Source organism: Camarhynchus parvulus, chromosome 3, assembly GCF_901933205.1.
Source record: "Camarhynchus parvulus chromosome 3, STF_HiC, whole genome shotgun sequence".
Classification (NCBI taxonomy): Eukaryota; Metazoa; Chordata; class Aves; order Passeriformes; family Thraupidae; genus Camarhynchus; species Camarhynchus parvulus.
In genome coordinates, this window is record NC_044573.1 from 41,647,824 (window position 1) to 41,719,912 (window position 72,089).

The window sequence follows — 72,089 nt, forward strand, 5'->3', positions numbered from 1 at the left end:
TTTAACTATAGTATTGTGAAGATAGTGTTTACAGTGTAAAATGTTACCATGAAAACTGCATAAGAATGTCCTGTAAAATACAGTAGCATGCCTGTTCAGTCACTACTGTCACATCTTTGCAACTATGAAATACAGACTTCTTCACAGGAAGCTGAGATAGTAGTCAAGGTGATACTTCAACTTAGAGCCAACTTTAACAAAACTGAGGAACAGTTTCTGGTAAGAATTTTATCCAGGTAGCACATGCAAATTTAAATTGAATTTTTAACACATAGGGAAGTGTATCTGTTCTCATTTTTTATGGTATAATGTAGTGCCACTGAACTATAAAGGCCTCTCTGACATTTTTGGTTTTTTTACTGTGATAGGGACCAAATGCTAGCAATCTGAGGGCCTAATGTATGGTAACCTGGATGTTCCAGTTTCTTTTCCAGCTCAGTTAGTGCACTCAGCAGCAAAGCCATAAATGGAGCCTGACTCAACACCTTGACAAGTAACCCCATGAAATTAGGGGTACAAGTGACTGGGAAGCTGCCTCAGCTATTGTTAGCACTGAATTCACTTTAAAAACAATAGGGAAATACCATCTAAGCTTGAAGCAATATGTGTTTTTTAAAGTTTTTAAACAGTATTTGTTTTTAATGCTTCTGTATTGTCTATTTTAATAGAGTAGTGTCAACTTGTACATGTGAATAAAATCAGTGACACAAAGTGCCTGGACTGCTTGTACTGCGCTTTTTGGGATCTCACATTATTTTTTTTTCCCTTACAAGGTACTTTAGACCCTGCATGCAAACTGTGGCTTTTGCTTGTCCCAGATATTCTCTCCTGGAATGTAAGTGACAGGCTCCTGTAATGACTAAGGTTGGCTATGAAGTTACATTACGGTTACCATTTCAGCCTCTTATGTTCCTCCTGTAACTCTCCCAGAGATTCTTAACATCCTTTCCCAACCTGAATCACTGTTTTTCCCTTACTAGATAAGAAAAAAACCCAGCTGTACTAGCTATCTTAAATGCTATGTCTTTGAGAATATAAATGTAAAGCTTTGGAGGAAAAATACAGCTTCCTGTTTTCTCTCTCTTATCCTATGAACAGGTATACTCATGCCAACAGGAAAAATTAAGCTTTTAAAAGCTGGCTACACTGAAGTTCTCTATGCCATGGGTTCTTCAGTAAATGAATGAGACTATTTTTACTGAGGATTTACAATGTATTTCTAGAGATTTTTATAGTGTCAATTCTTCCAGCATATAAAAATGAGGTGTACAGACTAATCAGGCTTTTCAATGGCATTGGCTTTTTATAGGTCTTAAGGGAACTCATGAGCCATACTGCAATACCTATTTGAATACAAAGAAAGGATAAGATGAGGCAACTGTGAATCCTATGTGAATTGCCCAACAGTCATGTTATTGACTTCACTTAACAGACAAAGCTTGTACAAGTACACAGGATTTGCTGGAAGAAAATCAAGGAAGATTCTTTATTTGGTGCTAGATACAAGCATTAAATGAAATAGTGTAGGCCAACAGACTCATCAAAAGCCAAGACACAGGTTTTAATAAGACATTTAAATCTCTTAATGGGCTGAACAGCTAAAGCTCCACATCCAATGAAAGCTCAGATACAGGTACCTGGTGGTATTTCATGTGAAACTCCCACCCATCTTTCTTTGTAAGAATTTTACCCTGAAAACATATGTAGCCTATTTATGACTTACTGTTCAGGTGAGCTAGGTGTCAACTATAATGCTAAAGCTTGAAATATATTCCAGGGCTGATATTGGCATGATGTTTATTTTTAGAAATAAAAGACTCTCAGAGGAGCAATAGTAAACAATAGAGTTTGCACTGCTGAGAGCTATTGCTTCCAACAGTATTTCTCTAAGGAATTGCAATTTTAGAAAATTTCTTTTTAGAATGTCAGCAAGATATGCAGCATAAAAGGCTGAGATACTACAAAACATGCACACTAACTAGGTTAATGTGTATACTGTGAGAGTATACATTAAAAATGGTAAAAACATATCTAAACTCATTATAATGACACTAGTCTTTCCTTCCAGGGAGGAAGGGGACAGCTTTAAGACAATTACTGAAAGAATAAAACTGCTTTTTAAACCAGAGACACTTGACCAAAATGATCCTAAGAACCAAGTATAAAAGAGGCTTTGTATGTAAAAGGGACAGAAAGAAGTAGAAGAAAATCCCTGTGAAACCCCTGAAATTTCTATTTATAAGCAACAGTCCTCTGTTCCTTTCAACTGCTACTGTAGTAAGGGAAAGAGGTTTTGATGAGTAGCCAATAGCCCTTCCACCACTCTTAACAGTGACAGGAGAACAGCCTCCAGCTCTGCTTGTGCTGTGTCTGCTTGTGCTGTGTCAGCTTTAGTCAGTGTGCCAAGAAACCTGATTGGGTTGTGGGATGGTGTGTGGTGGCATAGACCACCCAGTACCTCATCTTTTCCCAGTGTTCCAGAACTGTTTGGGGTTTTGGAACCAACACCCTCCTCAGCTCTAGTGGACAACACATCCCAGTTAATATTGGCTATTTGAACTTGTGGAGGAGACAGCTCCATCCAACTTCCTGCTCCAGAGGACTTGCTTTTGGTAAGTATTTGCAGTTCTGAAAGCCAAACTGAACTGAGCAAGGATTAAGACAGGTAAGCTTCTCGGAAGTTCTCTGATGTTCCTGAAAATACAGTTATACTGCTTCAAAAAATACTTCACACTCTTACCAGGAAGAGAATACCATCAGGAATAATTATCAGCTCTGTAACAAATCCAATCCTAAATACAACAATCAGAGGAGTGACACAACATGAAAGTTTTTGGACCCAACAGCCTTTTTAAACCTAAACCCAGGCTTTTCAAGTACAAAGCATGCTTAATTCCATTTAATTCAGAAACAACTCAAGGTGCATACTTTTCAGATAAGCATCTATTTGAACCCAAAATGTCAGGACAAAGGGAATAAACAGAACTCTAATTTCATGAAAGATGGTATAGCTCAGTGTAGCATTCTTGCTCTGCTCTTGTGCTTTAACTTGCCTTTTCCAACTTTACTATCAGGATACAGAAGCATGGGTCATAACCACACGTTAAGAATTGATCCTGTCAACAGCTTGTTAGAATGTGGCAAACTGAGTAGGAAAAAATAAACCAACAACCTCTCACTGACAGCTGCCAGTGGTTTTATAATTCAGGTTGTAAATACAAACTATTGTGCAACAAACAAATGTGACAAAGCCTACCTCCGTTAAATTTGTTTATATGATAAAAAAATAAAATATTAAACTGCTTATAGTGCAACATTCTAATAGCATACATAAGTATACCATGCTTTGTAAATTTACTGTTACATTATTTACAGTACATTGCAATGCTTCAAACTAGAGGTGAAAGAACAAAAACAGGTAATGGAAAACATTTACATACAGGTATGAGCCTTACTATTGTCCACCAAACTATCCAGTTCACTTTGCAGACTTGTGTGTTGTGCACATTCCTGCCCCCTACCACAGGACACCTTTCTGTCAGTGGTCTGCTCTGTCTGTAGATAGTGGAAAGATGTTTTTTAAAAACTGCATAGCCTTCAAGCTTTTCTGTTTCTTCAAACACCGTTTGCAAGGACAGCTACAAAATACATAAGAACTCTATTAATTACCCATATCTGATCAATCTGAAAACTGAGCTCTTGAAGTAAGATCAATAAATTTTAATTTCTGTAGGGCCATACCAAAGCTTTAAAGCCCTTTTCTAGCAGTCTCTTAGAAGAATGGAATTGTATAAGAGGAAAGCAGTTCAAGGATACATTATTTAAAATTCTGGGCTTTAATTGGGAGCTAAGCTCCCAGGGCAGAAGAAAAAAACATCAGAATGTAGAATTATGCGCTGCCTTATTTAATGTTCCATAAAGCTTCTGCTGTGTGCACTGCTCAAGCTGATGAATGAATACAGTAAAAGTGATGCAGGAACTATGTCTACAGTGCTTATTTGATATCACTGTCCTTGTACTAGAAAAATAATGATTAATTATAGCAGAATAATTAACTACACAGGGAGAAAGGACTGTCCTAAGAGCCACTGGATACTTCAAGGAGTTATGTAAAATCCAGTGACTATTGAGAAGTGTCTTAAGGACAACTGTCTTCTAAACATAAGCAAGACTAACCACAGAACTGTTCTCAGGAGTTTGTGACCTATGTCTCTTCTCCTACAACTGCTAAAGGGAAAACTTCTTTCCTCACTTTCTCTGAACAACATCTTTGGAAGAACTTTAGAACACTGCACACCTGTTTCCTAGGCTGCAACAGCCCCAGCAGAACTACTTTAGATGACAACACTGCTTAATCAGGAAATAACTACTATTCTCTTTTTTACATTTCTGCTTATAGCAGACAGGAATCAGAATAACTTTAGGCTGATTTTAGGTAGGGGCAGAAAAGTCAGTGGAAGTTTGAAATTTAGTGTTATCTTTAATTTTTGAGTCTCAGTGTTTAAGCCTCATTTTCAGAAAAGATTTTATAATACCTTAGGACAAGATACTGTACCATACATCTTGTGAATGCTTACTTGTTTGTTCCCAATGCAAGAGAACTGAATCACTTTCTCTACAGTGCATTAGGCAGCTATTAGCCCTATAATGCATTTCAGGAATAAAGAATTTTAAAACGTTTTCCCCAGCATTACTCAGATTAAGCTAAGATTTAGAAATACTTCAGTAAGAGCTCTAGTCTTCCCAGCAGATGAAAGAAGAAAAACCAAAGATTCAAAACACCAATCCATTCCACTGTGCATTATTTCAATAGATTCTCTGTAACTTACAGGCTAACTGTGAAAAAGACTAGCACATTTATGAAATATGCTAATTTGCCCACCAACCCAAGATTTCTGTAGCCTTACCTTCTGTATCTAAAGTAAGAATTTGGGATTTTGTGTTTTGTTTCTCTAACACCCACATTCTTGAGCACTTTGTGCTTGTGCTCTGCGTGGTGATCTCAGCTGTCTCAAGGCAGCATCTCCATACTGAATACCTGAGCCCATTCTTTCTGGATCCAATTCTCCTGATGAGAAACAAAATGGTCACAAGAATATAGATTATGTGCAAATAATACATTCTAAACTAACCATTAACATTAAAAAAAAGCATAATTATATTCTGATCTATTTATGGAGAGATTATCTCAATTCTATCTGCTTTTAGGCAATTTCAAATCTGAATCATTTTCTCCTCTAATTTAACGATATGCCCTTGATCATGATGACAAAGCAATCTCAGAGTTAGGCTGCAAACAAGAAATGCATTTGCACTACCTTGAGCAAAAGAAAGGTCTAAAATGTTTTCTGTGAATACAGTTAAAAACTTCCTGCTTTCAGTGGCTCATAGGCAAAGAAAATAGTACCGTAGATACCAAGCCAAACAAAAATGGATCAATCTGATGGAAGGATTCCAAAAAGAACTGGTCCTCGGGGAAAATGATCAACCTTTCCAGTTTCTGGTATCCACTTCTACCTACTTCATACCCTCTGTCTTCAGAACTGTTCTTATGGCTGTATGGTGGTCTGGCCAAGAGAGACCTCCATGAGATCCTTATAGTCTCCATTTTTGCATGATTTGATAGATGTGTGCTGGCACAAAAAAACCAGGAGCAGTTCATAGAAAATAAGACTTAATTCTGTGGTGGTAGTGCCTCTTTAAAGCAGTCATCAAACTACAGTATTGTGAAAAACTAGCTATACTTTCTTTTTTCATTTGGGTTTTGGATTTGTTTAGGTTCTTTTTGTTTGTTTGTTTAAAATGAAAGCTGCTGTTTGGCACACTGATTTGACGCAGTAATCAGAAAATTCCTTTGAACATACAATATCATATTATTTTAATCTAAAAATTTATGTTTGGCATTAGAAACGTGTAATTAGAATCCAAGACAGACTTTTTGATATGGCCAACACTTAAAACTTTAAAGATAACAAGCAGCTAGAAAAAAGAAAAACTGGAATGCAAATTAGCTGTAATGATATCTAGCATACAGGAGCCTGTCTCCAGCAGAAACCTGCCCACTTGTGTTGAGAAGCTTCTGGTATATTTCTAGATCTGCAAAAGCAAAAATGATTTCAACTGAGAGGCAGAGAGGTCACTTCAGAGAAACAGTTGCTAGGAAACGTCCCTGAATTTTTTAGTATTACTGTTCATACTCTCTTGACTGTATTTCCTGTTACATATGAGAAGCAGAACTTAAGTTATGACTGCCCTGATGTTAGGTTTTTATTCTGGACTACAAAAACTGTCTAATGTCAGGCTTGGTATTTGTAGGGATGCAGCAACCCACAGAACACCAAACCAACACTCAGACCTGACTTAATATAAAGAGGTCTAACCTACACTCAGACCTGATTTTAAGGGAAACATCACCCACAATTCACACCACCACCCCTTTTTGGATATACACATCTCACTTAGACATCCATTCCTATTAAAGCATATGAGAAGCAGCTAGAAAACAAGTAGGTTATTTTACCAAAATGAAATTTTGGGTTTTTTGGTTTAATTCTATTAGAGGACTTTGAATGATGATATTTCCATGTGCACTTTTATTCATTTTAAGATAAAATAAAAGATTTTATAAATAAAAAGCTTAATTTACCTGATTCAATTTTATTGAGTATTTTCCTTGCACACTGTACAAAGGCCTCTTCAACATTTTCCCCCGTTAGAGCACTTGTTTCCAAGAACATCAGCTCTGCATTTGACACCAAAAAAGAATCCTCAAAACAAGTCTGGAATAGCAGGTATAGTAATTCAAAGCATGAAAGCCAGGAGCAATAAAAATATTTTTACAGAGATCTACAGTCAAAAAGCATGGTCCAGAAAACTAACTTTTGATGGCAAAACCACAAAAAACATCCTCTAAAATTTCAGGCACCCTAGAAAGCTGGAATCCTAAGATAACCTGGGCTGTGCATGCAAAACTGCACTTGAAACCAAACTTCATACAGTTTCCCATAAATGGAGGTTATATGCAAAAGCATAGCCATTAACCAGAGTTGGTAGAAAAGACTTCGATTGATAAAAGCAAAACCAGATTTTGCTGATGGGAGGACTGCAGCACAGAAGCTCAGACAAGACCGGCTTTAGCTGACACAGAATATTGTCCTCAGACTAAAAATTCTGAATACTACAGACCAGGTAATAGTTGTCTGGATCCATGCCCTGCACTGAACTCAGTTTTCAAGGAATAAAACTCACTGCTTCAAACAGCAGCACAGCCCATACAACTTTGTTCTCTACAGAGTCTTCAAGATGCTGAAAAATGGGAATTCATGTCCTTCATTTTCTCCTCAGCTATTTGGAGGCAAGGCAATACCTGAAGTTGTATTACATTTCCTACAGAATTTTTCTCCACATAGAGGGTATTATTAAAGGAGCAGCTGTGAGTGAAGAACCACTGCTAATGAGACTTAAGTAGTACATGTAGTTTTCACTGCAGGCACTGCCTCTCTGGGCCTCAGGTACTGACAGAACTCTTTTCTGTAGACAGGGTACAAAGTACAGCCTAACTGCACAAAAATGTAAATGATCTGAAGGATTATGCATCTTTGAATGCTACATGAAGGTTCTGTACTTACCATTTTCCTGTGCAAACCGGGATGCTTCTAAAAAAGTGACCTCACGATCTGCATCAAGATCCTTTTTGTTTCCACACAGTATTATCACAATATTTTGACTTGCTAACATTCTTGCGTCCGTCAACCAATTAGTAAGTGCATTGTAGGTTTCCCGGCTGTGCAGGAAATTAAACCCTTTATTAGGACACACTCACTTCTCATGAACAGATCACTGAACCAAAACTCAGACAACAAATCTGTGTTTGTGGCAAACAAAATGCTGGTAGTCAGGCAAGGCACCTACACATCTCAGTATGCCAGTGATGAACTGGGAAAAACATCAAATTCCTTCATGAAACTATTTTAAAGCTTGAGTTTTTAAAAATCAAAATAAACTAATCACAATATATTAACACACAATTATAAAATAATCACAATTATAAACACACAATTATAAATTGTAAAAATGTGTTAATGTGAAAAGCTAAAATTTTAAGCTCTTATCTAGTTCTAACCTTTTGCGCATGACATTTTGGGATAACAGAACGAGATATTGTTCCACTTGGAATTCAACTGATACTTAAATTACCAGTGGGATTGTAAGAATTTACGAGGCTTGTGCAGATGTGCTTGCTTGAACTTTCACACTGGTGTCAGGACCTACACTGCAGGCAGCCACCCTGCACACACGACTTGCCATTGTAGCAATGGTCAGGGAGAAAGCTTTCAAGCAGTAAGCCTGACAGATGACTTCAGCTGCCCTTAAGCACAGAACACAGATTTCAAAGCCTGCTGAGAGAACCCTTCACTCACAGAACAACAAGCAACAACCTAGTGAACCACCATAAACCAACCCAAAACTCATCTGACAAATATCAGTCAACGGTGGCAGGAAGAACATAAACAAGTGTAATGGTGAGGAGTTTTATTGGCTGCCTATAATATTAAAACATTGAAAGATGCAGAGATGAACAGAATTTTAGCCTGCAGTTAAATAATGTGTAGGCAGAGCTAGATTCTCCAGAGGATGACCTTCTATCCCAGCACACTCATCAGCAGTTTCCACAAGAAAGGGTGCACCACCTTGGTTAAGGGTGGCTGAAGTCTGCTCTTGTTTCTGTGGCAAGGCTTGCTGAGCCAGTGGCTGCACGTGGTCCACCATTATTAGATCAGTGACTGGGGGACCAATCCCCACAAATTTGTGTAAGCCTTTAGGATTGTTCACATCTGACATTCACGGTATCTCATGTAGCAAGTTCCAAAGCTCAAAGATGCACTGAAACAGAAGTACTTATACTTTCTTTCTTTTCTTCCTGCCCAATCTTGTTTAGAGCATTAGGTACTTGGGGAGGAACCACTGTGCATTAATTGGATCTGGTAGTCTATGAGCAAAGGAGATGCTGGCCTTTCTTACCTGGTTATATCATAGACAAGCAAAGCACCTGCAGCCCCTCTGTAGTAACTCCTTGTTACAGACCTGAAATACAATCACAAATACACACTTCTGTGGTGTCTTCACTGGTTAAAATCTGGGTTAATATAACATAATCTGTATTACGAAACAGAATTCTTATTTACATATTTAAAACAAAACATGTTTTTGGACAATGTTATCAGCTGTGCAGCAGCAGAATAATTACAACCAGGATTTTGATGAAGCACTTTGGTTAAATATAGCTGTATGAGGATTCTCAGAGTCCATTATGATCCATGTGGCGCTGAAGGTATACAAATCATCATAATACATGACCAGATACAGAACTGGAGGCTGATATCTGGCCAACACACTGAAGAGACCTCGTTAATGAAGACTATATATCACAGCCCAGCTTCATTTAGTCAGAACTATATCCAAAGGACTTGTCTGATTGAAGACATTTACCTGGATTGCTGCCCAAAACTCAGACTTCTACCATCATTCTCACCTTTGTTAATCAACCCCTCTCCCAAAACAAAGAGACTTCAGACACACACTCCATCCTCCCAAAATATATTTAAAAAATTGATGTCCTATTTGATGGTGAATGTACCCAGGAATCCATTAGATTTTTACTGAGTTTTATGCATGCCTCAGATGTAGAACACTTAAAATACAGCATTAAAAGTGCACTGATTGTTATAAGCTGACAAATTGATTGTTTTTTCTCTAAGAAACTTAAGATATCTCAGTCTTTCTAGAAATGTATTCACCCCAATGAATATGACTGATATTTTTCTTCTTTAACAAAACTGTGTATAATTATACTGTGCAATTGCTTTCATGCAGATTTTGAACAGCTTACAGCTTCCCGACATTTACTTACTCCAACCAATAGAAGGTCTCCTAAACACAGAGTTAAGTGCATACTCTTAGTTACAATAGTTAATTATGAATTTGGCTGGTGAGCAAGATTTTAGGCACCTATTCCACTCATATACCTTAACAGAAAATACCCAATGGAAGACAGGGCAGAAACTCAGACCCTGCAAGGCAACATGGCTCTACCAAAATCCATGGATCTGTGTCACTGTGTCCAGGTTGGAAGGTGAATATGAAAGCAGACAAACAATTCCACTGACCAAAAAGCTTTGCCTGCTTACAAGCAGAGATAAATAATATCCACCACTCACAGCAGCAATTGTAATAACACTTAATAAAATGGCTGAAAGTCATACCTGAACCGCTCTTGTCCTGCTGTATCCCATATCTGCAATTTGACATATTTACCACCAACATTTATGATCTTTGAACCGAATTCCACTCCTATAGTATGATTTGAGTCATCTTTGACTATGAAAAAAGAAAGAAAACAAAACTTTTTTGAAGAATATTTAGAGTGAGTAGTTTTTACAAAAACCAATTTAGATATTATCAAAAACTCCTCAGTGTTCAAATTACAAACTTCCTGAGCCATCAAATTCAGTGCAGCTCATAAGCTCACTGCCACCACACAGAAATGAATGTTCTTACAATTTTTGACCATTTAGTCAATTCAAACTTAGTAGTAAAAAGGCCTGCTTTAAATAGTTTACAGTTCACTTTAATAGGTAGTAAGATACCTTTTGTACACTTTTTTCCAACTGTGTTTTGTAATACTTTGATGCCATTTAAAATTAAAATTAATGAGAATGCACACAGTCTTGACCATGAATATGCAAGAGCCAATTCTTCTTTAATGCACAAAGTTAAGTACTTGCTTTATGTATGCTCTTGATATCACAGAATCTCAGCAATTTACAACTGCTCTTACTAGCAGCAAGGGCTTGTTTCAAGTCTACTCAGAATCAAGCCATGTTCCTTAGTACTTACACATCATTATCCTTAAATATTCCTCAAGAGATAAGGTGAATTACTGTTTGGTTGAAAAAGACAACAGTCACCGTAGATTTACAAAGGTTTCTAAAGGCATATTATTTTTGTTTCATCTTGATACCAAATGTACAATCCAACAGAATTTTTTCTTTTATGTTCATCTCTGAATAACATTCACTATTGAATCTCTATCAGTATTTATCATAGACCACAGTCCTTAACAAAGAAAACAGAGTTATTATTTATCTCAAAAGATGCTACAGGCTTTCTAAACCTACTTAAGCAATTCAGCTTTTCTTTCATTATGTTTTCTAGAAGATCCAAGTCTCTTCTATATATCCAGGGAAACTTGCAGCTGCAAATTATACATCTCACAGAAAGTAAGTCTGTATTTTCACCAACATCTTGTTATATTTATTTGAGAATAACAGATTAATGCTCCATATTAGGTTTTAGATTAAAGACAACCAGTGAGCAATAAGGATTTAAAGCACGGTTCTGAACATAATTCTTTACCAAAATCCTCACCTACACAACTAAGAGAATTAGGGGAGCTTCCTTACCAATGACAGGTACTCATGTAGGCAGAGCCTTTACCTCTAGTACAAAGCACTGGAGAATTCTTACTGTCCTTCATATGTACTTACATTTCTTTTCAATAAATTGGTGTAGCAAACAGGATTTTCCAGTTCCAGCATTTCCTATCACCAAGAACTTAAACAGGAAATCTGAAGATTGAAAGAAAAAAAATTGCTAAATTTTAGTATGGACTCACATTTTTGTTACAAGACCAAACCCACAAGCCAGCTATTCTCTTGTAGCTGTTATTTCAAAGAGAAGGGAATAGATGACAAAATTAGCAAAACAGCAATAAATCTAAAGAATTATCCAGTGTCTCCAATAGTGATGTTACACAGCAAGAACTAAGAATTCTTCTTTATGGAGAGGCAAGAAAGACAAAACAAAGCAGAAACAGCTGAATCTGAGTTCAGTTAAAATAGGCTCAACCACAGGTAAATAGTTGGCTTGTATTCCAGGAATGTGTTTTAAGAGCGTGTAAGGTATTAACTATCATCAACACAAACATATAATGATATCATTTCTCAAAATCTAAAACTCCAGAGAGGGGTGGTTGTAGTTGGGTTTGTTTTTGGGTATGGTTTTCTTTTGTTTTTAACTTACCTTAATTTGAAATTATCTATTAACAGTTTAATACTCATACTTTGATTTTAATCCTTGTATAGCTGGGACAACCACAGTATTTCTCTGCAAAATTTAGAGGGAATAAATAATTTTTATTCTGGGATGCCTAGTTTCACATTTCTTCCACATGTTAAATTAATACACATGTATTTCTGTTACCTATTTATGAGCCATTTATGTCAATGTTCATTGGTAATACACATATTCAAGATTCATGGCCCATTTCTATTGTTTCAACAGTTACATAAAAAGCTTTAATGCTACCACCACAAATCTGCTTTCAGTTTTGCTAAAGACTGAAGAAAGCTTCCCTGTCTTACAGCTCTCAAAAATGGTAAACTGATTAGAAAGCTTACAACTGCTTCCCCTAATATACTGCTACCAAGGCAATCTTTACAGCTCATACAAGATTCCCTATTTATTTTTCTACTAGCAGCAGAATTTTTATTGCACTGTTTCTCTAAGAAAGAGAATGCAAGGAAAATGACTTAGTTAGCAATATCAACAAAAATAAAAACATTAATTTTGTTAAGAGTGTTCAAAGCTGTCAAGTGGGCTACGGGGGTATTGGCCCAGGGGATGGTCAAATAAAAAGAAAAATTATGCTAAGTAAGTCAAAGAACTGATAAAATCCTCTACCAGGACCTCATTTGTGTACTTAGTTTCAAAAATTGAATTTAAGATGCACACAGATCTATGTGTTCATTCCATTTAATGAAGGAATTACTTGTTATAGTATATCAAACACTCCCTAGCAATAGTAAAAGGAACAAGCAAGTTTCTCAAAGGGTAAGAAGAAAAAGGCAGGGCTGTGAGTCCTGGAAGTGTCTACTATTCTTCATCTTCACCTGTCTTCTGGATCTTATTAATACTTAAAATCAAATAATATTTTACTAAGGATTTTTGCTTTTTTTACATTTTGTCCCCCTTGTTTCAAATGCTGTAACAGGCTTGGAATAGATTCTGAATTTTACTCTTCTCAGAAGATGGCTGTTTCTTGCTCACAAATATGACCATTTAAATGCTCAAGACTTTCTGTTTCAAAATCCTTTCATTTGTCACACCCCCACCCAGCTGCTCATACTTTCTGGATTAAAAAAAAAAGTTACAAAATGGATTTTCCTTCAGGTTGCAAAAACTTTGTTAACTCCTCTAAAGAAGGGCCCTTCATGTCATCTCAACTGCAAAACACGCTGAAGCTGAGAAGCCTTCACTCTACCAAGTCTCCACTGTTAGCATGAAATGTATCATAAATAGCCCAATGTGTTAGTTTAAGAAAAAAATCATCTCAAAGAAAGCCAAGTTTCAATTTTTATGGATCAAATATCACTGGTTAGCTGCCTTTTACACCACTTTCTATATTTAAACTACTTTGTGTGTGTGTGTGTAATCTCACTGGTTTTATCACTTTGAGAGTACCTCAAAATGCAAGATATTCTGAGACACAGACATTTAAAATAATCTGTTTCTGATTCTGACATTTTTCCAAACATAAATCTGAAATCCAACTAAAACTGGTTCTACTTTGTATCTGGTGAATGCTGTTTGTCAGATTTCCTCCTTAAAACAATTATAAAATTTATGTTTACCTTCCTTTTTCTCCAACAGAAGCTTCATGTTATTGACAGTACTACAACAGCTACTGCAAACCTAAACCAGGGAAAGACTAAAACCAAAACTCCATTCCCCCACTAATTTGCACTGTAACTGCAAGCACTGGTTGTCAGATGTGGCCTAGGAAGGCGAATTTGTGCAGCCCACAAACCCACAGTGAGCAGCAAACGGAACACACTGCTCCCTTCTGCACAGAGAGGCTGCAGGCCACCCAGGCCTTGGGACAGCCATGTCACTGCCAGACACTGATCTGGAGGAGCATCAGAACAGCAGTGTATTTTCCCCTGAGGTGTTTTAAGTTGAGCTGCTTTATATTTTGCTCTGAAAGCAACAGTGCTATATGGGGATTTTATATTAATGCCTTTAAATTGATATTATCTTTTAGCAGCACTTCATAATAGACTCCTAATTTCTATGCAGATTCTACTGTGCCAGACAAATTTAAAAGAGACTCTCCTACAAATAAATTGCTTAGATGCCAGTTCAATGCCTGCTTACTTTTTAGTAGACAAAAAATAAATTTCTATCTGACAAAATAGCAAATGGGCTTTTTAAGATGAAACTTGAAACTAGTCACAATTAACTTTTTCCACAGGATGAAGATAAGAGAAATGTGTTTTATTCCACCAAACTAAGAGAAATGTGTTTTAGTCCACTTCATAAAATGAAAATATCAGCCTTCTAACAAAAATTTTAAAAACTTTCTCCACCAAAGGCAGCAATGTTTCCAAACACATGTAGACTTTAAGACACTGTTACCTTCACAAATACAACCATGCTTCTATCCTTTTAAACTCATGTAAATTATTCAAACTAACAAAAAGCTTTTAGACTTATGTTATCAGTTTATCCATGAGCACTGGATAACATGGTTCAAGAAATATGGAATACTCTGCACATTCAATCAACTGCAAAGAAGGACAAGAAAAAGGCTTTGCCAATACTAAATGTTAAAAATACCAAGATTTAACAAACTTTAAAGTTCACAGCCCAGCCTATTAACAAATAAGGTAATACCAGGAAAGAACAGGGAGAACATTTTTCATCTTGTTATTCTGCAACTTCTTTCTTATAATGTCATTCTGTATGACAAGCAGTACCACATCAACTACATTTTTATTACTTATTTTAGCACATGATTTAGGATATGAAATGCTTTCCCTTTAAGCTGTACAGATGTATATAAAATTTAGCACAGTTTGGAAGCACAGAAATCAAATGAGATTGGGTAGACGGCTTCTTTTAGACCATCACTGCGGACTCAAACTTTATATATTCATTCTTGGCAATTTCAGCAAATGCAACTCACATTCTAGTGTTTGCACTACTTCTTAATTGCTCTAGTTTTCCTTTTTGGTGTCCTCTTCCCAGAGGAGGTAGTTCACTTCATTTAACAGCTTTTTTTATCTCCTTTTTTTTCCCCTATTGACAAAGCAGCTCAGAGCTCCAGCATTCCAGTCAGCTGCCAATGCTGTCACCCTAGAGAAACTTTTCCCTAGAGAAACTTTTCTTTTGAATTCTGTTGTTCCTCCTTCATAGAAAAGCTGAAAAGCAACATCATTCAGATGTTACAAATGCTTGCTGCCATGCTGGCTACTGAGAAGGTCTAGAAAAGTTAAAGCACTTTGCCTTCAAATAAGATCATCTTTATACAGAAGGGATTTAGGATCAAAACTGAACTCTGTGCTAAAGGGAAGAAAGGTTACAAAACATGCACTACAGAAATCATAAGGAGATGAAACACAGCATAGCATGGCTGTTTAAGGAAATAAAGCATTATAAAGAATCAGCTTACTCCCCTCTGAGAGCTACATGCATCACCTGATCCCAAACGGTGATAGGGTGCAGGAAACAAAACATTTTCTAGCACAGGCAAAAAGGAATAAAATTGCGGCTTCACCCTAAAGACGCACCAGCAGCACAAGCTGTTAAACTACATAAATGACATAATATCTTTTGTGCTTGTTTTTTTCTTTTGGAGGTGGTGATGCAGTGTGAGCTGAGGGGAAAGGAGAAGAGAGACAATTGTGGGCTTTGACTGAAGCACCAGCAAAAACAGATGGTTGGTGTGGCAACCACCCCCAGACATCCAACCTCCTCCTTTGACGGAAGTCTGCTCCAGCAGAAGAAAAGTCAAACTGCTTCTGAGATACTGTAGCTTAGTCATCAACACACAATGAGAATTAAATTGTTTCCTTCACACTGCTAATACAGTAGGGTAGGGGGGAGTCCAATATTATATCCCCAATCTGAGTTTGAAATCCTCCCAACTCCTTGCTATAGAGTAGAATTTATATTCACTCATGCTGACCCTTTGGAAACTCTCCCATTCATGGCATAGGGCAGGAGGAAAGAGTGCTCTGAAGCATTCCTACTGGCACATGCTGTCTCTAAATGAAAAGAGGAGCTATTCCCACTGCTTACTCCTTTCTCTAGCAGAAAGTTAACAAGATAAACAGGTAGATCAACCTGGCTCTATTCCAATCTGCAAAAAGAATGCTTCAGAGAGGGAAGTTCTGCTTCCTTACAAGTGAAAGAGCTATGCTCTCTAAGGAGTAAAACCAGGGTGATAAATGCAAATACCATCAGGTAAATGGTGAAGGACAGGATGTCGAGAAAAAGACAAATCAAATTGTCCAGACCAAACAGAATTATTTTCAAATGGATGGAAAGACTATACACTCTCTACCAATGACAGAGACTGGTAAACTTATGTGACCAGACTGGGATTTGTAGATGCTGATGGAAAAAACACAAGGAACTAAGGAGTGAAGAGATCTGACTTGAATCTTACACATTGCATTTATTCAATGCTAGTACAACTTCCATTCTTCTACCATTTAAAATCCAAAGGTCGCTTTGCATCTATTTATTAAGAATAAGTGACTTTCTGTCAGGCTGTCTTTACCACAAAAACATATATATTTTGCACTGGGAAGCGAGCTAAAACATGCATGTGTTGTTATATGGCAATTATCTACAGAAAGGCCATTACATCTCAGAAAACTTGAGTTAAAAGAGTTTTCCTATGAATAAGAGATCTGCTTCCAATGTTAAACGTCAAACTTCTAAAAGAATGACCCTTTTCTCCCAAAAGCAGCAGGAAAATGTTCTTTCCAAACCCAATCTCAAAATTCATGGAGTTATCTCGTATTCATGTTTGGTTTGGTTTTGGCACTTTGTATCAGAATAAATTGAATACATAAGAATTGAATAGATACTGAACATATAAATAATTGAGCAGATAAGAAAGCTAAGAACAGAAGATACACAACTGATGTAATAGATCTGCAGGAGTGAAAATACGAATTGTAAGCAAAATTTAGTGTCAAGACTGAGAAGCTGCAGAACTTTGTTTGAAAAGAAGGAAGAGACAAGAATCTAAATAATTGACAGAATGAGTTGTGAAAAGTGAGTGAACAGAAAACCTTCAAAGAAGACAGAATTTGACATGGAGGAAGAAACTGAGGGAGGAAAAATCCCAGGAGACATGAAATTAACAGTGGCTGCTAGTGGAAAGACTCCTTATTCCCTACAGATTAAGAAAAATATTGAAAAAAATAACCCCCCTTTCAACAGAAAGAGAAGTTGAAACCTCACAGCAAAATTAAAGTCCTATAAAAGACAGACAGCAAAACGTTACTGGGAAGAAAAACACCAACCCAACCACCAACCAGTTTCCTGAGCCTATCTGTATGGGATAAAAAGCTTGAGGTTACATAATTAAAATGGTAATAATTCAGGTGACAAGAAAAATCTAATTCATGACTAAGGATTTACAAGCTACAGGGATTCCAGGAGGGGGATACAGTGACCCCTAGTCTCAGTCACCAGGAGGAAACTGACCTAATACTTCTCCCATCCTCCATGGCCATTGGAACAGCTGGTCAGCAACAAACCACTCTTTGTTAGGACAGTAAGCACATGAAATCCACAGAGATCATCAAGCACAGAATCCATAATCTAATCACATGGTACTGCTAACTTTGATTTGTCAACGGGGCTGCTACATATGTGGACAGGACACTGCAAAATTAGTTACTGACTACTGTTATGGTCAGAGATTGTAGAGCCATTAGTTAAACTTTATGCCATAACTTAGCTTTTCTTCTTCTGTGTTCTCTAGAGCCTGACGCTCTCAAGCCTTCTAGCTCTGAATTTTTTGTAGCCTGTGAGTACACAGGACAAACACAGAAACTCCAAAAGGTAATATATCAAACAAGAATTAAACAAATAACAGGAACAAAGCTTCATTTCAAGGGCTTGTTTTCTCAGATACCAAAATAATACGAAACAGCTCCAGTGGTTTACTATCCCTATTCTGCATCACTGGAACAAAGCAAAAAATGTTTCAATGTTCTGGTTTAAGATACCAATCATCTATTTGGCTTACCTAGTATAATTACAGCATGAAAGGAGGAGCACCACTGAAATGCTGTCATCTCTGGTTTTCTACCAACTCTTTTGCTCAGAGACCACCATAAGCATGGCCAAAGTGTTCTAGATCCCAGGAGTACAGAGCATGAAGAACTTGTTTAAACTCAAATCTAGGTGGGCAAAGCACAGCCCTCTGGTTGCTACATGTAACTTTTACGTGTTTCTAGAACAGCTGGACAAAAGAAGCAGGGTTTGAGTACCCTAATGTTGGCACTCCAAGGGCCGCCCCACACTCTTGCCTCTTTCTACCCCTTAGTTCTGCACATTTGCTGTACACCAAAGCACTGACCAGTAGGACAGAACATCAAGCACTGATGACTACAGTATTGAAAATAAAATGACAATCAGGTCACTTGGCCTACTCCTGATGGACACCCCAACCTCCAAAACAGTTTCCAGAGTTGTTGTGTCCAATTTTGCTTTGATTATTCAATTATTCCCTATTCAATTCTGATCCTACTCTCATGGACTAGGAATATGAAACTACCACATGGCTTTAGAAAATATTTATATGTACAACAGCATCTTTATACTGGAAAATATCAAAGAACTGTATGTTATGGAAAGAGTAGAAATCTATTTAAAACAGAGATTCAAGTAAAATGATAAAGAAAATAAATTAATACCATTCAGTTGCCTCTCATCTCCTCCACCTAGCCAGCAACACCAGCTCTGCTTGCTTCTTTGACTCCCCACTTTTCTTTGATGCTTCCCAGCGGCGCACTGGACACACCCTGTCAGTGCCTGCTCTCCGACTTACTCCATCGGATGTTTTCCTACCAGTAGCAGTCAGACACCCATTCCAACACAGGGACATACGACCATACCCACTCATCTTTTTCCCCCCAACCCACTCTCACAATCAACTCTTTCTGACGCCTGCACGTCTAAGACAACAGGACCGAATCCTTCACTGACGGCAGAAGCACCCCCGTCTCCAAGGAAAGGCAGGGGCAGCTTTTCCCAGCGAACAAGCACTGCAAGTTTCCTGCTGGACTCCCCGCGCCGCAACAAGCAGCGCCCAAGCCGCTCCCTGCAGGATAACTCGGAGCGCTCCTGCCGGGCCGGCCACGGGCGGGGCAGGCGCTGGGGGCGCAGGGCAGCGGCGGGCAGAGGGGCCCGCCCGAGCCCGGGGAGCCCTCACGTCACACCGGCTTCTTCCCCGCTCCTCAGGGGGCCCTGGCCGGCCCCGGGCCCGCTCCCCCGCAGGGGAGGAGGGAGACGGAGAGGGGGATCCCCTCGCCCCGCCCCCGGATCCTACCGTAGGTCTCGGACATGGCACTCTGCGACATGCCGGGAGGGGTGACCCCCGCCGCCGCTGCTCGCTGCCCGCCCCGCCCGGGGTCGGCGCTGCCGGCGGAGGGAACCGAACAGGCCCCGCCGCCCGGGCCCGGCTCAGCCCCGCCCAGCCCCGCCCCGCCCGCGCCGCTGCCGCCGCCGCCGCGCAGGCGCGCCCGGCCCTGCGGGCGCCCCCCCCTCCCCGCGCAGGCGCGACAGCGGCCCCGCCCCCAAACACGGCGCACGTGCCCGGGGTGCTCCCGACCGCTTTCCTCACAGGGAAGGCGGCGGCTGGAATGCGCTCCCTCAGCGCCGGGGGGATGGCGGCGTCGGGAATGCGCTCCCTCGGCGCCGGGGGGATGGCGGCCCCAACGCCGGCTCCTTACCCGTGCGCAGCACCGACTCACACACGTAGGCGCTGCTCCCGCCGTTCTCCAGTTTTTATTCCAGTTGGCGCCAAGCAGGGAGCCGGGCCGTGGCCCGCGAGAGGCTGGCTCCCCGGTCACCGAAACGTTACACTATTTATACATTTTAACAAACAAAGGCGCCGGCGTTCCTTGGTTACAAGTTACAAAGCTTTTTTTAAAATTAGCTCTGAAACCCTATTTGCTCGTCATTCCTCTCCTTTCTCACGGTAATTATTCCTCAGGAGCAGTTCTGCTCTCCTTCCGAGCCTGGGGTCGGTGTTGGGTAGGTGGTCAGTGAGTCGGTGATCGTGATCTCCCACTGCCGGAATTGCCTTTCCCCCAGGCGCTGCTCAGTCCTGACTTCACTCCTGGCGGCTGTCATGTAGACATTCATCCTGGGATTGTCTTCCCTTTTCCTCGTAACAAAAGATTGGCCGAGCATACAATGTTCACAATGCAATTGCTTAATTGTAACTGCGCATTAGCTACTGATAACAGCAACAAAAAGTTGCAAAGTTTGGTTCAAATCTTCAGGGGCTAGACACCAGCGGTGCCTGGCCTGTACTACTCTTTGCTGGCTGTCTTTACTCCCCTGCCAGCCCTGGTTAGTCTGGCAGCAAAGGGCAACACAGCTCCCACCACAACAGCCTTTCCATCTATGCCATTCCTAAATAATACTTCCTGTGTATCCTCCACATTTTCCTTTCTTCCAGTCCTTAAAAAAAATCCACTTCTCTTATTTCCTCTTCTGTTATTTCTGGCTATTTTTATCTTCTTGCTCACAGCTTCCTATCCTTTCCACTTCTCCTTCATCTCCCAAGCTGTAGGAAAAACTGCCTCTGCCTATCCCAGCCACCTCCTTGCCAAGTCCTTAGCTGGTCAGAGGTCAGCTTTGAAGCTCCCGTCTCTAATCAGTGGAACAACATGTGCTGAGCCAGCACCAAGAGCCCCTCAGAGGATCTGCTGATTGTTCTTCTTGTTGTGGGTACATGCAGACAAAGAAACTTGCCACATTTTTCGAAGAACCAACTCCTTAATGAGTTCATACTGTTAACAGTAATTGGAGGTTGTATAAACAGGTCCCCAAAATCAGCACAGCCCTGATGTACAGAAGATATTGAGGCCTAAGGTGTCACATGTGAACGTTTCTCTGGGGCATTTGCTCTCCAAAATGCCGTGGAAAGCTGAAGAGCCTTTACATGAGCTGCACAGACCTCAGTATGTCACAGATGTGAGCTTTGTGTCTGAAAGCCGTCCCCCAAAATGGTACATTCTGAGGCTCAGGTTGGGCTTTAAAGAAGTTTGGTCTAACATCACCAAGTCCCTGATGTTGGTTATTTTTACTCAACCCCCCATGTCCCCACCCCCAGAAAACAAACCAAATGAATCAAAAAATGCCCCACCAAACCCAAAAAACAAACAATGTCTTAACCAAAAAATCCCCAAAGATACTGAAGTAAACCAATTTTATTAGATTACCAAAAATATGTCATGTTATATCCATGTTATATGCAAGAACCAGGAGATTTAGACCTCTTGCACTGTATAAACTTTAGGTTAAGGGGTAAATTAGTCTTGTTTTTTCATTCTGTGTATCTTGCAAGGTGACTTTGTTTTATAGAGTTTATATTTGATAAATGTGTCATTGTGTCAACACCACATTCCTTTGCTTCCAATCACTCCTGATAAGTTTACATGCTCCTATCAATAAAATACATCAAAATTGTAAAGGTTTCCATAAAAGCTATTAATTTAATATTGAAGAGGAAATTGGAGGTTGGGAAAATGTTAAAGCAAAGACAGGAGAACATGAGAGATGAATAGGATTTGATGGTTTAGAAATTTTGCCTTGAAGAATAAATTAGAACAAATAGTAAAATTCAGAAATAATAAAGACCGCACTAGGCTATAAAATATATAGCTGATACCTCAGTAATTCGAGAATGTCAGGCCTGTATGTTAATAAAGCCATTCTTTCTGAGTAACAAGCAATAAGTAGCTAGAGTTGGCCTTGTCAGCGTCTATTTTAAGTACAAAGGTGAAAAAGAACCTCCAAAGCCAAATGTTTAATTCACATGATTTCTGTTGATTACATCTGCTAGAAAATTTTGGCTTATGTAAAAAGAGATCTATTATATCAAATTGGATCTGCACATGACGTACTTCCTCAAATTACTTTCTCCACATTTACTGTGCCTAAAACTGGTTGTGGTTGTAAAATTGCTGCTCAGGAGGTCATGTTAAGGTTTTCCTAAAAGTCTAAATCTCATTTTTTGCTAGTTTTTACTGACCAGTGTACCATAATAGGAATGGAAGAGGACCCACAAGATCTCACGGGAGCCAGACTCAAGGTGGGGTATTCTGTGAAGTCTCTGCCAAAATAAAACAACAATGACTCACGGATTTGCAGATTTGGACACAGCTTTTGATGACCTAGCACTGCAAAGCACCAGTTCCTTTTGTTTTCTTTTGCCTTTCCTTTCCTTTTTTGTGTAAGGGAGCAAAGTTCAGTTTGTAACTGAAGCTGGGCTGTGCTTTTGACTCAGCGTCACTGTAGGCTGTAGTCTGGGACTGGTGATGGGATGGGCTTTTCCTTGTGGGAGTGGCAGGGATGGCTTGCTCTGGTCTGAAGGTGGCACTACAAGGCTGTGCGCAAGGCACTGCAGCAGCCGGACGCTGCTGCTGTCTCTGTCAGTTGTGGCTGTGTGGCTAGCAGTCCAGCCTGGCATCTTAGGTAAAATGGGAATGATGTATTCCACTGCTCTTCCCTGTTCCTTGCACGCTGAATACGGAAAGCAACCCAGCATACGTGGGAGCTGCTTGAACTGAAGCTGCAATGAATGTGACTCCAGCAGCCCAAATGCAATCTGAAGTCGAGTTATTGACACTCTGAGGAGCCTCTGAGATCGCCATGACCTCCTTGCACGCAGTGCCCTTGGCCAGCTGACTCCATCTGGAAACAATTGGGGTCACCTGAACATTGTCATCTTCAGCTCCCACTGGAACTGCCCTCAATCTATGAACACTTTTGTCAATGTGAGCGCGTGCAGCTCACACAGAACAACTACCAGCACTGAAATCAGCACTAGGTAGACATTGCATCACTCTCTTTCAAGTACAAAGTGACATCTATGTATTTCAAATAACAAGAAATGTAGCAGTCTTTTCCATTAGACTAGAATCTTGCTTTTAGAAGGACCTCAACCCACTTCATATGGTGTGCAGGTAGGTTGAAGTTCGGATCCTCAGGGATCTAAGGAGAATCTGTGGATCCTCAAGGGACTGAGCCCCTAGGAGGTGTAAACTGGTTCCGTCCCACTTGCCACAGCCGTGCTGAGGTGTTTACACTGGCACCCCATCGGGGAGAGGGTGACCTCCCATTGTACCAAGGCTGTCACCTGCGCACGGCCATCCCAAGGCACAACAAGGGAATGATCAAACCAGTGTGATACCAGGGAATCACCCTGCTGGGGTTACCAGGGCAGCCTATAAAGAATTATATGTACTCTGTGTTACACCACTAGAAATATCACAGTTAGACAAATATGATATATAATTGTAGTTATGTGTGGAAATTTATGGGTTGGGTGCTTCTAAAAACATGGTCTCATCCCTCCACTGCTAGCCGAGAGTGATGAGAGCTGATGAAGGAGACTGCAAAGGTACACTGGTGCTGTAATTGAACTCCTTTATCTTGTCCCATGGTGAACTCTTCCAAGAATAAATATGAAGACCACAAGCTATTCTACTGAAAGCTGGTGACAGCTCTAGAATGCATGATGTGTGCTAAACATCTGCTTTATTCTTTCACCATGCTCTCTCCACCAGTAGGTGTAGGTAGTAGGAGGCACACTGGGCAGCCTGATATTGTGAAAAGTTACCACAAGATGGGGTTAGTTCATTTTAGGATAGCTTCATGCTAAGCTCAGAGATACAAATTTGCCCTGATGTTGGAATGAATACTATGTCTTTTCTTTTCATGCCGAACCCTGCTTTAGGTGTTGTGTTCAGGCAGGCACTTTTACTAACATAAAGCTGTATAGATATGGCATATTTAGAGAAGAAATGCACAGAATAGAAAAAAACAATTAAAGCAAATAGGACTATAGGCGACAGCTTTTAAAAACAGTGATTTAATTTTTCAGGAATCAATAAAATGGAGTGAAGGGACCCAAATACTTATTTCAGCATGTCAAGGGATGCACAGGAAAATGAAGACAACAGAAATTTTGGACATGTTATTAGTGTACACACATTTTTGCCAGTGTCTAGGACAAAGGCAGATTGATTTGACATCCTTGTTTTGTGAAGTTAGCCTCATGGTGTCACCAATTAACTTCTCTGTTGGTGAAATGATGGTAATGGGGTGTAATTGGCTGCATATATTCACTTTTATCAATCGGAAATGGCTGGGGGGTTTGATATTTTTAATACCATACACTTGAACTAGAAGATTTGTTAACAGATTTCTCAGGAGCACATGAGGTCATGTTCATATTCTCCCTTTCATGCTCAAATTGGCTCTCCCTGTTCAGAACTCATATACAAGGAAAAGGTGTCTCATTTGGGTCCTGTTTCTCAAGTGAATAGCCTTGAAGACACAATGTAGCAGTCTGGATTCAATTCTGACTCTTTGGTTTCATGGGATGCAGCACCAGGAAGCAGTCAAGGCTTTCTGGGCACTGTCTGTGTCAGTGCAGAATGGGAGGTATCTCTGCAGAGGTCTTCAGCCCATCGATCACCATTGTCTGTCTGAGGACAGAGTGGATCACCTTCTCTCCAGTGGCTCTTTTTAACTGGGAGCCCAATGCAAGCTTTGAAAAACTAACACAGACACCTAAAAGTAGGAACTGTCAAACCCTATGCCAGGAAGTTTGATTTCCTCTTCCTTTCTCCAGGCCTTGCTTGTGCTGATGGAGAAATCCCAGTGATGGGGCACCAGACTGGTGGGGAAAACCCATGGAATTCCCTGAGCCTGTGCCCTTTGTCTCTCCCCTGTCTTTCTGCCTCCCCAGTGGCCCATTTTTGCCAGCATGCTCTATCAGCATCTTCTGCTTGCACCTGGTTTTGGAAGCAGTCAGGAAATGTGTTCATTCAGCTGATGTTACATAATTTTGCAGCTTTTAAGCTTGCTACTGGCAGTCATCATTCCATTGGAATTAAAATGGACAACCTTTTGTTCAGGTTTGGTGAGTAAACCAAATTTCAATATGCTTATCTTCCTCTCTTATCTGTTGCATTCCATGATACACGCAGCCTGTAGTGACATCCTTGCCTGTAAAAGCTGTTTTATTAAACAACCTAAACGGATTGTAAAACTCTTGGAATACATTTATTTTGTTCTGTGCACAGATGTGATTAGAGGGAGACCTGGTGGGACACATGTTGGCAGTGCTAAGCTATGGTCAGTGGAGAGAGCTCTCTGACTAGCAAAAGAGTTTTCTGGTCACAAGTTTCTGTGCTTTTCAGCCTCAGTGTTGTTAAAATAGGTTGTGACTGCATGTGATGCTTTCCTGATGCTGCTCTCCCTCCAGAAGGTAGTGATGTGCAGCCATGAAAGCAGCCATGCATCCTGGGTAAGGCCAGCTCCCATGTAGGAGGCCAAAGCATGTCACACTGCACATCTGTCATGGATGAAAGGAGAGCTCAGTTGCTGGAAAAGGGCTGGGAGAAGAGAAGGCAGTCATGTGTGAGGGGATGTCCCTATGGCTAAAATCTTGCTGTGGTTTTTTCTGAGCCTGGAGATGTGATCTGTGCCAAGATGGTTTAAGAAGACTAGTCTGCAGTGCAGTGGTAAGGCTTTCAGTGCTAAATATGTGATAAATTTCTCCAAAGCCACAGAATATTTCTGTTCTAAAAGCTGCAAGATCAGAATTTTCCAAGTTGCTATTATATACTTATAAAGAATTCCACAAAAGAAATCTCTTAGTAACTGATACATTTTATTGGATCAGATTTTGGGTTATTTCTTTTTTAGGCACACATGAAATTCAGAATACCAGAAGTCTAAAGTGGATTTTTATACAGAACAATTTTTGCATAAAAATAAATGTATTCACCTTGCATTTGCTAGGACAGAGGTAATTGAGCTGCTGCATGTGCATGAGGTGTGCAAGCTCCCTTGTGCTGCAAAAAGGACCACCACACACGTTCATGAGTGTTTTAAGGAAGAGTGTGTGCCTAAATATAATGGTATCTGTGTAGGAAGTGTACCAATTCCCAAAATGCAATTCTGTCTCTGGTAATGAATGCCATTTTTCATAACTATGCTTCTGCCTGGCTCACTTTCACTTGTAGATAGCCTTGTAGCTAGTTTTGCTTTGTAGCTATTCTTTTCTATGTTCTTTCTCATTTTTATGAAAAGAAACATTTGAAAATACTTGCGGCTTATGAAAAAACTTCCTTGATTTCTTGGTTTTTTAAAAAAGAAATTCTGACATGTTGATTGAAATGAATGGGCATGGATTTCCACCGTGGTGCTAGTGGCTGAATATTGCTATTGATGGCTTATATAAAATGTGTTTTATGATCTTATCCAACTTCCAGGTTGTCACTGTCACACGAAATCCATACAGATCTGTTATCACCAGTTAGAGGAGAGTTTGAAGACAAATGAGGCAGTTATTTTTCAGCTGATGTTACAGAATTTGTAAGTCTGTCTTGAGACTTGACCCTCACTGTGTTTCTCTTTCAAAGTCAGCTCAATGTTTTTGTTCCCTGTAGTCTTTCAAGTGCATTTTATCTATAGCAATGCCTACAAATGGGTACATCAGAGGCACCAGCTCCTCACAAATGACTCTTGCTGCTACAAGTGCCCCAGAAGGGCTGTACTAGTTTCTGCTGGGGTAGAGTTAATTTTCTTCACAGTGGCTGTGTTTGGGATTTGTGCTGAATGCAGGGTTGATAGTATTGAGATATTTTTGTTATTGCTGAGCAGGGCTTACACAGAGCAAAGTTCTCTACTTTTTGTGCTGAGACGCTGGTGAGGGAGCTGGGGGGTGCCTAAGAGGCTGGGAGGAGACAGGTCCAGGGCAGGTGACCCCAAATAATCAAAGTCATATTCCAGATCATATGGCATCCTGTTCAGTATATAAAGTGGGGGGAAGAAGAGGAAGGTGGGGGGATCTTTGGATTGATGGCATTTGCCTTCCCACATAACTGTTATGTGTGCTGGGGCCCTGCTCTCCTGGGGATGGCTGAACACCTGCCTGCCTGTGAGAAACAGGGACTTAATTTGTTGTTTTGTTCTGCTTGTGTGCTTTTGTGCTTTTTGCTTTCCCTATTCAACTGCCTTTATCTCAACCCATGAGTTTTCCAGCTTTTCCCCTTCCTGTTCTCTCCCCAGTCTCACTGGTTGGGGAATGAATGAGTGGCTTTGTGGTGCTTGGTGTTTGGCTGGGACCAAACCACAACAAGAGCAAATGCCTTTCTCAGCCATGAGGGCAGGTATATCCTGCAGTCCCTCCTTCTGCTTAAAATCATGTGTTTAAGCCTGATTCTTTTCTATGAATGTCCCTTTGGATCACTATGGAAATCTAATTATCCTGGAAGCAGATATAAGTGGAAGACTCAAGAGTCCAGAACTGAGCTTGTAGCTTTTCTGCAGCTGTACACCATGTGGGATCAGGGATAGTGCTTTTGTTCAGTCAGGGGCAAAGAAATTCAGAGCAGATTCCCATTAAGGCATCCCAAACCAGATACCTGCCTGCATCTACTTGGATATTTGCACATGTGCCCATCTGTCAGGACAGCAGTGAGCCCAGAACCATTGGATCCTCTTTGTAGGCACTGCTGCTGTGCCAGATGTGGTGTTTGGTACCTGACCTCTGTGACCAGAGGTGACCAAGTGACTCCTCAAAGAGCTACCACACATGTATCTGAACAATGCTTTCCATTCCTAACCCCACTTTCCCCTGATACATGGATTGCCCTGCAGTAGGCAGCTTGAAAACTCTCACAGGCCTTCCCCTTTTAAGGGACAGGTAGCATTTTACAGTAAAGCTCTTGGGCCTTTCCAAGGAAGGTCATGCCACTGTCAGTCCATAGCAACAGGAAAACAATGACTTTAAAACATAAAAGGAGAAAATCTTGTGGAGCTCAAAGCACAAATGGAACTCTTTGCTGTGTGGATGAATTGTTGCCCGAGAATATAGTTGTTCTTGTCCATAAGCAAAAGAACAGAAGAGGTTTTCTGTGCTGGAAAGTAAAGTGAAAAAGAAATGGAATGGAGCAAAATTTTAGTCATACCTGAAAATACCAATTGCAATTGATCACCATCATCCTTAAAGCTATACAGATATGTATTTGCAGGCTTCTGTCTATTAGGCCATGAAAGTTTTGTGTGTTGGTTTCAACAGTGGACAAAGTCAATTAAAACAATTCAATGTAACAGAAGCAAGGTAGGTCAGCTTCTTCTCGGAGGCCAAAGAGGATAATTTTCCAACATCACTTTGCTGATGGGCGGGGATGCCCATGCTCTACATATCACTGACTTTGCATAATGTTTTGGCTCAGGATTAAATTTTACTGCTGTTGAGACTTAGATTCTCTCTCTCAGTTCCAGAAATCAGATTTAGGTCTGCATAAGGTCCTTAAATATAAAGCTAATGCGAACAGTGTAGGACTTAATGGAAATCCTATAAATGTACCAGTGGATTTATTTCCTGAAGCAGTAACAAGGGTTAGTTGTGCAAAAGCTACAATTGATCCAGCATACCTGACTCTATATTTTGCAATGTGTCTTTCACAGCAGTGTTTAAGCACCTTGTCATCAAGGAAATTCACACTGATTAAGACAGAAGAGTGGTTTCAATCCCTCTTTTAAAGACCAATGCATAGTTTAGGATGATCTCCTAGGTGGTTTCTGCTGCGTACATATAAGAAGAGAGTCTGCATGATGGGATAAGCATACATAGTACGAGCCTGAATTGTTTCTCATGGGAGAAAACTCCACAGCTGGGATGCTTTTTACTGTGTTCTTTTTTCATCTTCTGCATCTTGTGCACAATTGGGTACCTTTCCTCTGCAGAAGGGCCCAGAATATTTTCATTAGTAGTAGTTAAAATGTCACTCCATCTGATATTGTAAAAGGAGATTTTGGGAGATTTGCCTATAGCCTGTCAATTCTAAAATTATATTGAAAGGCTTCTAACAAGATTTAAGTTCTTAGTCTGGACTTCCAGTTGTGATCTAATAGGGTAACTCAAAGGATGCTTATGGTTCATAGTGATAGGAAAAGGTCCTGCATCTGAATAAACAATTTGTAGATACTTCAAAAATTCTAGACACAAATCAGGCAGAAGTCCAGACCCAGGATATTGAAGTGTTCTCTGTTGGAGACATTAGCAAAAATTGCACTGGATCCTCTCAGATTAAAAACCCAACCAATTAACACCTCTTGCCTCTGCCAGTTTAATTTCTGATTCATCATTGGAAAATTATTAGAGAAACCTCGAGGATTCATTAAAATGTAAATATAGAGTTCTTTATATTCTTTATTGCTATCAGCAGTGGTTGTTTGCCTGGGCTATTCCAACACAGCCAGGCGGTGCTGAGCAGTTCAGAAATGTCATCATTTAGGAGGGTGTAGTGCTTCTAAATATGCTGTTTAGGCCCTGCTTTCTAGATTTTACACTGCCCCTTTCAAATTAACATCAGTCAAGGTGATTAATGTCTTGTCGCTCTACAAATGGTTTCCACAAAATATAAATCATGACCACATTTTCATATTATCTTGTCTTTGTGACTAACCAAAAGGAATTCTAGTAAACTTAAAAAACCAGCACATATTTATTTTCCCTCTTAGCCAGGAAAATGGTTTATTTTGACTTTTCTGAGTAACATACCTGCACACTTTGCATTAAAATTCACTGAGATTAGATGAATGTCTCAATTCTAAGTATTACCAACCTGTATTTCTGAAAAATTAGAATATTCCTTCAGAGTTGGAAGAATCATGGCTGGCTAATACTAAGATTACACACTGATAGGCAGCCTTTCTTTGGAATTAAATTTTAGTACATCTTCAGTGTTTGATACTGTTGGTAACAACTTCGGTCCTGTAATAGTAATCAGATTTTCTAGTGGCATGTCACTATTAATTTCTGTTATTAAAGTATTTCTATTCAATCTGTTGTTACTATTCCAGTTTAAAGCATAACTTCTGCACCCACAATACACTTAGGAGTTACTAAAAATTTTGGTGAAAACTTATAGTACTTGTTGAACCTCCTGTTGGTCTTTGCTGTATTTTAAACAAGTATGCCAATGGTACCTTTACTTGGGTCTTTTTCTTTGCCAGCTTTTTTTGGGGGATGTGTCACACACCATTGACCAGAACTTTTCTGATTAATTTTTCTTCTTATTGGTTTGTACAGTTTGTCTTTCAGTTGCCCCTCTAAACCCAGTGCATTTATATAAAATTCAAGCTGGAGAGCAATGCTTGTATCTTCCTGCTATTCACTTAAAGGAGAAGCATTGAATTAGTCCTTGTTCTTAAATATACTAGTTTCAAAATGACTGTAAATGGATGATTATGCAAAAATATTAGTGTCTCATGAACAGGTAGAAACTCCAGAATGTCACAGACAGGGTCTTCTTGTCCCAACAGCAAGAATCATGTTTGTATAAAGTAGAGGGGTTGCCGAAATGCAAATAATTCTTAAATTATGAGCTGAAACAACATGGCAGATAATAAAACTGTGTAATTATTATGTTTTAAATTATTTAAATAAGTAATAAAATTAGAAAGCGGTCTTTCATTCTTAAGTTGTAAAACTTTATAATATTATCTTAGCTATTGTCAACTAAGTAAGTGATTTATTTCCCTGTCCATTTATATTTGGCTGAATAATTATTCTAATCCCCTTTTATTATTCAGATGGTGTATTATAAATTGAATCCATTACAACTTTGTCTTTTGTGACTGAAGTATTTTACACATAAAACTTTGCTGAATAATTTTCAGGAAAGGTTCTTCTTAAACAGAAATTTATACAACAGGTTCTCCTATCTAAAATATTTTAAAATAAGTGGATTGTATAACTCAAAACCAATCTAAAATGAGAATTTGTCCAAAGAGCACCTGCTGGATATCTTGGTGGTTTTGCCTCAAACCTTTTGTAGGGTTAAAAGAAAACCTGCCCCTCAGGTTTTCCAATAATGAGGATCTTTTTCCTGTTTCAGGCTCTTTCAAGTATTTCACAATGTGTAGGCTCTTAATACATGTTCTTTGTATTTGGCAAAATGTAGGAAGCCCCTCCCTTGCCCCAGCTCATGCTGAACATGTACATTCCAAAGTCTAGATTCTTTTTTTTCCCCCTTGGTGACTTTGATCTTCACAGCAACCATTGAACAAGGCAGTTGGAGTAGATGATATTCAAAAGTCCCTTCCAACCCAAGCTATTCTACGATTCAATGAAATTAAATAAACTTAGGCTACCCACTGATTGCTTCAAGTAATCATCACAGAAATCCTTTGGGCTTCAACTTGCAAGTCCTTACAACATTCTAAACCCACATCGTTAAAAGAAAATTATTTCTTTATTTCATTCCTAACAAATTGTATAAAATTATAGTCTAGTTTCACTGCTGAAGAATAAGTTTGCAGCAATAATTCACTCTTCAGAATTTCCGCACCTCCGGGCCAAGTGGCTATAAATCACAGTGTGTAGGGGCTAGGCTGGCTGAGGCAGCTTCTGAGAGGGGCATTCTCCAACTGATACTATTTCAATTAATTAACACTGGAAACTGCATCCACAACGCTTGCTTTTAATAGCCTTAATTGGATACATGTATGTCTCACGTATTAACAACTCAGTGAAATTTAATCATTTGTGGACATTTCATACTTCAAACTACATAAACTGGTAATGTTACAAATCCTTAGCTTTCCAAGCATTCTCCCACAAAAATGTGTCAAAATAAATATTGCTTTGGCTTCTCGGGTTTAGCAGGTGTGCTCAAGTCAGATTATAGCAACTGCAATTAATTATCTCGCTCTCCCTGGACCAATACCCTGTACTTGCAGTCATTGGTTTCCTCACTGCTGTTTGAATAGTATAATTAATTTGATTCATCCTTCTGAAAAATAAGGTTAATAGAAAACAAGTAATTTACACTGGTCTTCCAGGCATCTGGCCCCTATAGTTAGAATCAGGAATCACTATTGTTATCATTATTACCCCTAAGGAAAAGTTCCTCAAATACCCCTAAAAATTTCTCCCAAATTTTTGTTCCATTCTGCCCAATGACTCAGCTATGGCCAGAAGCTGCTTTTAAAGGACAGGCTTGCCTTGTCTATTTACAAACCATACGGAACTCCCTGTGTGGATGCATATAATTATATATCTCTTCTAACAGCACTTCATTTTCAAGGAGAAAAATTGTAAGTATATTATTAACTTAGTAATCCCTCGTTAGCATCCTAATGAACTGAAAATTGTCTAATGACATTGCATTTATTAAGGCTGCTACCTCAATCTCTTGTTAAATATAAGTGTCCTAAACAGAATGTCCTTCACAAATCTGCTGGGTCTTGCTTTCTGAAATGTAAAGATATTTTTTGATTGTACATAATGAATAACTTATTCATGTGCAAATGGAGAAAAACCTTGAACTACAACCTACCTCTTCTTTCATGCAATTTTACTAATTAAGAGAAAGTTGTGAAAATCCTAGTAGTAAATTTTTCTAGCCTTTGTGAAAGCATATACAGCCCATGTATCTGTGAAATCCACAAAGTGGTTGTATTTAGTCAATGTTAGTAATTCCTCAGAAGTGAGGCTGTGGGAAAGCAGATGAAACCCGCTCCTCTAGGGTCTCCCACTCCTTGGCTGGCCAGCTGATCAATGGTGACCAGAAATCAGACTTGGAAAAAGAAAAGAAGGGGCAGCTGCCACAGTGCAGGACATAAAAAACACCTTCCACAAATAACTCAGCAATTGTCTTGAAACAGCTGTAGTGGGAAGTGTTGGTAAAAGAAAAGGCTGTGATTTTCTAGTGGCTTATTTTCTACTCTGCTGTATGAGAGATGTGTTCTTGACAGCCCAGGAGCACAGCTTTCCTCTTTGGGGACTGAGTGATGAATTGCTCTCACATGAGCCTGCCAGAGGTATTGCAGGATGCTAGCTTTGGGATACTGGGCACTCTGGGGCACTGTGAGGGATCTGAATAATCCAAGCAGATACTAGGGGCAAAGGATGGGTCATTTACAGCAAAGCAGAGGAAGAAGCCCTGTGGCTTTTGACAGATAACTGTTCCAAAGTCTGGGTGTGGGTCAGATAGGCAGAAAGGGCAAGATTCTCACTTTACAAAGTTGTTTTCTGGTGGAAGTCATATTTTCTCGATCATGGCACATGCTGAGCATCCCATCTACTGGAAGAACACAGCACCATAGTGCATCCACTACACAGACATCACCTGACACCTGCAGATCCTGCTGGCTTGAGGCCACCAGCACACCCCTGGAATGTGGGTGTTTCTGTAGCAGGACCTTTTACAGAAAAAAGTAGCAAGTGTTTTCTCATCCTCTTTCTTAGGAGAGAAGACTGTTCCTAGTTAGAAGCTGTTATTGCAACACTTCTGGTGTGTCTTGCAGATTTTGGTTCTTAGAACAACTGCATCTGTGCAGCTGGCAACATGTCACTGCTCTACCATTCTTCACCCTAGCTGAAGTTATTGGTCTGTGATAACTTCTTGCTTTGAGTATATAATAATTTTTCATGAAGTCTATTTTTGTTTCTATTCACTCCTATCTGGCATTTCTGTTGTTGTGTGTATTCTTATTTCTCACGCAAAGAAACAGAAAACATCATAGTATCTTGCAAGGAAAAATAAGTTATCTGAGTAAAGTCCGCAACAAATGTAAATGGCAGATATGTGCTGGGGGAGGACGTGGACATGTTAGGAATACCATGAATTATCCATTTCTTCTGTTTTGACCCAGGATCTCCTCTGAGGTTTCAGTTATATCAGAGCACAAATGCTTGAGGATTTGAGCTACAGTGTTCAGCTTTCTCTCATTCATTGTAATAAGAGTCCTGATTCTTTCCCGCACTGATTTTAATTCACTGCACCAGCCTTGTGCCTGAATGATACACCTGAGCGTATGGCTTTCCAAGGCTTGGAGTTCCTAAAGATGAATGGAGGATGTTTGGAAAAGATTATTGTTCCAAATGTCTTTGCACCATATGAAGATAGACTGTCCTTGTATTATCCCACCTTCTAGTGATGTAATACAAGGACTGGAGCCACTGCAGGTGGAAATTCACTGTGTAAAGTCAGAGGCAAGAAGAAGTTAATTTTTTTTTTTTTATGAGGGCCTGGGAAGTCATAGATGCTGAACAGAGAAGAGGCAAAGCCAGAATATGGGGTCACAAACACATGTCCTGGAGCAAGGCTTGGGCTGGAGTCCTGAGCCTTCCTGAGGACTCTCATCTTGAGCAGGGGGAGCATGAGTGTCTGGGAGTGACTCCTCCTCAGAGGTAGAGAGGGACACCAAAAGCCAGAGTGGGTATTTGTTCCATGTGGCGTGATGCTTTGCATGGCAGAGCTCCAGTTGAAAGTCAGGCCTCAGGCCACAATGGGACTTGTCAGACAAAAACTAAGAATAATTTTTTCCATGTCCTGTTCAATGTAGAAGGAAGACTTCCCTGTGATATGAGGAAGAAACAGAACAATGCGCTGTGGTAGCCCACAAGAGTCTCTCAAAGAGGTGTGAGGGACACGTTGGCATTTGTGTCCAGCCACATTTGTCCTGGCCAATGCAGAGCCAGTGGACCACATCCACACACACATTCACTAGAGTGCATCCTGCATTTGGATTCATGTCCAAGGAAACAGGGTTTGACCTCTAACTGCTCCAAAGGGATTTCTTCATATTCTCCCAGGCCTCTTACTCATGCCTTTTTTATTCAGTATGGCCACATACTGAAAAAAAAAGCTCTTTTAGTTAAATAAATCTCCTCCCTCCCAGTCCTCTCCCTCCTCCTGGAGTATACTGGGCCACATATTTCGGTGAACTCTGTGGAAGGGTTTTCTGTGTTTGCTTTCTGACATTCTCTGAATATAAATCCATGGATTTGTAAAATGTGCTTTTTGAATATGCACACATGCTCCTGACACCATTGTTTTGGCCAGCAGCCCTTTTCCCATGACAACATTAGGGAGCTCTCCCTCTGTGCAAATCCACTTGAACTTTGTTCACTACCCTACGTGTCAAAAGCAGGAATGTTCACTTCTGGGATGAAAAGAATGAGCTAAGACACAAGCCAGGGTAAGTATGTTGATCTGCATGAGGACACACTCTTGTGTAATTTAGGGAGAGGACAAATACTTCATTGACCTTTACTCTGATATCTGCTTATATATCTGGATTAGATTAACAGCCAATGGCTATACCTCAGCCTTGGCAAACAGCAAGTTCTGTCAGCACTGCAGATACCATTTGTTGCTTTATTTTATGGGAAGGAAGAAAGGAAGGAAGGAAGGAAGGAAGATTACCTTTTTATTATTGCTTTCAGGGATGCCTCACTGCAAAGCCTGCTTTCCTCTGCCCTGGATGTTTGGAGCTCTTATACTCAGATTTTACCCTATGGCAACATTCTGCCCTGGACAAGTTCTTGAGCATGTTGCACATTTAATGAGACTGACAGCAGTCAGCTCTAGGCTTAAAGACAGAAATAGGAGATCCTTATCTGAACTCCCATGAACTAGGGGCAGGGGGAAAGAATTTTGGTCCAGGTCATAGATGGAGCTTCCAACAAGTTCCAGCTTGGTTTCTATAAAGCTAACTTAGTCCTAGCATAAAAAGAGAAAGACATTCTTTGACTACAGCTTTGGGAATTTCACCTCTGTTGTTATCTCAGATGCTGCTATACCTAGGCCTTTATTCTATTAGCTGCAGAGAGTACAAAGCAAACCTGTCCTATGCAACCAGTTTCTCCTATCATCAATACCAGTCTGGCATGAGAAGGGTGTCTTCTTTTGAATTTCTTGGCTCAGTTAATGTAGTTTATTTCACATTTGGAAGACCTGGATGCTAAAGCTTGACATGGGAGAAATTTAATTTCAAGCTTGAACGCAAAATGTGGTATCTGGTTCAAATTTGCAGTTTGCTTTAACTTGTGCTCAGCACCATTCACTAGACTACTAAAAGGACCCTTTCTCTCAGTACTCCCCTTACTTCTACTTAGGATGAATGTGAGACAGAGTCCTAAATGCAAATGTCTCACAAATGTTGAGGCAAGTTGGACCTGGCCCCAAAGTTTTCAGAGTCTTTTTCTGAAAGAATAAAAAACTTCCCTTCAACCTACATTTTGGAGAACTTTGCATCCATTTTAGCTTGATTGACCTATTATCGTGCCCTGGTGGGGTTTCATTTCTCTACTGAGTTCTGCACAGTCTTTTTTCCAATCGGTACTTTGTATGGGTTTTGTGTCCAGGCCAAAGACCACAAACACCTTATGAGGATATCTTCATGGACTTCAGGGACAGCTCACATTAAGCTATGGCATGTGTTTCCATGTGCCTTCAATCAGGGGTTTTGGCAAAGTTGTGAAGAAATTTGGTTCTCTCTTACTAAAACCAAGAAATCTTGGATTGGTTTTGAGTCACTCCTTGCTTCCTTCTTCCTGTGCTGAAATGTTTGATAACTTAGGGATGTCCTCCCAAGCAGCAGTAACATTTCATTCAGAAACCTTTGGTAACCTGCTGACTGATATACACACACTGGCTAAAAAAAAAGCCGCACTTTTCCTGGACTCACTCCAATAGCTTTGATCTAGAAACTTAAGAAATTTGCAAATGTTTTGTAATAGGAAGGAAAAAGATATTTTACAGGATGTTTAGGAAATGTTGCCCAAAAGACCTGTTGCACACTAAGGATATATGCAATAGTAGATACATAGCAAAGGTGAGCAGAATTGCAACTGAAGAGGTAAATACACAGCACCTCTGCTTGGTACGCAGTGGCAAGGGCTGGTGGCTACCGAGTGACTGCTGGGCATAGATTTTCAATACCAGTGCAGGCTGCACAGGTTTATTTTCATAGTTGAGTCCGTAATCTCTTGGTTCCTTGAGGTGCTGCCTGCAATTCTGGACATTTTCCCATCACAGGGTGTGCCTGAGTGGGCTTGTTGTGTCCTTGTGTGTGCATGGTGCACGTGCAGGTGTATGCACAGCCTACAGAGCACCAGGGCTCACCTTGAAGCTGGGATTATCACTCTTCTCCTGTCTTTGAAAATAGGATGGCACCACAATGAGATAATAGAGAAGTTATGGTCTGATGTGAGCTTTTTCCATCTCAAAACTGGTACACAGACTACTTGAACTCATCTGTATGTATTGTCTCTCCCTCTCTGCCATGGCTTCTATTTTCTCTTCTTTTGCACAATCCAAACAAACAGTTTCATCCCCTCTCCTCCCACTTCAGCTTGCACAGTAACAGCTCTCTGGGCCTAATTGCTGGCTTTACTTCCTTCCTATCCTTGTCTCCTTCCTCTCCTTCCAGCTCAGTTTCTGCTTTAATTAATACACCTACTACCAGATGTTTCCACTGTGCAAAAGGAACTTTGGCACACCTGCACAGGAGTCCTGTCTCCTTGCAGCAGGGAAACCTGTTTGTCCAGGCAAGATATTAACTACACTTAAATATGTATGCAGCACAGGATTTCAAACACGAGTATCTGCAAGCCACCATTCTGGAAGTTAGGTTTTTGTTCTTGTTCTGCTTTTTCTGACAATCTACTGTCAAAAAGACAGCAGAGAATCACCTTCAACCACACTTACTGTTGATGCAGGAGTCTCCATCAGTCTGAGAGTGAGGGAGTTCCATCCATGGGGACCCTCTGAAAAGTGTGTGGTGACTGGAAAATGCAGCCTTCCAGGAGATGAGGTTGTCCAACATCTGATCTGGGAATTGTATAATCATCTCCCTAATTTAAGGCAGATTTTAAACAACTCTATTCAGCATTAAGATGCTGCTTTCTCCTTAATGCCCACCTTCAGGCTGTTGACAAAACTTCCAAGGCTGTTTATGTACACTTTTATTCTGGATTTGTTGCCTAGCTGGGGATGTTAGGTCTGGGACAGAGCCTGAGATTGTTTTTTTTCAATTACATCCCAATCTGCCAACTTTTCTGTGTGCTATGCAGCTCCCCCGAGCTGTCTCATGGCTCCTGCAGGTTTTATTTACCTGCATTTAGCCCACTTCTCTTTGGATGGATTTCTCTGTTCCTGTATCCCACAAGCCACTTACTGGTTATGCGCAACCAGCTGGCACTCAGGCATGGCTGCAGTCCCCAGGGCAGGGAATGAGCCAGCCAGCCAAGGAGGTGTCCCCACTGACTACTCACAGGAGCCACAGGAGCACTTCAAGGCTCACTGGGCTCCTTGCACGTCACATTTGCAGGATTGCAGGTGCCAGGCTGTCTCAGGGAGCCTGAAGAGAGGATCAAGCAGGTGACTACACAAGGTGAAGAGAGAATTATATCTCCTAAATTGAACATAAGCTGACGTTGCCCCTAGTGTTAAGAACATAAAGTGAATTTTCAATTAAAAAATAACAGCAATAATGTGGACAACAGTGCCCCTGGGAGCGAGGCTGCTCTGCTGTGTGCTGCCAGGCGAACAGCAGGGGGAAAGCACTGGGAAGCTGGCCTAGGTTGTGCTTCTTGCTAAACTGACATGAGGTGGCAGTATTTCAAAATTCAACTGCAGCACCAGCACTGCTCAAGCTCTCCACTTATATCCTCCTACCCGGTAGAGATCATCAGTAACAATCTTCTGTAAAGGGTCATCTGGTTTTCCTTAGGGTTTATTTAATAAGCCTCTTTGTGGGAATATAAATAAAATCTAAAAATATTTGATTTTGGAGTCTTCCTTTAATGTAAATACATTTGCTATCATTTCAGGTGTAAGATTATGGCAGTAGTAATGTAAGCTATTTTAATATGAGAAGGCCCATGCTGTTTTTTCTCATGTCAAATTTAGAGGGACTTAAGCTAAGATAAATAAAGCCACTCCTACAGCTCTACGATTGCCCAGTTGGAAGGCTCCAGTACAATAAAACATTGATATAACTGGCAACTTGTCTTATGATGACAATTTTCTCATATCTGCACACTAGCACGTTCTCAGAGAGCTGCTGTAACACATTTGTGTTGAGCATCCCCCTCGGTGCTGTGAGATGGCCGTGCATGGGGCATCACATTGGGGGATCCATCAGACAGCTCCGGTTCAAAGGGCCAATAGCTCCTGGTGGCCCCTTGGGGGCAGGCTGGCTTGTAGGGTGATTTTCAGGATGACTCGTAGGATAATTTATGGGGCAGTTCTTGCAATTGCAAGGCAGCATCCTTGTCAGTGTCTCCCTTTGTGACTGTACAGGAGGGACACCAGAGGCTGGCAGACCATGTCAGCACAGCGTGACAGCAGAGCCCTGCAGCAGGGGACAGGCTGTGTCATGGGGACACTGAATGTACAAGCTGTGCTCCCAGTCCCAGGGAGGTCTGAGGCTGGAGTCCACAGCACAAACCTCAACTGCTGGAACTCAAGCCTGTGTGTGCTCAGGGTTCAAAATTCGTCACCAGGTGTTACAGGGTCATGCTGGAGTCCTACATATGGCACAGTTCGCAATGAGGTGGAGTCTTAGGTGCTGAAGGACTGGCCCCCACCTTGTGATCCTTAATTTTAAAGACCCCAGCATCAAAGACATTTTCTTGAGTAACTTATCTTAGAGTAGAAATCTCCTGGTGAGAAGGACACATATGCTGACTCTGCAGAAGTTCTTTGCTGGGTAACTTAAGTAGAGGAGGGACAAAACGTCAGGGTACTGTAAGATCTCTTCTAAAATGGTCTAGGGTTGCAAATTTGAATCAAGTCTTGCTGGCTAAGGAGGCTGTTTGACTTGTAAATCAGTTTCTGTTTACAGCTGCTGGTGACAGATCCCACGCTATTAAAGATGATGTCATTTCATAGTGAAGTGTCTGTTTTTCCCATGGTAAAGATGGATCTGTCACCCCAGATCAGACTTTTGGCTCATCACATCTTGTTTTCTGCCTCCAGGGATGGACAGAGGATAGTGCTATAAAAAACAGCAGTTCACTGGCTCCTTTAAAATTCATGTATCCTGTGAAACAAGGATATTTGTCTCACCACCTGCACATGCTCAATTAATGCCCTAACACATTAAGCTTCACTGCACTTCTGGTGTCTTGCATCAAGTCAGATCTTGCTGACAGTACAAAACATACTGAATTTGTATTAATTTCCATGGAGCTGCACCACCAAAGATTTAAGAGCCTGGTTCCCCACTGGTCTCCAGTGCATATGCAGGGCTCCCCAGGAAACAGCAGCTAGGAAATTTTTATTAGAAGCCTTTGTAAGAATCACTTCTTGCAAGGTCATGAGAGTTTTCTCATAAGCATGCTGAAAAATGTGTGAAAAGCAAGAATAGCCACACATGATTTAGTCAATGGTTAATGAAACATATTTCATTGACTATTAATGCCATCACGCAGCCCCTGAAGATTCAGAGGGAAAAGACTTTTTTTTACTTCTTGTCCTTCAGATTGCAGAGACACTACAGTTACATCCTCATCCAACCACTGCGCTGAGAATTTGGGCCCTGGGAGTTCTGCTACTGTTAAAGTATTTGAATCTAACCCATGTTTCAATACACATTTAGGCTTGCTGTTGCTCCTCTCTGTAATGAAACTAGTGTTCCAGCCAGTTCTAACCATGATTAGTTACTATCCCAGTCACAAAGTAACTTATACCTAGTGCTGTGCATAAAAGACACACAGAACACCTTAGATAACTTTGAAACAAAGCGTTTATCCTCAGCAAAAGAGCAGAGAAAACCCAGATCACAACAAACTTTAAAACAGTATGCAAATAAGAGAATAAGCAAACTGAAAAAAGGGAAATGGAAGTAGCACTTCAAGGCAAAATCCTTTCAATGAGACAGCTGATATCAACACTCCATGTCTTGTGGATGTAGCCAGCTGATAAGATTATGCACTGCTGAGAAATATCATTACTCTGGAAAAGAAATAAAGATTAATGCTCAGAAATGAGGGAAAGGCTGGAAGTCTCTGGTGACTGAAAAATGAAAAACAGCATCATTTAGGCTTTGCTCGTTGTGGTTGTTAACTCTCCAGGGAGACCCGGGCTGTGCTTTGTAAGCTTTATTGCAACTGCATTGGCATTAATCATATGCCTGAAGGCAGCATGGCATGTTGTTTGGCAAATGATGTTGTGTGATGTGATGGGAAGGAAGAATTTTTAAAAATTCTTCCCCCTTTAATAATGTTCACCACGCACAGACTCGATTCTGATCTCACACTGGTTTTATATAGCGATTTTGCTGATTTATGCTGTCATGTAACAGAAAGCAAGGGCAAGATGTTGGATGATACAACGAGTCATCACTCATTTGAGAGCATCCTGTGCATTGCATTTTAATAATGCTAATGATTTTTGCTAATTGCAAAACTGAAAAAAAATGAGAAGAAATCAAAATGAAATAAAAATATTTTTCCTGAAGAAGACAAACTTGCTTGTGTCACAAGAGAACAAGGCTTTATTCATTGTTTCCTGTGTTCATGCTCTATGGTATCAGTTTACACCATTATGAAAGGAGATTTAGATCCAAGAGGTTTGTTAGAAAAAAAGGAGGCATAATTAGATGCTGTGTGTCCCAGGTCATTCCCAACAGGAAATTTGGAGGCAGCTCTTCTGCTGTCCTAGAAAGGGGAGTTTGGCCAGGCAAGCGTGGGCTGCACTGGGCCCTTGTCCTCAGTACCAGAGAGCAGTCCTTGATCTCTTTGTTTACTAATCTGGATGTGGACCTGATGGCCATAATTTAGGAACACAGCACTATCTAAACAGGAGTCACAGAGTTTTCTCTCCTGCCCCACTGTTGATGTCTTTACAAAACAAGCTGGGAAGCCGATGGATAACACTGGACAAGACTGTATTTCAGCTCTGTAGAGGCAGGATGCTGTGGTACAAGCCCAGAGTTGGAGACAGCCTAATTAACTTGAAAATTTTGATTATTCAAGGCTCATTACCGCCAACTGAGTAATACACTTCTATAGATTTTTTTTCTGGATGACAATCATTGGCATCAGCCAGGAGTCCAACAGGAAGTGGCTAAAGGTTAAGGGGTGTTACTACAATTCCTGCTTCCAAAATTTCAAGTCCAACAGCTGGAGTGGGACTGCACTGCTTTTTGCCATTGCTGTCCGCCAGCAGCAGATGATGTGTTTTGGCAAACCTCACTCTGCTGAGTAGACTAAGGCCTCTGAGACCTGCATTATGTGCAGACTCCAGAATTTTTCAGGTATTAATGTATTGTCCTTAAGACAATTCCTTAGCCCTTGAGTGCAGATATAGTTCTAACTCACAATGCAAAATTCTGCTGGTGCTGCAAAGTGACAGAGCACAGTTCTCTGCTCTTAGATGTCTAACTGCCTTAAATAATGATTTTCCAAGTAGTGGGATATGATGTCACCAGGGAACAATAATCAAATATTCTTGATGATTACCCAGGGAAGCTGTCATGAACCCTGCCCAAAGGACTAGGAGACGGAGCTGGGCCCATTCTCATGGCTCCTGAGGAAAGCATAGCCTCCCTTGACATGGAAGACCTAGGCAGAGAATAAAGTTTTTGATGAGACTGTGCAGACCAGTGTGTCAAAATCCCCATTTTTTAGTATATCCAGATTTCCAGAGCACCAGGAGCCAGGATCATGGGCACTTCTAGAGACTGCTGCTGTACTAAGCCCACTCCCAGCATACAAAACCATCTTTCCAGAATATGTAGTAGTGCTGTTGTGCTTTTTTCCAGCACCTCTATTCTATACAAAATTAACAGTACATGAAAGTAAGATAATAAATTTGTGAAGTCTGGAGTCCCTTTGGTCCTACAGTATGACCGAAGAAAACTTTGCTGCTGCACTTAGAGGGATGTTTCTATCATGTTTTAGGGAACCTTGAAGAAGTTAAAAGACACATGGTGGTGACATCCTTCATGTCCCTCCATCGGATGCTTTGGTTACAAGGAGTTCAATAATGAAGGACATTTTCAAAGATGCCAATCAGAGCAGTAGGTGTTCTGTGCCTGAGAGGAGTGAATCTGGGCCCCTTGGCATTCCATCCTCGTTAGTTGCTCTGCCAGGCTTGGCACTCCTCTTTCAGTTTGCCCTCTCTTGGAGAGGACCATCCCTGGGCACGGCTCCAGTACATCCAGCTGGCAGACAGCAGCAGGAGCAGTACCAGAACAGCAAGGGGGAGAACCCGGCTGCTGCAGGTCAGCACCAGGGAAGCCTTAGCAGGCTGGAGGGGAGGTGCAGGAGATGAAACCTCAAACTGCACCTAGATGTTCAAAGGCAAAATGGGCTAAAGCGAGACAAAGGTTAGGAGTCATCTTTTCAACAAATTCAGATAGTTTTTGCTATTCTGAACCAGAGTAATTGTGATGTGCAGATTAGAGCTCTATCAGTTGCTTCATACAGACAAAAAGGTGTGCGTATACAGCTTCAGTCTTGTGAGAAAAAGGTGATTATTGGATTTTACTTGATTGTTTTGTGCACTTGTTTGGGTTTTGTTTGGTTGAGGGTCTTTAGCTTATGGGTTATCTTTTAAAGATTTCTCCCATAAAACATAAGAACTGTGAACTTCCTCCTTGCAAGAAAGGAAAGCCCTGACTGATACATTCACAGGACTTCAAGTGAATGGGTTTTAAGAGAAGGGAAGAAACCCCTGAATATTATAAGATTCAGAGCTAAATTATGAGCACTGAAAACTTTGGAACGAATATTTTGCTCTAGGTCAGTAAACAATAAACCTTTGCTTGTCTCATCCAAGTATTATCAGTAAGTACCTGGGAGTCATAAAGAATACAGCCTGCTCCTGTGAGTCAGGATGTCTGCTAGGCACTTCTCAGGAGCATTTACCTTGCAAGTTCTTTCCAAGGAAGTGATTAACGTTGATTTCAATGTGCACAGTGGCATTGCTTTTGCTCTAACAGAACTTTATTGTTTGACACTTTGCTCACACAGATTTTCTGCTTACATGCATTTGTCCTAACAGCAAGCTGCAGACACAACAGGGGGGAGCAGCCTTCCCCTTTTTCAGCGCTCTCTGTGTATATACTGAATGAAACATAATATTCTTAATAAATAAATCATGCAGTGCAAGATATGTGGGGAGTGGGAACAAAGGAAGAAAAAGGCCTGACTGAGTTTGTCTGGCAAACTTCAGAGCATGCTGGCCTAATGTCTTTTATCATTGAAGATTCATACAGCTACTTCTCAACCCGTCATACATATGCAGGCTTGTATTTGTGGAGGTTGCAAAGAAAATCCTTTCAAGTGTAAACAGCATATAAACTCCTTGCTGTCTAAGAATGTCTCTCAGAGGTGCAAGCTGCCTCTGTGCTCACTGCCAGAAAAATAACTCTGAATATTAGCACTTACACATGGCCAGAAGTATGGCTATCTCTAACAAGTGCATGCTAGCTGTACCTCTCAGTTCTGGTCCTGTCACAAAGTGTCACATCTACTGGACCTGAAACAGCCATAGGCCCTCTCTGAGGGGAAAAACCTCTTGAAAAACAATGTAGGTACTTTCCTGGCTGTGCATTTGTTTTTCAGAAGTGCTGAGAGTCCACAATGCAGGGAGCCTTCTCTTCTGGGCACAGCAAAGTGAGGGTGCTCAGAAGGTTTTTGCTTCCACACTGACAGCAGCCAAATGCAGAATGTGCTGCAGGCCAGGGGACAGGGAGCAGCTGTGCCATGGCATGCTGCTCTCTCAGTGCCACTGTCACTGGCCCAGGGCCCCTTGGAGTGAGCTCCAGCTGGAGCAGCAGGTTCTCAGCACCCCCAGGTGTCCTGGCAGCTCGGTGGGCGTGGGTGGCACTTGCTGCTAAAGTGGTGCCAGGCATCATTTCAGAACAGGTCTTTCACAGAGACACTTTTGACATTTCCATGCTGTAGCTTTCACCATGTGCATCAGTTGAGCCTGAGAGTATGATTTTGGGAAAAGGATCAATATGATCTAAAAAGCATGAAAACAAAACCTTTAGGACAGCTGATTGTTGTTCTGCTGATGTGCAATTTCATCAACTAGTGACAGCAAAATACTGTTCCACATTAAATGTGGATGGCTTGGAGAAGATTATGTTCTTATTGCCCCACAGAAACCAATAATAAAATTCCTGATCCTTTTTCTCTCAAGAAATTCTTTTGGGCTAGACCCAAAACTCTCCTGCTGCTGGTTATTGAACATGAAGAGGAGGCTGGTGTTTGTAGTGTTTTCTTGTGGGCTCTGCACTGATATCCAAAGTGTTTCTGTGTCCAGACTTCCCATGCCATTGTTTCACAATTGTCCACCTGCTCCTGGTGGGTTAAACAATGTTCTTCCTATCACTCCTCCAAGTGTTTGGGATTTCTGATGAAAGAGGGAGCAGCAATGTCCATTACTGTTACAAGAGTGACATTTTTACATTTGCTGGCATTTCCTTCTCTTTGCCAGTATCCCAGAGCCAAGTCAAACAGCCCCACCTCCTCTTGCCATTCTTGCTGCTGACAGCTCTTCCCAGTTCACCTTGTGGTCACGCATTTCCAGGCAGTGCTGTGCCTCAGCTTTGTGGGACAGTCTCACTCAGTCCCTGTTACAGGAGCCAGCTCTCCTGCCTTGAGCCCGGGTTGTGTGGCCCCTACACTCCCCTTTCTCATGGTGGCTGTGTCTGAGACTTCACCCCTGCAGTGGAAGAAGCACTGAGGATGTTTGTAGTCTCACAGACACGTTTTTCAGAACATGCCTCCCCTGTCACTCAGCTGGAGAGAGCAGGGTCCCTGGGCAGGATAGTGCAGCAAAGCTCATCTGAGAGACCCTTCAGTGATGTCTGCTTCTCCTTCCCTGCAACTTCTGAGCTGCCTACCCTTTCTCCCATCACAGTGATGGGAGCAGGCTTCCCCAGCCACATGTCAAAGTCTCTGCAGCATAACCTGGGGATTTGCACCCTGGCTTCCAGCAACCCAGCTGGATAAATCTGGAACATGCACTTCTGTTGGTATCCTGTAATGAAATGGTTTCACAGCCTCACCAAAATGGGTGTGCTGCACAGAGGGAAAACTCCCAAATACCCCAAGTCTCCCAGCTTCCTTCACCATCCATCTGCTATCTTTTTTTTTTTTTTTTTTGCAAAAATGAGAATGTTTGCTATAAATGAGAATGTAGCCTTTGAAGCTGAATGTAAAAGAGTAATTTCCCATTAGATCCTGGAAGAACTTTGCATAGGAGGAACAAAAAGGCACTATATTAGATGTGTAAATAGTTATATGATTCTGATTTATGTTGAAAACGCACTTATAGCTACAGGAACTATAAAAGACAGTCTGAAGTGCTTTCCTGTCTTTCATGAGAGGAAGTGTTTCACAACAAAAATAAAATATATATACTTGCTTTATTTCATTGTTAATTTTCTAGAGAAGGGAGGAATGTGACATAAGACATTGTGCAAAAGAATCAAATTTATGCAGATTTAGTGGTTGCCCAGAATTGTATTTTGTGCCACATGAAGGCTTATTTTCTTCAGGGCAGTATTTTTCTTTTTAAATTTAAAAATATTGTATTGTAAGAAACATCTATAGAAAGGCATATCTGTATAGGGCATTTAACCTCCATTGAAGCTCACAGAAATGTCTGAGGACTGACAGCAGACTGTTGATCATGACCTTTTCTTCCCCCAGGTCTTAATTTCTCCTTCTCTGAAAAACAGACCAGAAGAGAAATAAAATTATGAGTGTGAGGAAAGCTACTTAGAAGGAAACTTGGCCATTTGTGCAACAAGGATGGAAGTCAGTCATACCAGAGCACCAACACACAGCCGTGTCATTGCCAGCCTTTGGTGACACAGTGGTGTGTGACATCCAAAGAAGGGTAATGCAGGACAAGAAACTTCTATGAGAGCTGGCAGCAGGAAAGGCTACAGCTGCTGGGAAACAGGGATGCAGAGGTAGCCCAGACTCCAAATGACAAAGTCCTGGAGAAAAATCTGGGAATGAGAAAGGAAAGGAAAGGTTAAATCCTTGAAATGGTCTGGAAAGCAGGCGTGTGTGCTATCACAAGGGCTGAGCCCCACAGCTGCCCTGAGCTGTGGGTCTGGCAGGCAGTGCAGCCTCTGCTGTTTGCAGGAGGGATGAAAAAATACCAGGAGGGAAGGTGGTGAAGAGGAGGTTCAGGGGTCCACTGGTGTCAGCTGGTACCAGCAAGAAGATGTCAGAAGTTAGTGTGAAACTAAGCTGCCGGAGGGCTGGGTATATTTGCCTTTGGTTAAAATCTCAGGTGGCAGCTTTGCAGCTTCAGACCAAATCCTGTTCCCTGCTGAGGCCACAGGCACAGCTCCCTCTGACTTCACCAGCACCCAAGAGTTCACTGCAAGGGGGAGGGAGCAGAGTGCTTGGCTGATGAAAAATGGAAGTGCTGAATAGTGCCGGAGGAGTGTCTCTCACCCTCCCTGCTGTTTTCCCCTCTGCCCTGGAGCTCCAGCTGGAGTTGCTCCTGGCTGAGTCGGTGCAAGGTGCTCTCTGGTGTCAGGCTCTGGGAGTCACTGCCTGCTGTGTGACCTCAGCCTGCAGGGAGGGAAGGGCCCTGGGGGAGAAGGAGCAAACACAGCTTGAATATTAAGTCAAAGTGACGAATGTGTATTTGCTCTCTGGCAAAAGCCACAAGCCCCAGAGCCATCTCTAAGGCTTTCCCTTGAGCAAACCACAAAAATGGCTCAGAAAACTTTATTTGGCTGTGCTCTTACCTTAGGATTTGACATGTTAGCTCATGTTCAGTCACTTGGTCCATATGCTGCAAATGGTCAGCAGTGCCATGACTGTGGCATTTTGACAGGGCAGAACAGCATCTCTTCTCACCCACTTACAGGATCTAGTCATTAAAAGTCTGTATTTTCTGCCTGAGTGTCAGAAAAGGCTTTGAATGTCGATTAGTCCTGTCTAAAAAGACAGTATTGCTTTTCTATCTTTAATCTCAGGAAGAAAGGGAACAATTACATGGTCCAAGGTCTTAAATAATAGCCTGTAACTCAGACTGCCTTCTCAGTGATTGCAGCTCATGTCATGACCCTTGAGAAATAATCTCAAACACCTCTTTGACACCAGTGGTCCAATTTGAAGAGAAACAGGCTACCCATTTAATTTTTTACATCTCTTTCTATAATATTATTAATTTATTGCCTTTTTTTTTAAATTAAAAAGCACATACTCTCTTCTGGATTCTTGAAAATGTAACAACACAAAGTAAAGGCCTGAAGAACCCCTTGCCAAAATACTCTAGCGTCATGAAAAGTTCACATCCACCATGGCAACTCCTTTCAGGGAGAGAGGGAGAAGGGCACTCCTTGCTGTTGCAATGCTGGGCAGGGATTACAATCAGTCAGCCAATGCACCAAGTCCTAACCAGACTTAGTAGAGGAGCTGGTTGAGATCATGCAGGGGAGCCAGTCATGGTAAAGTCACTGCTGCAAAAGGAACTGTCCACAGAGCAGAAGCTTCATCAGAAGTAACTCAGCAAGCAGTGACTGCAGACAGCTGGTGCTTTGCGCACCTTCCCTGCACATGAGTCTGCTTCCTGAGCAGTGATCTGCTCTTTCACATGCAGACGCTGCTCATGGGAGAATAGAAGAGATTTTTGTTATTTAGAGCAGTGCCTGTTCAGTCCCTTACACCTTAATTACTTTCTACAGAGACTGTATTGCAGCCCTTTAAAGTATTTTGAGCACTATAATTGTTTAGAGGCGTGATTACATCTGGTACCTTGGCCAGGAAATGCTGGATTTTTTCCTATTTTCCCTTGGATAAATCTGTGAGTCTTGATTTCCTTGTTTATATGAATGAGACATTCAGTAAATGGGTACATGCATAAGAAATTTGTGTCCCTATTCAACTCTGTGTCTAAACAACTAAAACTTGTGTAACAACCATAAACAATCACTTAATCTAATGCTGCAAGTTTTCTTTCTGTCTCTCTGTTTCTGTATCAGTGTATTTATGGATGCTGCATCTTTCCTGCCAGCCCTTCAAAGCCTGGGAATTGTGTCTCCTCCTATCTGCCAAAAAGCACCTACAGTGTTTTAGAACCTAGTGCCAATAAATAAATCAAATAACAGCATCAGAGATCTGGGACTCCACAACTGTTTTTATCTTTGAGTGAATGGTGTGGGGTGGAGAAAGCAGCTGAGCTTGCAGCTGCAAAGAGTGAATCCCTTTATTTACCCACTGAACATCTAAAACAAGGGTGATGGAGAGCAGACTTCTCCCATTGCCCCATGCAGACTGGGACAAACCTCTTCCAGCAACAGTTCAGTCTCCCTGCTCTGTCTTTGGTGTTGTGCCAGCTGTGACAGTGGCTTTTTGTGATAGCAGCTTCTTATCACTGAAAACTGGGCATGAAAGGGTCTCTCTCCCAAAGGTCAACAAACAGATGTGCATAAAAAGGAAACCCTACAAATGTTTGAGTAGTTCCTGATGTTTAATTGGACCCAAGGGCTGCACTGTTGGTGTCAAGCACATGTTCCCTTTCCTATAGCAGCACAAGAAGATTAACTATGAGAGGGCCACATGTAGCACCCTGACTGAAACAGGGCAACATGATTAATGTTCAGGCTGTGCTTATTAAGCAGAGAATCATGGAATCATTTAGGCTGGAATAGATATTCAAGATTATCTAGCACAGCCATTATGCATGTTCACCGTTAAACAACATCCACATGCCCCTGGAACAGTTTCAGGGATGGTGATTCCACTGCTTCCCTGGGCAGTCTGTTCCAATTCTTGACCGTGCTTTCAGGGAAGGAATTTTTCCTAATACCCAGGCTAGACCTCCCTGATGCAACTTGAGGCTATTTCCTCTTGTCCTACCATTTGTGACTTTGGAGAACAACCCCCACCTGGTTACATCCTCCTTCCAGGAGCTATAGAGAGTATTAAAGTCCACTATGATTCTCCTTTTCTCCAGGCTAAACACCTACAGCTACCTCAACCACTCCTCATAGGTTGGCTCCTGATGACAAATCTGATCTTGCAACTCTCTACATCTTTAAAAGTGACATATTCTCTGTTAAACTAACTCAGCTTTCTACTGTGATTGAATCTTTTCTTCATGTAATTCAGTCACAAGGCGCTTTTAAACATAGGAGCCTGACATGAACTTTCTCTGTTTTGAATCCTGCAAGATAAAAACCAGGCCTGGCTCCCATCCCGAGCCCTGGGGAAGCCACTGGTGACCAGCCACCAGAGGTGTCACCAATCCAGCTGGATTTAAATTCACCACGACTCTCTGGGCCCAGCCATTCAGTCAATTTTCTACCCAGCAAAGTGTGCACCCTTTCACCCTTTCAAGCCATAAGCATCCAGTTTCTCTGGGAGAATGCTGGCCTGGATACACAGTGACCTGGATGTAACCACGAGCTCAGTAAACCCCACAGTCACAGGGGCTGTAGCTGGAGGTGTTGCCTGCATGGATTGAGTGCATTCTTCACATGTCCCCAAAGTGCCTGACCCAGGCAGCTCACAGCCAGGATATGGGGCTGGCTGTGCCTCTGCCTTGGCCCAGGAATTCTGTGCTCTGCAGGATGTGAGCTGGTGTGTAAAGCCATTTCCATAACCTTCAGAGCAGAGTTACTCTCTATGCCTTGCTCAGCTAGGTGATGCCTCCTCTGCCTGTAATGCTTTTGGCAAAGTAACCTTGCTAAATCCAAGAGATCCCTGATCCAGCCTCTCCGCTCGGCACGGGATGTCCTTGTCAAGCTCAAGCAGCATTATGCCACAATACCTCCAAGTGTATGAGTGTTTCACTGCACAGGGAGAGACTGCACAGGGAGTTCAGACCTTGCTGCCAGCCAGCACAGCAATAAAATCGAGGCCAAGCAAACAGAAAAGGGGCTGAAACAGGACTAAATTTAATTGAATAAGAGCATTTCACAAAGAAAACCAGAATTATTTTAGTAAATTAGATGAAAGAACAGACACCTATAAATAAAAAAGAAAATTGCTGGAGAGCTGTTCTTTCCAGAAGGAATGAAATTTTCCCTTTTGCCCTCTGGTAATCAATGGCAAAGCCACAGCATATTTCACTAGGAATAGCAAAGCATGCCTGCAGACTTCCCGAGAGACAACAATAACCTTTAACAATTTGCGCTGGAGCAGCAGAGAAGGTCACCTGCTCTCTATGCATGCTGGGGGTAATGTGAGGGTAGGTCAGGTACAGGTCACAGTTTTCTGTTTAAACAGACACAGGAATCCCTGTACCCTGCAAAACTTGTGGAGAAAAAAGAGCCCAAATATTGTACCTGTTATGCCAGATCATGGGTGCAAGTGAGTAAGTGCAAGTATTGTCTTGCTTTTTCAGCTCTATGGTCTTCACCCCAAAGCCTGATTTTGTGGATGCTGGGAATTTCCTCCATTTGAGCTGTACTCCAAACTCACCAACATCAACAGGATTTTGAGGTTAAATTAAATTTTGAATGAAAGTGCTTTCTATCACACACTCCTTCTGGTTTCCCCCTTCTGTTTAAAATGCCAGGGAAATCAGTAACCAAAGCTAAGGTAACAAAAGACTGAAGTTTACCATTCTTGAAGGATTTGCAACCCCTCTGAGAAGACTGGATGGAGTTGTGCTGTATCTCTACTCCATATTAACATATCTCACAGGTGCATATCATGCTATCTGACTATGGGACCATATGGGACTCCACCTCCTCAGGCTTAACAAATTTATTCACAGAAAAATACATATTATGTGCAGGATTGCCTTTTTCTGAAATAAAACTCCATAGAAAGAGGATTGTGCATTTCTAAAGTTTCTTTTTTGAATGATGTTTAATATCCTATTTTGCTAGTGAGGAAGGTACATTTCACCAGTTTAGCTTCTGATGACAAATCTGATCTTGCAACTCTACATCTTTAAAAGTGTCAGCTTCTCTGTCAAACTAACTCAGCTTTCTACTGTGATTGAATATTTTTTTTCATGTTATTCAGCCACATGGCCTTTTTAAACATAGGAGCCTAACATAGACCTTCTCTGATAAATTTTGTTGCCACTATAGCCTCATACTTTTTGGTCATATTCTTATCCAACATAAAGGCTGGGTTTGTATTTTTCCTTCCCCACATTTTAAATGCACACCTTTTATTGTGAAGCGGTGGTGTTTGTTTTTGTTTGGTTTTTTTTTGGTTTTTTTTTTTTTTTTTTTTTTTTTTTTTTTTTTGTGTTAGTTTTTTGTTTGGTTTGTTGTTTTGGTTTTTTTTGTTTGTTTGTTTTGGTGAAAATTAGATGTCTTTCTTTAAGCAAGAATGCATAAAGAGGGTGGGGGACATTGGTATGAGTGCTCTTGTTCACTTTGGCTCCCCAGTGAGGCTAAGGCCTGACAGAGTGAGGGTCCCTGCCCATGGGGCTCTGGCTCCTTGCCTGGGGCTGATCTAGCTGGGCCATTGCAACCAGCCTGCTGCTCCTTCTGTCTGGCTGCTGAGCACACACTCTGCTTATGGGACAGCACCAGACCTCCATACATTGAGGGTTTCTGGGGAGTCATCTCCATTTACCTCTTAAAAAACACAAAGGAGCTGAAATTAGAACCAAATCCTTTAAGACATACAGAACCCTCAATCTTTAACTTAAGGAAGAACATGATTCGATTAAAATGTTAGGGATCACATTCTCAAAGCCATGGAAATTTAGGTTTTACTAGCCCAGAGCAAACAATTTTCTGGTGACCCTCTCCCTACCTCCCAGCTGAAGATAGTTTTGCTTCTAGCAAAATAATTAAAGGATTTTTATTTTGTTGTTTTTGATGCCAAAAGCATGTTACCAAAGGGCTGTACTGGACAGTTGAAGGCCACCTCTGTGAGGATACACAAGATCCCCCATAAAATGTTTGGCTCTCAAAATGAAGGAACAAGGTACGCTTGTAAGTGCAGCAGCAGCTCATACTTGGCATTTTTGCAGCTCTTTTTACAGGAGTTGGTCAGTATTGAGGAGAATTGTCTAGGAGACACAGAGTAGCAGAATTACTGGGTTGGCTCCATGTTCCTGGATGGGGGACAGAACGGGAACTCAACAAAGAGTTCCTGTCAAGTTTGTTTTCCAGTTTAATGGTGAATAAAAGACTCCCACTGCAAACCGTAAGAACTTGAGAATGTGGGAACAGAAGCAGGGAAAAATATAATACTTTTTGTGCTTCAGGGACTAGCTGTAGCCCAAGAAATTTAAAGACGCATAAAGTCAATGTGCATGTGTCTAGTACACTTTTTGTTTCTCTGCCAATCTACGTGAAGGGACACTTCAGGCCCCCAACTCTCTTTGGGTCCAATTAGGCAGCAGTAATTTACTTGTTGCCACTGCTGTCACTTTCATTTTGATGCTTGTTTAAACAAATTCCTTTAAAAAAGGGCAGTGATTAGTTACCCAAGCCTGAAGTTTTAGTGCTTTTGCTTTATGACAAAATATTCAAATATCGAGCTCTGACCTGACTTGGCACTCCACACAGTGATGAACTGAAGTACATGCACTCATCTGTAGAACTGAAAACATTTATTAAAGAAGGGGTCCAGGCAACATGCTGTACTCTAGCAAGGTCAGGGAGCTGTGACAAAAGGGAGCATCTTCCACTGGAGCTGACACAGCACTGTCCTTGCTCAATGCTGCAAGAGGACACTGGCCAGAAGGTGCAGAAAGTACTGAAAGAAATAGTTTTTACTGCTCCTATATTCTCTGAACATGTTTGCTATGGCCAATACCTGCAGGTACTGATGGTAGTAGCAGTCTGTGGCTTTAGTATTTAAAATTAATACTATTTCCTTTAATTTATTGGTGCTGCTTTTCAGAACTGAGCACCCTGATGAGTTAGTTAGGACCAGGTTTTGACGGCAGCCTGGGCTGACCATTTGTCATCTCAGGTTGCTGTTATTAACTGGTGTGTTCCCCCACTGAAGTGGATCTAGGCACCTCACAGCTGAGTCAGTGTGTACTTTCAGAAAGCACCCAGCAAGATGAAATCTCGTTCCTCTCCAAGGGAGGCACTGGGATGAGGTGGTACAGGGTACACAACAGATGACAACTACAGGATTCCCACAGCCCGCTTCCCGGTGGCTGACCACACCACTCTCCGTGCTCTTTGATGTGAGATGCTCCAGCTGGCATCCCGGGCTATGACTGCACTCAGCTCTATGCTCCTGCTGTGCTCACATACCTGTGTGGTTACCTGTGCTGGAGGAGGAGCAGAAGCCTCACATGCCAACTCCTCAGCAAGATGTCTAACTATGGTGTCATCTTTCCACCCCTGAGCCTTGCCTCTGGACACTGACAGTGTCTGAAACCCAGGTCCCCAAGTCCCATGTACGAAACGATGCTGTCCATGTGCTATGAACAGAAGGGACAGGATGATTAATCAGTGGATGAGCTGCATTCATGGTAACACATCATACATAAAGGGCAAAAAGAGAAACCTGTCAGACATAAAAGAAAATACTTCCCAAGTGACTTTTATTAACTGAAAGTGCCAACAAGCTTTTAAACAGAGTCACCTCGCTCTAATGCCTTTGCTGCAGCCTTTCATGCTGGCTGACACTGTCCTGGACTATCCCTTAGGTGTCTAGTCATATTATAAGAACTCTGAAATTAGGTTATTCAGGGTGTCCCCAATTATCTCTGTTACTCTTTACCATTAGAGCAGCTCTGGGAGCTCTACAAAAATAGAACCAGGAGAAAAAAATAATTGGGAGCAAATTAACAATGGAAGATGCAGCTTTGTCCTTCAAGGCAACCAACTAAAGGTTTCTGTTTTCTCTTTGCATTTTGATTTGCTTCCCTTTATCTTGTCCCGCTATCTAAACAGAAGATGCAGACAGGAAACAAACAACAAACAGGAAAGCTTTTTTTTCTTTGTGGTACACAATGCCTTTAAGTCTGCTTTGGCTACTTTTCTCATTTAATACACGTCTCAGGTTATTGAGGATGGCCTTCTATTCCCTGTGCTACAGGGGTTTAAAATCTAGGCCTGAACGTGGGATCCTTCTCTGTTATAAATGCTCCTGGATATGCCACCATGCAAATTTTATTAAGTTTGTGAGTTTATGTAAGGTTTGTCTTTGCCTGTCTGGTTTGGGCAGTGCATATGGTTTATGTCAGCATTTGTAAGGTTATCACAAAGGTTATCTTAGCTAAATTATGGCCCTTTGTTTATCCATGTGGTTAGTTATGGTGCAAACAGCTGCACTGTCAGTAAAATCTTTCTGCTGCCCTCAACCCTGACCCGGAGGTACCAGACTCTGAGAGGTTACATGGCTTCATATGAAAGTTGCTTTGAAGGGGCTGTGAATTAAAGCTGACACTTTACCTGAAATACCTGCCCCCAAATCAGCTGTGAAAAATCAGGTAACCAGCAGAAGATGCCAATATGTCTTTGTCTAGCAGCTCATTGTGGTCAGTGAAGCTTCTCCTTGCCCTGGGAACTCAGGCATAACATGTCCTAAAAACAAGAAAAACTGCAGTTGCAAGGGGATATCTGGAAGCACTTCAGGAAGGTGGGGGGAAAAGCCATTCAATATATGAACATGGTCTGGGCCTCTTGATGGTAGGGGACTGCCTGCTGCTCCAGCCATCCGGAAATCATGGTGCAGGGGTCTTTTTTCTTGTTGCCATGAAATACCTGACATCTCTCCCTTCTGATCTCCCTCTCTGTCCACACTTGAGTGTGAAATAGCAAAGTTCATGTTTGCCAATCAGCACATTCAACAGCCTCTTTACATGCATTCTGCCAAAGATGGGAGGCTTGTGATCCCACTCAAGATCCCACTTGAGGCAGAATTTCTTTTGTTCTTGCTTCTGAAATTATCCTAAAATCATCTGCTAGATGAATCATCAGCTCCTTTTTTCCCTGACCCATTGCATATCACCCTGCATTTTTCAGGGAGAATTCAGTTTCACATCTAGAATTTCTGACTTGGACTCACTGTTTCAGTCTATTTATGAGGCTTTGTCTGATCTGGACTGTGCTAGTGGGCCCCAAGCAATAAAATCAGTGAAGTAAAGTGGTGCTAATCTGCTGTGCCTCCCAAATCTGGCTCTCTTGAGTCTGTGAGCGTGTGCCTGTGTGTCTGTCTGCCTAACTAAACAAGTGCATGTATGTGTGTAATCTAGCCGAAAAGAGGATCTAATTAGAGCTAACCAAATACTGGAAGTAATTTTTCTTTGAATAAATTATTCAATGCATTTTGTCTTTGTTCATCTCATAAATTATTCAGCTAATAGTATTTGAATGGTGCTAGAGCTCATAGGATACTGCAGAAATGATCAGTCAGATAGCATATTCAGTAAGGAAGAACAACATTTGCTAAATAATGAATTTGGCAAATAACACTCATCCAGCCCTGTGCTTAATCGATGTAATGAGGAAGGCAGACAGCACATGGCACTTGTGGATAGCTTGGCAAGTGCATGAGGAGCTGATCCTTTCAGCTCTGCCTCCTTCTGCCCCAGCACGGAGAGATGTACAGAGTTTCCTGTTGGTACTGATGTGAGTGCCCCAGCTGGGCACCCCACACTTGCACACACATTCCCACAGCCAGAGGCAGATATCCCAGATATCCAAGTCTCAGCTGCTGGGCTGGGCTACCCAAGTGAGCCTCTTGGCTGGCAAACCTCTTGCCAGCTCCTCACTTACTTTCTTGTGTGTAGATAGTTTTGGGTGTCGGGCAGAAGCTCTACCAGTGCAGAATGCCAGCACTTTTCCCACTCCTTTGCGCTTGAATTATGTGGCAGCAAGGACCATTGTCTTGAACCAGCATAAATGAAAGGAAAAATAAAAAAATTAAAAAATAACTGTTAATAAAAAAATGTTAATTAAAAAAAACAACAACCCACTCTCTTTTACTAGACAGGAAGATTGCAGACTTACAAATAATTTCTTGGAAAAGGAGAAGTATCTTATTTGCTGGAGGACCTGATTTCAGGACATGAATGAATACATTTTTGGGGTAATTTTATGCCAGACATTAGGAAGGCATGTTACATATTTCCTAATTTTTGTCTTTTTTGTTTCCTTTCACCATCCTTGCTCTTTCCTTTTTATGAAAATAAACCCCAAACAAATCCAAACTCTTCCTTTCCACATGACATTCCTTTTTGTGCAGCCTTTCATCTGAAAGAACTGTTTTTCTTGGAACTGTCGAGCTAAGCCTTTGAAAAAATTAGATGTCATTGGCTGTGTGAAATGTCTTCCTTCTTTTCAAAGACAAACCTCAAGGATATCTTGTTTAGAGACTTCACATCTGCTTTATTTAATAGTACCCAGGGCCACACTATCCAAATTAGATTTTTATTGTATTTTCATGGTAGTATTATTAATAGAAAAATAGAAATAATCTCAAAAATCAATGCAGAGTGTCAGACACTTTACATAGTTGCTTATTTCTGAAATAGGCCATTGGCAGGGACCTTTTGTAGGCTCAGGTACTGCTTTTTGTGGTAGGATCTGTCACATTCTTTCCAACCATTGCACACATATACAAATGCATTCTGCATACACTTACATTCCCATGACAGCTCAGCAGCCTGCCAGTGTTTGAAATTATTTTGACTTTATTTATAAGGAAAGTTAAGAGAGGGAATTTTCAAGGCTAGGCCTTTTCTGTGTTTAGTGTTGCAGCAGAAGGAACCTGAGCAGTGAACAGATGCTTAGGTACAGAAGTCAACTAAATAAAACAGGTTGTCCAGAGAAGCTGTGGATCCTTCATATGTGGAAATGTTCAAGGCCAGGTTGGATGGAGCTCTGAGCAACCTGGTCTAGTGGGAGATGTCCATGTCCCCATGGCAGCAGGAGTGGGAACCAGATGACCTTGAAGGTCCATTTCAACCCTATCCATGCTATGATTACATGATAAAAACTACCCACTGATTTCTCAGTCGCTGAAGAGGTTTTGCTGGATTTTTCTATTTCCATCTGCAGGGAAGATGTTGTTCCCTCACAGTGACGCCAGTTTGGCTCAAGGCTTTTTAGCAGTGTGAGCCAGCGTGGATGCTGCCATTCCTGGTGGTGAGGCCTGCAGGCCACCAGTGCCATTGCTGCTGTTCAACCTCAGCCAAACTGGTTTTAGTCCCAAGTCATCGTAGTTACTCATGATGAAAGTTTGTGGAAATGCAGTTTTGCAGCTAAAATTAGTTTGTAATCAATTTTATGCAGTGTTAATCACTCATGTTAATAAGCCCCTCCAGTCATGTTTAAATCAAGCTGTAAGACCTGAACCAGCACAACAAAAGGCTCCATAAAATCAGTCTAAGTTATCCCCCCATAGTGACTAATTATGTTAATTAATTCAAAGCCTGATTAAACAAAATTATGCTGAAACAGAATAATCTCCATGAGTCTTCAGAAATGCTTCTTTTATAAATATGGAATGAGTCATTTACTGACGTGGAAATTTGGGGTTTGTACATGTGTTTTGTTTTGGTTTTTAATTTAATCTAAAATGTGCCTATTTCATTTCTGATTTTATAACAAAGCCCTGTGGCCTCAGGGCTTGCCTGTCACCTGTTGTGGTGATGGCTGGTTTGGTCCTGAAAAAGCACTTGGCTGCCCCAGCTTTCCCTCACAGGAGTGACTGAGCAGAAATTTCTGAAAACAGGGAGCACCAGAGATGACTCTAAGCAAAACCTCAAGCCTGAAATTCCCTTCTATTTCGGAAACATTGGCTAAGGCATCTTGACCATTGAGGCTTGGTCATCCAAGCTTAAAAATAAACACCCTTGTCTACCAGGAATCTACCCAGCCATTTTTAACTCACTGCAGTGAAAATGAAACAACCTGATGTTTGGATGTTGCCAAGGAGCTCTGTGAGGCTCTCCCAGCCCAGGCCAGTGCAGTTTGCCATGGCACCACTGGCACCATTCCTGTTGCAGTGTGATTTGCCACTCTGTGATCCAGCCTGTGGGGAAGCCCTGCTCTGTTAATTGCTGTACTCAACTGTTATTATAAAATAATAAAATTCTCTGCTGGGCAGGCTCTGTGCCCCACCTTGCCCACATCCCAGGAACCCGTGTCAGCCCCAGCAACGCTGCCATCCATGCTGGGCTCCAGTTGCCCACAGCTCTCCTCTCCCAGTCACAGACCCTGGGAGGTGCCCCATGCCCATGGCTGGGGCTGCCCTGGTGTGTCCAGCTGGCCGGCTCCTGTCCATGCCATATGTGCCAAGCTCTCTCCTAAGGGACACCCACAGGGAGCTCCCCTGGCTTCACAGCATCCTGAGAGCCCTGGGAGGAAAACACCCCTCATTTGAGCAACTCCTGGCTGCACAGGTGTGCCACTGACAGCCTTATTTCAGTGGCTGAGGAGGTTTTATTCCTTTCAACAAGGGTGATGAGTTTGTTCCAGCCCATGGGTAATTGGGCTTTAGCAGGGGGGTGACCAAAATTGACAGACTGGTGCTTGGAGCTAGAATTAACTATTTCAGAAAGTCAAGGTTCAGCTGAGAGAAATGAAAGTACTGAGGAGAAAAATGAAAATACTAAGATGCAGTGTTCAACATCAAATGATTAAAAACCAGTGAGCAATATTGTAACTAAATAGCAGAAATAATTGAGTGTTAGTAATCAATCTGATTATGATTTATATCCTCTGAAGTCCTCTGAACAGAATATTATTCTTTTTACTCATAAGTCTCTGTGTCTGAACATTTTAAACTCCAGAAGATGTGAAAAGACCTCAAATGCTGGATCAGAGGTGAGGTGAAAGCCATGTAGAAATATTCTCTTCTCTCTGATTTACAACAAGTGGAAAAACCAAGAGAGAGACTTCGAGAAATAGTAACTGAGAGGCATGAAATTCAGGAAGCTGCTTATGGTAGTGAAAGATATCAGGAAAAAAAGATCACTAAAACCAAAACAGTTTGGTCCTAGGGAGAGAAGACAACCTCTGGTGATGGGATATGTTATTAGGTAGGATGAGGAAATCATCAGTGATGGGAAGAGATGGATGTGTTGTTGAATAAATATTTCTGTTTTGCAGTTGGAAATAAATAATTTATATCCTTGTTTTAAATGAGAAAGTAGTTTCCATTAGTAAGCAGAGTGACTGCTGAAATACTTTTAAGACATTAAAAAAAAAAATTGTATTCATACCTTCAGGGAAGGTACAGGCCAAGACTATAAAGGACCTAGCTGCAGGGGTCACAGGGCCCATTGGTATCAATGCTGAGCAATTTCCAGTACCTTTACAAAGGCTACCTTTATCCAGCAGCCCCAAAAAGAGGAATGGATGAGTTGTGTTTCTCGGTGCTGCTTAGCCTGACATTTGGCTGGAGAGAAAGAATGGAAAATCTGATATGTGATTCAGGTGATAGGAACAGAGGAAGCAGGGGAGTATAATTCATACCTCTCAACATGTGTGAAACCCAAACAGAAAAGTGTATACTTTTAGTGTCCATGCTTTAAAATTAATGTTTTAAAAATTGGGGTGTGCAGAAAGCAGCTAGAAAATGTTTCATAGGCTGGAGGAAATGCCTTGCAGGAAGAAACTCAGAGGTTAGCTTGTCAGAAAAGAGATGGAATGGTGGCTGAATTAAAATTTATAAGTAAATTCACAGGGCTAAAATGGCAGACCCTAAAGGCTTACTTATCCTGGCAGTTCAAGACAAAATGAGAAGCAATGGCTGGGAATCAAAGCCAGAGCAATGCATCTGACAGAAGGCTCAGGTTTTTAAAGGGACTGATGAATGTGATGGATTCTCCACGTTTTGATGGCTCCAGATCAAGGCTGAACTGTCTTTTAAATATGCAAGCTCTTGGGTTCAGTGCAGGGAAAAGTGGTTAAAATGAAATGACCTGTGATACATATGCAAGGTGCCAGACTGAATGGTCTGTGTGACAGTCCCTTCTGGCCTTAACTTGTAGGCCATGCAAACCTGAGAGAAAAATCTGGTCTTGTATAGGTTTTATAGATAAACATATTAATATTTTTCTTTTTTATTTCCTATGCAAATAAAGGCAGCAGGGGTGTGCAGTGCTCCTGGCCAGCTGGGTGAGCTCTGGAGGCTCGATGTGACCCACCACACACACAGCCCATGCCCAGGGAGTCCTGTGCTCTTACAGGCACAGGAGGCCTGACTCTGCATATTAACTGCCCTAAACTGTCTTCAGGGAGTAATTCATGGATAAAACATTGAATCCACCCCATAATCCCTGTGGGTCTCCTGGGAAGGAAGGGCAGCTAGGGACAGGTTTCAGTTTGATTAAGCTGTCATAGCAGAGCCTTTTGCCCCCAAGTAACTCCTTGTTCATTGCGACCTCTTGTCTGGATAAGAAATGGTTTAAAGACACCCCACAAGTTGCACTGCAGCATAAGAATCTGCCCCAATATCAAATCCAAAGCATCTCAAGCACCTTGATGCCTGTGAACATCCATCAGACATTTCTTTTGACAGTAGAAAAAGGAGAAGAAGAAGGAACAATGACTCCCATGCATGCATCCAGTACCAGGCAGGGGGAGAGCAGATGATGGTGAGGGGCAGTGCAGACCCAGAGGGCCACATCCTGACACAGGCATTTTGTGGTCTGGAGGAAGCTGCAGAAGGCACAGTATGTCACCACAGCCCCCTGGATATCACAGTCACTCAGGCATGCAGGTAGAGTAATGCTCAGTGTCCTGTTGTTACACACATAGTGTATTGTCAAGGTTTGTCTGCTCCCACACGAGAGACTAAAAAGAAATGCTTTAGCAGCCTTTTGAGACATTCTGCACTGTCAAAAAAGTAAAAAGTTTCCCTGCAAACTTGTATGTTGTTGTTGCACAGCTCTGTGAAATACATTGCATGGTAAAAAGCCTGAGAGGGAAGATTATGCAAAATGAATAAGTGAGCAGAGGTGACAAATTCCTCCAATTGACAGTTGGTAAAAGAGGTTAATTGCAAAAGGATTTTATGTGTGTTAAGCAAAGTGCTCCATCCTTTGCAGTTTGCTGTTGCTACTGCAGTTAAAGTACTGCAGTTTTTTCCAATGTAATCCCATGCTCTGTTTTTTGCTCCCATGTGAAACATTTTCCTCAGCCTGAATTCTTTGCCTTTTTGAATCTCTTTATTATCACTTTACAAACCACATTCAGAGGTTCTTCTGGGTACAGTGTTACAAATATTGTTTATTACCATTGTACTGTGCTAGAAAATATATATCATTCTACTGTACGAAAATATATTGAACTATTAGAGATATTCTTATAGAATTCTAGGAATATTCACTTTCTCAACCATATTCCAACTACAATCTTGCTAGAGGCAAAATGCAGATTTTATGGAGAGAAGTAATCTTCTCACAGCCTTTTTTGCTTAATCATCCCCCAGTTCTACTCTGTTTTGCACCTCTTGCAGCCATTTACACCTGACTGAAGAGAAAGTGAAGTAAGTGTAAAATACCACCCACTTTGCATGGGTGGAAATTACTGCATATAATGGGGAAGGCAGTGAAGGAATCAGGGACAAGGAGGGAGGTATCAGCCGTGTATAGTTAACCTAAAGACCCTCACACCAAGATGTGCAGATGTGAAAGTGCTGGCAGAGGCTTCTGGAGAAACAGTTGTTGAGACTGCGGGACTCAATCTGTGCTCATGCAATTATGACCTGTCCCATTTCACCTCTGCGGTACTAATTCTTTACTGGTTTACTGAATTCTCAGCCTGCAATGGACAACTATGATTTTATTATAATTTCACAATCATATTTTTTTCCCAGCAGTTTTGATTCTGAGCATGAAAATTATGTTTGAGGTACACTTTCAAGTTCTGCATCCTGGAAAGTTCCTTAGCCTTGATCCAAAGATGTGAACTGACCTACTTGCTTGCTGGTAACATAATCAATGATTCTTGTTCTTCAGCACAAATTCTTCTTTTTCTTCACATTGTGGTGTTTGCAGTTTTCCAGATTCTGGCAATCAGATTTTGTTAGGCTTTTGTTGGCTTCACGTAAGAATTATCCCCACTTCAGTCTGAGGTGTTATTGTAGCCTAAACCTACTGTAATTCTGTAGTAAATAATGCCCGTGGAGCAAGAAAGGATGTGTCTATCACACTAATATTTTTTTCTTCTGTCAGTCATATGCCATGTTAATGTTCCCTTCACATGCTGTTTATATGTGGCCACTTTTTTACAACATACCACCACTAATGCTAGAGGGAAGAATAAGAGAGTGCACCCATTATATAACTTGTTTAATTCCTCACTGAAGAGCTTGACATAATTTGGAATGACTGCAGGTCTGTTGTTGTAATTAGAATTTGTTCTCTAGCCCTAGGCTTTTCCCCTTTAGGGGGGTTGATTGGAGTCCTGGGAGGCCTCACTTCTCAGCATGCTATTTCCTGAAGCCTCTTTCATCCCTGCTGCTAAGTGTGCACTGAGTGACTTGGAGGGTAAAGCACAAAGCTTTGCAGGCTCACAAATAAGTGATTTGTGCCAAGGACCAAACCAAGCTTTCTATAGGCAATGGAGCTGCCAGCATTTTCTGCCACGAAGTGTCATATCATCTTCTGATGTACATTGTGGCAAACCTCTGGGCAAATACGATGGGAACAAGAGAGGCAGCCGAGGAAAACAGAAGATATTACAAGGAAGACACAGCTTTCAGATGTCTGCAGGGAGAGCTTTCTGTCTATGCAGAGATTTTCTCAGACTCTTTTTTTTTAGGGTTCACTGGAGCAAATCCATTGGGTCAGAATGCTGCCAGAATTACCATCAGCCTGTCATGGTCAGCTGCACCTGGACTGGGGGAGAGGAGAGGGGGGAGAAGGCTGGAGTGTGGGCCTGATACCATCTCTTGGGCACATTACAAGTGCAAGTCACCCAGTTAGTCACCTCTTAGAGGAACAGGGCTTTTTGCACTACACTTGAACTTGAGAAACCATCTTTTAATAGAGTTTTGTTTTGGGCTGGGAGACACTGAGGCGAATTCTCAGCTGCTGCAAATTAGCACCGCTGCATGGTCTTCTGTTACACCAGCTGTGGGCTAGGCCCTTGTCAGAGTTTATTTACAGCAATGGGCATGCTCTTTGAGAGCAGTTACATTGCTGGGATAGGCAGCAGAGTGACAAAAGATGTGCCAGTGTCCTATGGCCTCTCTTCCCTGCTGGAGTACACACAGGTGGTGCAGGTGTCCATATCTGAATCACCAGGTGCCTCTGCATGCCGTGGTCAGAATCACACAGCTGCAAACCCCTTTGTCCCAGGGACATCAGGGAGTCCAAATGTTGTCACATGTGCATGCAGCAAGCCCCCCACAGTGTGGCATGCATGCCCAGGTGCTTGCAACACAGGCTTATGCACGTCCAGATTCCTATGCCCACTCAACCTGGATCTAGAAAGCCTTTCAGCTCCATAGGTTCCTCTGAAATTAGAGAGGAGAAGCAATTGCAATGGGCCCTCCAGGATGCCTCAATCCAACCCAAAACTACTTCAGGCTTTTCAAAATATTCTGTGGCTGAATACCTCAGCCTTTCTCTGCGTGTCTCCTTTCCCTCTTTCACAAACACAGGCAGAACTTTTTGGCAACTATAAAAATCCCTCCACCCAGCCCCAGGAAATCTAGAGTCTGTGGGCCTGGAATGTGCCTTATTGATCTGTCAAGGCATTATATCTGACCACTAGATTCACATGTACTCTGCTGAGATTAGCTAAATCGCTCTGTTAATAGGTAATTTCAGACCCAAGTGTCCAAAGATAACAGGAAAAGTTCAGAAAACTGAGTTTAGCTAACTGATCTGTGACTGCTGAGAGCTTGTAAAGCTTTTAAAATGGGCTGTGAGTGAAAGCAATTGGTGAGGAGCTGAGGCAGCCCAGGTCTCTCAGGATACAATCCTTACACCTCTTTACAGTTGATGATGTGTCACTCACTGCAGTAACCTGGTATTATTTGCTTGGCTTTTTTTCTTTGACCGAAGGCAGGGGGTAAGTCCATCACCAACTGTCCCGTACTTCCATGTGAAATTGCTGGATAAAGATGCATGAGGGGCTGCAGGGCTGAGCAAAATAACTTCACTTCCTGTGGTGAAGCCTGTAGGCTGAATTTCAGGGAATGACTGACATTTCCAGCAGCTCTCTGAGATCTCCGGGGATCCCTGGAAGCAGAAGCCTGCAGAGCCATATGCCTCTCCAGGAAGTGGCCCAGGTCATGGTCTGTTAAAGAGAGAACCATTGTCCATTGTGATTACCTACACTCTCAGCTGCACTTTGGAAACTGGCAGGAGAGAAAATGTCAAGCATGAGTGCTGATGGGGAAACAGATGCCTCTCTCCATTTAAATATAAGTTCATGGTCCCTCTGGGAGAACAACACATGAATCTCTCAGCAACACTAGCATCCAGAGATGGACCTTGGACTAGGACCTGAGCAGGACCTCCTGAGGATGGAGAAGAGCAGCAGAAAACCCAGCCAGCCTCAGGGTTAGGCACTCCATGAGCTCCCCCAGGCCAGGATGACTGACTGTATGGTGCTGGCAAGCTGTGCCTGTGCAACAGTGGAAAGGTGTGCCCACAGCTGTGCATGAGCTACCTGGGAGTCACAGCACGGCAGAGTTTAGAGATAGCCAAGCATCAATGAGCTCCTGCATGGGTTTTGCAGCTGGCTTGGAGCCTTGTTGCCAGGTATGGCAGTGCCTGAGCTACCTAATTTCACTCTGATGACATTTGGGTTTTGCCTTTTTTTTCTATGTTCTCTGTATTCTTCACACATATACTTGTAACTCTGTCACCTATTGTATTAGTAGCTAGTTTCCCCAGTACTTTTCCATGGCCTTTCCTTAAGCAGAAAAACAAAATACATTTCAGGGTTCCATGCCCTGGGAAGTCCAAGGCCCTGTACTATCTTTGTTCTTCCTGGGAACCAAGGCTGAAAGCAACTCTTGGAGATACATTCTCATGGACAAAGCGGGGGGATCCAGAGAAGGGCCTTGACCTGGTGGGGAATTGCATCACCCCTTGTCTTCCTAATCAGTGCCTTTTATCAATTATGCTAATTTCCTAAAATCTATAAAAATGAGCTCACCCCTGGGGGTAGTGGGCTTTTGAGGACATCTTTCCATAACTGACTCTGAAGGCCTTCAAATAAAGATCTCATTTCATATTACCTCCTTACAAAAATTATCTTGAGTTTCATTTCCAGGTTGGGAAAAAGGCAACAACCCCAGCTGAGGATGCGTGTACAAAATACAGTGATGCCTTTTGGACACACCCCACTACATGGGCCGGGTGCTGCAGTGCCCATGCTGCAAATCTCTCCTCTGGGGTGAAATAGGAGGCAAATGCCCTTGATTACATCATAGATTCATAGGTCCAAAGAATTTGTCAAGCCTAAACTGAAGTCCAGGGTTGTATAGCTCCATCTGCCCTTTTATTCTCCAGGGAATCTGTTTGCCTCTAACTCACTGACTCTGAAAAGCTTCCAAAACATATTTCTTGGCACTGCTTGGATCTTCCCACCAGAAGGTCATTATCTTTTCATAAGAATAAAGGGAGGCACAAAACTCCCTAATTCCTTGGCAAATAAACAGGCCCCCGTCAGACATGAACTCTTTCTAAGACCAGAAAGAAAGGCAAAGAGAAAGTTGTTAAAGATTTTTTTTTCATCAACTTACAGGACTATTTGTCCCCCAGGTCTCCTTTCCTCATCAGCAGAAGCTCAGAATAGAGGCTAAAGCAAAGGAGAAGTTTGTCTAAGTGGGAGGATGGTCTTTACATTGTCCTGTCTTGTGCATCTTGTTCATGCTCCTGGGGTCAGGCTGACCTCTGCAATTGCCTCTTTAGGTCAAATGGGGAGGTACCACTGGACACTGGGTTTTCCCCTTTACTCTTTGTAATGTGAGGCCTGGCCAATTTCTAAAGCTCATCTGGGAGTTTTACAGCAGGCTTTACTGAGGACACTGGGGCTGCCTGTGATTGCTACTGCTCTCTTCCTGTGGCACACAAAAGCTGTGGCTTTTGTTCTCTGTTGTTGGTCTCAAGCTTGTTACAGAGCCCTGGGGAGCATTTTGTGGCCACAGGCTGTGGGGTGGATGCTCTGGAAACCTGTCAGAACTAACCAGCTTCCTGTGGTTGTGGTAGAGTGAGCTTGTCCTGGGACCTTTCTAATTCCAGCTTTGCTGTCTGGTGTGGTTCCTGCTATAATGCAGACCACAGCATTTCAGCCAGTAATTCCCAGCAAAAGGAATTACTCTTTGCTCTAGCAGCAATCCTGGCGAGCCCTGGCACAAGGATTCAAGTGAGTGCTCTCTTGCACCATGTATTTTTGCTTCTTCCCTTATTCATTAAGAAGATGAGAAGCACTGGGTGATGGAGATCAGCCTTTCTCCCACTGCCTAGAGGAAAGCAAGGTAGAAGCAAAGCCCTCTTGGGCAAGGGGAGAGGGCTGCCCTGTGCCAAAGGATTGGTGGGGCTGTTCAGTACAGCTGGTCCCAAATGTTGTAGGTGGGATCCTGGACAGGATATTTATGCCATCATTGCATGCAAGTCTTCTAGGAACTTGGGCCAGGTGCTGACACCCAGTTTTCCTCCCTGCTGGGAGCTCTGTAGAATTCCTCATCTGCATGAGGCACAGGAGCCTGTTGTAGGTGTGGCATATTTTGCACCCACCAGTTCATCTGTGCTTCCTCCTTTCTAGCCTTCCCCAGGAACAGAGGACTTAGAAAGAGAGACGTGAATCCCTGCCAAGCAGAGATCCAGCAAGTGCTATTTAATGCCTCACTATACCCGCCCTAGCCTTCCTTCCTCCTCTGCTCTTCAGTTCCTGCTCGCTGTGAAGGCGTGGAGGTTATGCAGGCTGCCATCCCACACAGTTCATCCCTGCAATCCTCTCTGATGTACTGACAGGATCTGACATCCTCCTGCTGAGGGCTTGCCCCTGTGGGCAGCAGAAGTGTAAAGGAGCAGCATCTGGTGGGGTTCAGACAGGAACTGGCAACATCAAAATGCAAGGGAATTCAGAGTTAGGCATCTGCAGCTCTGATTTTAACTCTCCCTAGAAGGTGTTGCTACATGAGCTGGAACCTGCTGACTGAATGAGAGGATAGGAACATTTGCCCACTGTTGTGTGAACAGAAAATAGGTAAGAATTGAGAGAAATAATAGACAAGGAAAAGCTGAATACTTTTTATATACTTTTTTTTTTTCACATTTGACCCTTCAGCTGTCTTTGTGTCACTCCGATTGTCTTGTGTGATTGTTAGGTGTGTTTTTATGAGAAAAGTTTGCATCATTGTTTGCATCATTGTCTGAAATAGCCTAAATAAACGCTGCTAAAAGCTTGCCATTGTCCAGTTAAACAATAAAAAAGCCCAGATGGTTGAAAAACGATCTGTACTTACATAGACTTAAAGATGAGGCCTTATTCTGCAGAATCAAGTTCTGTTCCCAATAAACCCAAGAGTTTTTAGGAGTCAGTGTGTTACTCCACATATCTGCTTTTTTTGAGAACAGATTATTTCACTGTCGGTCCTTTCAGGAAAGGTGCTGGAGGAAGGTGATCTGTTCTCCACTTTCTCATAGTGGTTTCTGTCATCTCCATCAGAGATAGCAGTGCTACTGACACAGGCTGACAACCAAGGTATCTACACAGCTTTGGTCAGGCAAGATTTGTGGAGACCAATGGCTCTTGGAACTTGCTAGACCAGGTAGTGAAGAGGTGTCAGAAAAGACACTTTGGCGATGGCTCCCTGCCAGCACTGCATTGCTTTTGCAGGCATGTGGGTGCTCCAGGGACCTCACACCCTCACACCTGTGTCAGCAGAAAGGACACACAGCCACATGGCCAACCTGTTGCCTCTGGTTCCACGTGGGCTCCATCTCCATGTGTGTGGCCTCTGGTAATCAGGAAATCTTGTTCCTTGTTGCTTTTGTAGGCATGTGCATTGCCTCTCATGGCACCACAGCCTGGCAAAAGCCCTCCAGAAAATGGAGGTGAATGGAGACATGAACCCCTTGTGCTGCCAAAATCACATCCTAGTGTCGCAATGTAGTTTTGCTGATTTCTTTTCTGGAGTGGTTGCAGATGCTGAAAAACAATGAGATGCTCTCTTTGGGGAGCTGCCTACAGGATTCCCACAAAGGAAGTGGAGCGGGAGGCAGAATGGCAGTCAATAAACCTGCACACAGAGCACCTAGACATAAACACTCGATGTGTCCTCTGGTTAATTCAATAGAAACACTCCTGTATGGGCTCACATGTGACCCACACCAAATCCAGGAGAGCAGGGAATGCACAGCTCTGGAATCAGAACTTGTGGATGCCCCACTTTGGGAGACTGTGTAATAGCAGCAGCCTGGGGACCCAGACAGTTCTGAGCAATTGCTGTGTGCTGGCTGTGCTCCCAGTAAAAGGATTAGCTACAACAAAATGACACTAGACTTATTAATTAAATTAAGATCCTTTCATAGTTTTGGGGCAGGGTTTTCCAAAGTGCTCAGCCTTGCCCTAACTGTGCTCCCACCAAGGGTAGCCAGGAGCTGTACTGGCATTTTCAAGCAGAGCAAAAGCCTTCAGAGAACTTACCTTCATCCTGAAAGCCTTTAGCAGATATCATGTGAAAATGCAGTGGATTTTGGATTCCAATGCAACTCATGGAATATCTGCAGCTGCACAGGCTCTATCTGCTTCCCTACATGAAGCAAAGTCAGTTTTGGGGCACACCTGGACAGGAGAAACCTAGGAAACAGCAGAGGACTTGGGGTGCCCCAGAGATAGCTGGTGCTCCATGAATGGGAGATAAGAGAGATGCTCCAGTTTTATGATATGCTGCATACAAAATGTTCTAAGGGTTTGTATGACATTAAAGATCTTTTCATGCCTGCATCCTGTCCCTATTCCAGTTTGCTTAATCCTGTCCTGCCTTTTTGAAATGTCACCTGCCATCTCAGTCAATGCACAGGCCCTCCTCACTTCCTATCCCAAATTGTTCCAGAGCCTTGCTATCCCCTGGTAAAGTGACACTGCAGTTTGTACTAAAGATGTGGAGTACCTTCCTTCCCTGTCATTTCTTCCATGAGCAAAAGGTCAAAGCTATCACTTCTGTGACTGGGTAGGAGGGATAGTTGTGAGTTGAGTCATCCCACAGGCACAGGGTGTCCTATAGATCCACTATTGTCTCGGAAGAGCGGTGAAATCCAGGCCAGTAACCTCACCCCATGCAGCTTTTCCAGTGCTGCTGATATTTAAGACAAATGATCATTATTTCAGAAAAGAGGAGGTGATACCTACCCCCTCTGTTTATCAGGAAAGCTTGCATTAAAAAGCCAGAGGCAACTGGGAATTTTTTACTGAACTGGGAGCAGCTTTTTCAAAATTACAGCTGAATTTTTCTCTGCCCTGCCTGCCATGTCATGGCACCCCATTGTATTAATTGGTTTCCAGGGTCGAATCTGGCCTGGCAGCCTTCACACAAAGGCTATGGAGAAAACTGAGCTGCCCCCTTTTTTAAGACTCTCACAATACAGGATCTTGATGAAGTTAACAGCTGGCAAATGCAGAACGTGGAAAAGGAAATACTACTTCAGGCAGCACGGTCATTGTAACCCTTGGAATTCAGGGCTGCGGGAGGCTCTTGCACAGAAATGTTTTTTCAAGGACAGCAGCCCAACAAATGTGACAATCAGTAACAAAAGCTCAGAGAGGAAAGCAAGACCCAGCAGGGAACAGGGAGGAATTGCCTTTCAAGCATGGCACTGAGTGACCAGACAGGTAATTTGGGAGGTTGTCTTTCTATAAGTATTCAGCAAATCTCTGAGAATGGGAGGCACTGCAAAATTGTCATTTTATAGTTTTGTACAAGGCATCTGGTCAAAATCTGGAGAGCTTTAGTTTCCAGAGCCAAAAAGAGAACATAGGCCAATTTCTGATCCTTTTAATGTTCTGATAGAGATTTCCATCACACATGCAACGAATCCTACTGGCTCAAACCCCCTGACAGTGAATGTCCTCATATTTTAGGTTTTATCAGCTGAATATGCAACTAAATATCTAAATAGTAAAACAAATCTTATGTGGTTACATTTCTTTTCATGCATTTGTCTCTCAGGCTTGTCCCTTCCCACAAGAAACTTCGAGCCCACTGACTAAAGTGTCCAAAGTTTAGACAGGGTAGAGATCAATTACATTCCTATCATTTTAAGGGAAAATGTTTGTTTAATAGAAGGTGTTTGTTCAGAAGGCAGTGAGTGTCCTATGGCATACTTAGAATCAGTGCCTTTGGTGAAGAAAAACCTGCGGTGTGATTTCGATATTATCTGTGCAGTTCTGGCCGCTGGCTGGGTGTGGTCAGGGTCCACCTGGCCCACATGCAGTGTGGGATTGAGCCGGGCTCTGTTGCCCTAGGGCCTCTCAGTTCTTAGTGTACATGCAAGCTGCTGCACAGGGGCTTGAGCTCAGTGCTTGAGTGTGGAGGGGGAATTGAAGCATTTTGGATGTGGGAGAGATCAAAGAGGGGTTGAGGAGGGGTTGCTGCAGTGAAAAAGCATGGCCACAAGGCATTAACCTGTGGGAAACTGGATTATTTCGCTGCTCAGAGTGACTTGCTTTGTTTTCTGGATAACACAACTCTCAAAAATGTTTCCTGTGCAGGGTGGTTTGTTTCCTAACATGTATATAACTTTTGATACCGAAGAGGAATTTGTGTGAGTGCCATAATCTTTGCTCTTTGCAGTATTATATTTAATCACAACGGCCTGATATAGATGGCAGATGTGAGGAATTAATGGGACACCATTTCAGCTCACTGGTAATTTCAGTTGCTGTTACTTCACCTGTTCAAGTGCCCTTTTGTTGTACAGTTTAATTCTGATTTTAAAGATGCTTCCCATCTATAATACATCGATTTCAGTAAAATTATCCCTGTGTTACACCAGGGACTCAGGCTCAGTATTTAGGCCATTCACTTTAAACTCATCTCAATAGAAACCGTGTAAAAATTCCACTGAGTGTGTGGATTCTTGCCTTGGGTCAGTGGTTGTTGGCTACACACAAAGTAGGCAGGGGGCCTCAACTTTCTGAGTAGGGAGCATTTTGTGTTCACCATAGGTAGATGCCAATAACAGGTCATGGCAGGCAGAAGTCAGAATCAGATCTGATGCCTTTACTAAATGCATGATTGCTATTTTACAGGAAGCATCACACAACACTATACCAAGAAAAAGAAGCATGCATTGAGCATCCAGAACCTTAGATGA

At 41.9% G+C, this 72,089-nt stretch overlaps 1 protein-coding gene across 1 annotated transcript; it reads right to left on the reverse strand.

Moving 5' to 3' along the window:
- Window positions 1-1,392: 1,392 nt before the first annotated feature.
- On the reverse strand, window positions 1,393-19,560 carry RAB4A (RAB4A, member RAS oncogene family). Its single transcript, XM_030945198.1, has 8 exons — window positions 19,415-19,560; window positions 11,547-11,627; window positions 10,263-10,377; window positions 9,022-9,084; window positions 7,629-7,783; window positions 6,647-6,742; window positions 4,908-5,068; window positions 1,393-3,638 (listed from the first exon to the last, which is right to left on the reverse strand). Exons 1-7 carry the CDS (start codon window positions 19,443-19,445, stop codon window positions 4,953-4,955), a joined length of 657 nt encoding a protein of 218 aa, XP_030801058.1. The 5' UTR covers window positions 19,446-19,560; the 3' UTR covers window positions 1,393-3,638; window positions 4,908-4,952.
- Between the last annotated feature and the right edge of the window lie 52,529 nt (window positions 19,561-72,089).

What these genes read in the sequence shown, in the direction of transcription:
- RAB4A (XM_030945198.1), bottom strand. Translation starts at nt 19,445, where the DNA reads ATGTCGCAGAGTGCCATGTCCGAGACCTACG. An exon ending in TGCCATGTCCGAGACCTACG is followed by an intron (nt 11,628 to 19,414) that starts GTAGGATCCGGG and finishes TTCAATCTTCAG; the next exon opens with ATTTCCTGTTTAAGTTCTTG. An exon ending in CCGGTTTGCACAGGAAAATG is followed by an intron (nt 6,743 to 7,628) that starts GTAAGTACAGAA and finishes TGTCAAATGCAG; the next exon opens with AGCTGATGTTCTTGGAAACA.